General features: G+C 51.5%; 1 protein-coding gene and 1 pseudogene across 3 annotated transcripts; both read left to right on the forward strand.

The window, feature by feature from the left end:
* Positions 1–10,014: 10,014 nt before the first annotated feature.
* Positions 10,015–34,280, forward strand: L1CAM (L1 cell adhesion molecule). Of its 3 annotated transcripts, none has more exons than XM_036108884.2 (30): positions 10,015–10,106; positions 10,736–10,864; positions 19,886–20,076; positions 22,857–22,871; positions 23,426–23,531; positions 23,768–23,970; positions 24,946–25,068; positions 25,183–25,353; positions 25,547–25,658; positions 25,773–25,957; positions 26,100–26,231; positions 26,372–26,515; positions 27,131–27,242; positions 27,355–27,521; positions 27,636–27,792; positions 27,977–28,101; positions 28,223–28,333; positions 28,594–28,791; positions 28,996–29,066; positions 29,246–29,468; positions 29,983–30,098; positions 30,282–30,483; positions 30,572–30,694; positions 30,814–30,987; positions 31,087–31,206; positions 31,302–31,454; positions 31,814–31,948; positions 32,267–32,339; positions 32,445–32,456; positions 32,978–34,280. In XM_036108884.2, exons 3-30 carry the CDS (start codon positions 20,001–20,003, stop codon positions 33,207–33,209), a joined length of 3,771 nt encoding a protein of 1,256 aa, XP_035964777.1. In that variant the 5' UTR covers positions 10,015–10,106; positions 10,736–10,864; positions 19,886–20,000; the 3' UTR covers positions 33,210–34,280. The 3 variants fall into 3 exon arrangements, with proteins under 3 accessions (XP_035964777.1, XP_077921235.1, XP_035964778.1); XM_078065109.1 differs by lacking the exon at positions 32,978–34,280 and adding an exon at positions 32,711–32,837; XM_036108885.2 differs by lacking the exon at positions 32,445–32,456.
* Positions 34,281–61,859: 27,579 nt separating this feature from the next.
* LOC118553454 (U4 spliceosomal RNA) lies at positions 61,860–61,985 on the forward strand (annotated as a pseudogene).
* Positions 61,986–64,400: the final 2,415 nt, after the last annotated feature.

The following is a 64,400-nucleotide window of genomic DNA, read 5'->3' on the forward strand; positions in this document are numbered from 1 at the left end:
GTGCAGAGTCTGCTCAAGATTCTCTCCTTCCCCCTCCCCCTCTGACCCTCCCTTGCACTCCAGCTCTCTCTCTCTCCCTCTCTAAAATAAATAAATAAAATCTTTAAAATCCTGGCAGGATTTTTTTCCTTTGGTAGAAACTGACAAGCTGATTTTAAGCTTTATGTGAAAATGCAAATTACCTAGACTAACCAAAATGATTTTGAGAAAGAACAAAGTTGAAGAAGTTATACTGTCTCATTTCAGACTTACTATAAATCTACAGTAACTGAGACAGTGTAACACTGGTGTAAGGATAGGTATACAGATCAATGGAACTGAAGTGAGAGTCCAGAAACAGACCCACACATGTGACCCATTTGTGGCAAAGTTGCCAAAGTAATTCAGTGAGGAAAGGACAGTCTTTTGAATACATGGTGTGGGAACAATTGGATACCCACATGCAAAAGAATGAACCTAAACCTTTAACCCGTAACAGAGAAATATAAACCTTCTAGAATAAATCGTAGGAGCATATCTTTGCGACAGTGGATTAGGCAAAGACTTTTTAGATAGGACACACAAAATACAAACTATAAAAGAAAAAAAATGGCTAAAATTAGACTTCTTCAAAATTTCTCAAGTTTGCTTTTTATTTTTTCATTTTTTTAAGTAGGCTCCATGCCCAACGTGGGGCTTGAACTCAAAGCCCTGAGATAAAGAGTCATATGCTCTACCCACTGAGCCAGCCGGGTGCCCCTAAAGTTTGCTTTCTAAAGATTTTATTTTTTATTATTTTTTATTTTTATTTTTTAATTTTTTAAAAGATTTTATTTATTTATTTGACAGAGAGAGAGAGCACAAGCAGGGGGAGCGGCGGGCAGAGGGAGAAGCAGGTTCCTCGCTGAGCAGGGATTTCGACATGGAACTCGATCCCAGGACCCTGGGAATCATGACCTGAGCCGAAGGCAGATGCTTAACTGGCTGAGCCACCCAGGCGCCCCTCTCTTTCATTTTTGATATTGGTAATTTGTATCTTCTCTCCATTTTTTTCTGATCAGACTGGCTAGAGGTTTATCAATTTCATTAATCTTTTCAAAGACAGCTTTTGGTTTCATATACTTACTATATTGTTTTTCTGTTTTCTATTTCATTGACTTCTGCTTATCTTTATTGTTTTCTTCCATCTACTTATTTTGAATTTAAAATTTGAAAAAAAAATTAATTTGCTCTTCCTTTTCTAGTTTCTTTTTTTTTTTTTTTTTTAAGATTTTATGTATTTGCAAGAGAGAGAATGAGAGACAGAGAGCATGAGAGGGAAGAGGGTCAGAGGGAGAAGCAGACTCCCTGCTGAGCAGGGAGCCCGATGTGGGACTCGATCCCGGGACTCCAGGATCATGACCTGAGCCGAAGGCAGTCGCTTAACCAACTGAGCCACCCAGGCGCCCTTCCTTTTCTAGTTTCTTAAAGTGGAAGCTCAAATAATTGATTTGGGACATTTTTCCTTTTCTAATATAAGCAGTTAATGTTAAACAACTTCCTTTAATCACTTGTTTAATTTTGAATTCCCAAATTTTGATATTTTATGTTTTTTGTTTTATTCAATTAAATAAGATTTTTTTCTAATAGATGAGATATAACTTGTGATTTCTTCTTTGATTCATAGCTTACTTAAAAACATATTTTTTCATTTCCAAATATTTGAGAATTTCCTAGATACTGTTTTGTTATTGATTTCTGATTCAACATCAATGTGGTCAGAAATCCTACTTCATAAGATTTTTATCCTTTGTAATTTATTGAACCTTGTTCTACTGCCCAGAATGTAGTCTGTGTTGGTGAAAGTTACATCTACACTTGAGAAGAATGTGTATTTTCTTGTTATTTTCTTTTTTTTTTTTAAGATTTTATTTATTTATTTGAGAGAGAGAATGAGACAGAGAGAGCATGAGAGGGTCAGAGGGAGAAGCAGACTCCCTGCCGAGCAGGGAGCCCGATGTGGGACTCGATCCTGGGACTCCAGGATCATGACCTGAGCCGAAGGCAGTCGCTTAACCAACTGAGCCACCCAGGCGCCCATCTTGTTATTTTCTTGATGTATAAATATCAATTAAGTCACTTTGGTTGATAGTGTTGTTCAAATCTATATTCTTACTAATTTTTTTCCCTCTGTTTTATCAATTATAGAGAATGGGATGTTATAGTCTCCAACTATGTTTGGAGATTTGTCTATTTCTAGAACCCTTGGGTGCTGTAAATTTTTGTTTCATATATTTGGGAGCTTTGTTCTTATTAGGTGCTTACATATTTAAAATGATTATGTCTTTTTGATTGTCTTTTTTCCATTATGAAATGTCCCTCTTTATCTCTGGTAATATTCTTTGTCTTGAATTCTGTTCTTTTTTTTTTTTTTTTTTTTTTTTAAGATTTTTTTTATTTATTTATTTGACAGAGAGAGAATGAGAGAGAAAGCACATGAGAGGGGGGAGGGTCAGAGGGAGAAGCAGACTCCCCGCCGAGCAGGGAGCCCGATGCGGGACTCGATCCAGGGACTCCAGGATCATGACCTGAGCCGAAGGCAGTCGCTCAACCAACTGAGCCACCCAGGCGCCCTTGAATTCTGTTCTGATAGTAATATGTCATAGCAGCTTTCTTATGCGGAGTTTGTGTGATATATCTTTTTCCATCCTTTTACTTTCAACTTGTGTCTTTATGCTAAAAGTATGCTTCTTGTAAATAACATATAGCTATTTTATCTAGCCTGACAGTCTCTGCCTTTTAACTGGTGTGTGGGCAGACTATGTTTTTCAAAGGTAGCCCCAACAGCATCTCCCATTCTGCTGTTCTGGAACCTTGCCATTTTGCCATCAAAAGGTGGAACTTGGGGCACCTGGCTGGCTCAGTCAGTGGAACATGTGACTCTTGATCTCGGGGTTGTGGGTTCGAGCTCCACATTGGGTGTAGGGATTACTTAAAATCTTAAAAAAAAAAAAAAAACCCAGGTAGAAGTTAACCCTCTCTCCTATAATTGGCAGGCTTGTGACTTCTTTGTAATCAACATATTAGGGTATGAGTGATGTTGCTTGATTTCGGAGGCTAGGTCAGAAAATGCAACGCAGCTTCTGCTTTGTTAGCAGGGTAGCTTCCAGGCTCTAACCACCACCTAACCAGTCCAACTTCCCCGAGGCTGCCACGCTATGAAGAAGCCCAAACTAGCCCTCACGGAGAGACCACATGGAAGAGCTCTGAGACACGAAGAGAGAGAGATGCCCAGGCAGCTCTAAGTTGCTCCAGCTCCACACGGTTCCAGCTTCAGCTTCTGTTTGACAGCAACCACATGAAAGACCCTCCGGCTGGACGGCCCAGTTGAGCCCTTCCCAAAATCTTCTTTTAAAGCGTTGTGGACTTGGGGTGCCTGGGTGGTTCTTAACGGTCGGTTAAGTGTCTGATTCTTCGTTTCGGCTCCGATCATGATCTCAGGATCATGAGATCGAGCCTCGCGTCGGGCTCCCTGCTCAGTACAGTCTGCTTAAGTTTCTCTCCCTCTCCCTCTGCTCCTCCCCCACCATGTGCTTTCTCTCTCTCTAAATTAAATGAATCAATCTTTTTAAAAAATTGTGGACTTGTGATCTATTGTGTCTGGGGATTTTTTTCAGTTCTACCTCACCCTTAGACTTTAGTGGATCCATGAAAATGTGCCTCAGGAGCATGTCTTTCAGGTCCTCAGTGTAGGACTCAGGGAGCCTGGAAGGTTTCTGTCAGTCCTCCTACCCTGCCTTAAGACTTCAGCAGACCCAGTATTTCTCTCAGCTCTTCTGCCCTTCCCCCGCCACCAACTGCCACTGGAAGGTCTGGAGTGGGGTTTCTCTCGGTTCTCCTGTCCTGCATTCAGACTTTGGCACCCCTAGCATGTCAATACCTCAGCCCACCTACGCTGCCTCCAGACTTTCTTGGTGAAGTCCGTGGAGAAGAGTTGGTGGGTGAATGCAAACTCTTTGTGTCTGAGGCCCCTAGGGATTCAAAATGTCATGCCATCCCATATGTGACCTTTAAAAATGTGTTAATAGTTCCTGTTTTCTTACACGAGTCTATGGCAGCCTCCTCTTGTTGTTGCTGCTGCCGCCAAGGATAGAAGAGCCAAGGTCTTTTTCCTAGGAAGGGCCTGCAGTTTTAGATTTTGGCCCACTTTTTGCGACAACTTCAGCTCCCTGACAGGCTCAAAAGAAAAAAAAAATCTGTGCTTTTGTAGGTTATCCTCCTTCTAATAGCTAAGAATGGAAGTGATGTTGTCTTGCAACTTTCTGTATCCTAGGCAGCAGCAAAAGATCCATCTTACTGACTTTCAAATTTATCCTACCACAGAAAGTTCTTGTTTATTCTTTGAATCTTCCTTTTTAGAGCACCCTGTTCTTCTTTCGTGAATATTCACACTCTATTATCTCCCTGAGGAAATGAAGGAGTTTTTAAGAAAACTCCTAAAGGAATTTTAAGAAAATACTTCCCTCATGGTCCTGTTTCCCGCAAATTGTTTTCCTCTTCATTTTGATCTCCGTCTTTTATGCTTTCACGCTAAAGGCTTTCTCGGATGTCTAGTGATCCTTGCTTGTCGTCTCATATTTAAGAATGTGTGTTGGAAGCGGTGGCCTTCATTGTAGGGTGATGTACCTGAGCCGTTTTAGTGGAGAATCCCAATGTTACTCTCTTTATTGTGTTTTTCTGAAGATGTGAAGTAGGGGAATGCTTATTGGGGGGCGGGAGTGGGGGGCAGGAAACATCACTGTCACCCGCACACCTCCCTCAGGATCTTCGTGCTTCCTCAGTACGGAAGCTGGTCCCCATGAGACGCCGCCTTCCACCTGCGGGGGGCGCGTACGCAGCGCTGCACGTTGCAGTAGATGAGTGGGCATGGTGAGGGCTCAGGCTCGGGGGGGGGGGGGGGGGGGGCTCTGCCGGAGGATGAGGAGAGTTTAGAGGTCACCAACAGCGAGAGTCCTAAGTGTACAAGCTGCCCCACCCACAGCCCCCAGACCACCTGCCGAGGCTAAGACCCAGGGTACCCCCAGTGATGGCTCGGCTCAGCGAGAACAGACCACAGTGCCCAATCTGCCAGGCCCGGATGCCCAGCAGCCCCTCAGTGCAAGAGCCTGACTGAGCCAGACAGAGCAATCCAGGAAAGAGAACAAGGAGGAAGCAGCAGGGCCTTTCATGACTCCCCACAGTTCCCCTCCACCACTTTTGTTTCTTTCTATTCATTAGAAATGAGTCCTCAAGGGGCGCCTGAGGGGCGCAGTCGGTCAAGCATCCGATTCTTGATTTCAGCTCAGGTCAAGATCTCAGGGTCAGGAGATGGAGCCCTGCATAGGGCTCTGCGCTCAGTGGGGAGTCTGCTTGAGATCTTCTCTCTCCCTCTGCCCCTCCCCCCACTCTCTCTGTCTCTCAAATAAATAAATAAATCTTAAAAAAAAAAAAAGAAATGAGTCATCAAGTCCAGCCCACACTCAAGAGGAGGAAAGGAGGCACCACCTCTGGAAGCAAGGAACATCAAAGAATTTGTGGCCATAGGTTAAAACCACCAGAGCAGAGATATTGATTAACTTTAGGCTTTATTAAAAATGCACATTAAAGGGCGCCTGGGTGGCTCAGTCTTTAAGTGTCTGCCTTCGGCTCAGGTCATGGTTCCAGGGTCCTGGGATCGAGCCCCGCGTCGGGCTCCCTGCTCGGCGGGAAGCCTGCTTCTCCCTCTGCCACTCCCCCTGCTTGTGTTCCCTCTCTCGCTGTGTCTCTCTCTGTCAAATAAATAAATACAAATCTTTAAAAAAAAAAAGAATGCACACTAAAATAGCTAGAGTAACTACTAAAAAAACTCATACAGCGCTTCTAGGGGCACCTGGGTGGCTTAGTCGTTGGGCGTCTGCCTTCGGCTCAGGTCATGGTCCCAGGGTCCTGGGTTCGAGCCCCGCATCGGGTTCCCTGCTCAGTGGGGAGTCTGCTTCTCCCTCTCCCACTCCCCCCACTTGTGTTCCTGCTCTCGCTGTGTCTCTCTCTGTCAAATAGATAAATAAAATCTTTAAAAAAAAAATTCATACAGCGCTTCTAAACAGAAAGGAAAATGAAACAAGAACACAAATTCAATCTATCTAAATGATGACCAAGAGCAGAGGGAATGGCTGGGACCTCCCTTTTTTTCTTAAGATTTTATTTATCCATTTGTCAGACAGCGGGCACAAGCAGGGGGAAGGGGCAGGCAGAGAGAAAGGGAGAAGCAGGCTCCCCACGGAGCAAGGAGCCCGATGCGGAACTTGATCCCAGGACCCCGGGATCATGACCTGAGCCCAAGGCAGACGCTCAACCCACTGAGGCACCCAGGCGTCCCTGGGACCTCCTTTCAATGTGCCTTTGAACTTCCTGCCCAAGGGTGGCATTTCCCAGACTGCGCATGGCCAACCAGGCTCTGGGAGGCAAGTTGGATTTTGGCAGTTAGGTGCACTCACCTGAAATTTGGAAGGCTGCAGGAAGAGGAGAGCACCTTTCTGTTACGCAGAGCTGTTCTTCTGCTCGGTGTCAAGGCCGAGGAAGCATGGGGCTTCGGCATCAGCGTTCCACTTGGCAGCAGTGATTTCCTGGTCCTAGCTGGCTGATCCCTGACTCAGGGCTGAGGGTTATCTTCTTGAACCCAACATTTGCCCTGGTGGCCGCCTATTTGCCCACCTTGCTGATGGTGGCAGAGGCAGCAGCTCCTTAGGGGAACTGGTTTTGAGCTGCGGACCCCGCCCAGAACACAGCCTTCGGGGCCCCTCCAGGGGCTGTGTTTGTGACTCCCTTTCTTATGCTTACAAAATCCCTTTCTGCGACCTGCCCTGAACTTTTGCTGATAGAAGGTGGGGGCGGAGAAAGAGAAATTTGGAAAGCAAGGCAGATAGAAAGCACTTAATAAGCCGGCAAGAACAAATTCAAACACGTAGCAAACACCACCAACATAATCAACTCAACCCTACAGGTAAAAAACAACGGTAGAAAAAGGCACCCTATAACCCAGCAATCTCACTCCTTGGTCGGTACAGAAATGAGAGCACGCTGACACGAAACCTGTATGTTAATGCTTAGAGCACTCTATTCATCATGGCCCAAAGCTGGAAAGGACCCAACGGGTGTGTGGCTAAACAAACCGGGATCTCAGCAAACACTGGCGTTCTACTCAGAAATAAAAAGGAACGAACTTCGGACATGCACAGCAATATGGATGAATCTCAAAAACTATCCTGAGCAACAGAAGCCGGAAGAAAGACTATACACTGCCCCATTCTGTTTGTAGTAAATCCTAGCAAAGACTGCAGACCAGTGGGGGCCAGGGACCAGGGCTTGAGGGAGTGCTTGACTTCAAAAGGGTATGAGGGAATTGGGGGAGGTGATGGAAATGTTCTATATCTTGCTTTTGGTGATGGTTACAAGACATTTTTCAAAAATCATTGAGCTGTACACCTCAAAAGGGCAAATTTAACTGTATGTAAATTATACTTCAATAAAGCTGATTTGAAAAAAGGCAAGGATTGTTAGGCTGGATGAAACCAAACCAAAACCCAGCTCTGTGCTGTTTTAAGAGATACACCTGAGACAGGAAGACACAGAAAACCTGAAAGAGAAAGCTATGTCAGACTCATCAGTCCACCCTGTTAACCGGCTGCTTCCACCACCTTCAGTGACCCCATTCCCTCATCACATGGCCTTTGTCCTGTGTGGGGGTGGGGGGCGGGTCCGGCCAGACTCTGGGTGGCTATCCAGGGCCAGTTTACTGCACCCAAGATGGCTGTGAGGAGCTCTGGTCTGTCCTCTCTTATTCCTGCTCTCCCTGACGTTGGCCCCTCCATCTTGGCACACCGAAGTGGGAGAATGGGCTTTTTAGTCAAATAGAAGCCAACGCAAATCCCAGCTCTGCCATTTGACCTTGGGTAAGTCACTTGACCTGCCTGAACCTCAGTTTCCTCATCTGTGAAATGGAGGCAACAATGGCGCCCATTTCATAGTGATGGGCTGAGGAGTAGGTGAGCAGCTGCATGTGGGGTACCCAGCACGGCCCCTCCTGGCTGCAGGACGGCCTCCCTGGACCTCATGCTCCTCACTTGGAGAGTGAGGATAACAGAACCTTCATCATAGGGTCATGTGTGGATGCAATGATCTAGCAAAGAAAAAGAGACCCTTTCTAGTTATGCTCCCTGGGCACATTCCTTGAGCTCTTGGGACTTTAGTCTCCTCACCTCTAATACGGCCTAACAATGATTGACCTCCCCGGATTGCTGTGCTCAGTAAATGTGCTTATACATGAACGGCGCTCCAGAACAATGGCAGGCCCATGGGAGGGCTCAGTAAACGTGATTTAGCGTCATAACAGGAATGAATCCTAGTGTAATCAAGGAGGCTGAACCCATCACTATGCACTCAGGGGCAGCATACTGACTGGGCTCTGTCCTCTTCACTCCTGTTATTGCTATCACAGTGATCAGCATCAAACCCTATATTCCCGAAAGGAGTAAAGGATCTGTGGAGTTGGGGCTGGAGGAAGAGGCTGGGAACTTCATCGGGGTGAGTGGGGAGGCAGAGGTGGCTGGAGAGAGAGCAGGCAGGAAGCAGATAGCAGCCCAGGGCCCCCTGGAAACCCCCCCTCTTGGGCGCCCAGGACCGCCCTCCATTCCAAGCTCTGGGCCCACTCTGGGTCTGCTAGAACCAAACGGGGGCGGGGGGGGGGGGTCGCACTGGCAACCCTGGGGAGCAGGGCGGAGCTCCCTTGGCTCTTCCGCTTCTCCAGCCCTCCACCTTCACTCAGGAGCCTATCCTCCTCAGCGAGTCTCCTTCCTAAAGACCCCTACAAACATCGCATCCAGACCCTCACTGGGGGCAGGACTCCGAGCCTCGCCTTGCAGGGCAACTGGAAGCCGGCACTTTGGTCAGTGGGGTGGGAACTCCAGGCCAGGATGCCCGGGCCCCTCCCACGTGGGCCTCCTGCATGGCTTGGAGGGTCTCGAGAGGCTGAGTCGAAGGCCCCGGAATGCTTCATTGGGCAACAGGCATGCTCATAAAAATACCATGGCCACCAGGGCTGCAATCTGCCATCTGGGCCCTAGGCCTTCCTTGCCCTGCGGCCGGCTCGGCCGGCTCGGCTCACTCCGGAATTGCTGCGCCCTCCGCCTCCCATCGGAGGTCACGGCCGGGGGCCTAGGGGGGGCGCTGGGGAGGAGCTCCCTCCCAGGCTTCCAGTGCTAGACTGCCGGAGAGAGTGGGGCCTCTGGGAAAGGTCGAGATGGGGCCAATCCTCACGACAAAGAAATAAAACGCTGGCCTGAGAAAGCTGGCAGGGAGTTGGAGGAAGATCTAGGAATTGAGAGTGGCAGCTCCAGGGGCTCCCTCTCCGTGACCTCCTCGCCCCTGGGCTCTGGGCCGCCCGCATCCCTGGAGCGTCTTTGGCGGGCTGAAGTCGAGGCCCGCGCCCTACCGGACCCGATGCCTAGGATGGGAGGGATTCGGGGGAGACCCCGGGGACTTGGGAGTCTTGTCCCTGGGTGGGGGAGCGTCCAAACACCCCCACGACCAGGGCGCGGCCGGGACCGCGTTGCGTGTGGGTGCTCTTCGCTCGCCAGCGCCCTGGTCGCCCTGGATGTTGCCCCACCCGACTCCTCTCTCCACCGCCCAGCCCCGCGCCCCGGGGGCACCCTAGCCCCGCCATTCCTGCACCCCGAGCCGACACTGCGCGGGGGCGCTCAGAGGCCAGGGACTTCGGGGCTGCCGGCGCAGGTCTGGCGAGATCTGGCGGCGGGGGTCGCACTGAGCTCCCGCAGGGGGCCACAGGCGACTCCCGGCCGGCGCGGGGCTTCCGCAGCCGGGCTCAGCCGCCGGGGTCCGCGGAGAAGAGGGGCGAGGGCGCGGCGGGGCGGGGCGGGCGGCGGGGGAGGTGATCTCACTCCCTCCTCCCCCGCCTCCCCTGCGCTCCCCTCCCCCTCCCCTGCGCGCACGCCCGCCCCGCCCCGCCCCGCCGCTGCCGCCGCAGCATCGGCATCGCAGACGCGCTCGGGCAGCGGGTCCGAGGCCGGCGTGCGCGGAGGCTTGGGCGGGCAGCCCGAGCGGCAGCCGCAGCTCAGGTAAGCCGGGCAGGCCTGCCCTCGCGCCCCGGCTGCGGCTGCGACGCCCCCGGCCCCCCGGCTCAGCCCTGCCCGGGGTCGCGGGGACGAGAGCCAGGAGCGCCGCACAGCCCTGCCCGCAGTTGCGGGGGGGGGCCTCGCTGGAGCCCCACCCAGGCCAGGCACCGGGCTCCGGGCCCCACGGACAGGAGCCGGGCGGGGGGGAAGGAGACCGGGGGCCGGAGCCCGACAGGTGAGGGGTACCTGGGCGACGCCCAACCTGCCGATCGGGAGAGGGACGCTAGGCCGGGAGTCAGGCAGGGCCTGTGCGGGCAGGTGGGGGCTGAAGTTGGCACATCCCTACGGGCGTGCGCGTGTGTGAGAAAGGGAGCGCGGTGGGGGGGCCGAGTGACCCCCCATCGGCCGCCTTGGGGTGTGGCCCTGGGCGTGGCTGCCCCTCTTCCCCAGCCGAGGGCTCCCTTCGGCTGCAAATCCCGCCGCCTGCGTTGTAGGGGTTGGCCTACGCTGCCCCTGCCATGGGGGGAGGGGTGGGGACAGGGCTGGGCGCTGCCTGGCCCTCCGCCCCAAGGCCGCGTTGGGGGGGGGCGAAGGGGGGCTTTGTTCTCCTCCCTCTTCTTTCCAAACCCCAGCCTGGACTTCCCGGGGCTCCCCTGCAAGCCTGCACCAGGACGGGGGTCTCCTCCTGCGGAGGCGCAGGGTGTGTCTGGAGCCTCAGTTTCTGCAGCCTGGCGTGGCCAAGAAAGGGTGCACTGTGTGAGGTCAGCCTGGGCGCCTTCCGATGTGCGGCAGTGCACAGGGGTGTAGAATGTGGGTCTGTCGGGTAGAGGTGAGGGAGGGAGGGTCTCAGTGGCTCAGGGCCAGGGATTCTGGAAAGCGAGATGCTCAGGGCGCTGTCACTACCCACCTCACGTCTTTTGCCCGTTGCCGGTCTCTGTCTCTGTTCAGCTAAGGGAGGGGCCTGCAATTCCTCTTTCCCCCTCCCTAGGGCAGACTTTTGGGATCTCTTGGTTGGCAGGGGTTGCAAAGGAGCACCTAATACACCCCGGTGCCCCCTACAGGGATCTGGAGCCCCGCTCATCACTGCCTGTCTTAAGGAGGCAAGCCCGGGGGCCATCTGCCAGCCCCAAGGAGTTGGAGGCCTGACACCCCCCCCCCCAGGAGGTGTCCTGCTTCCAGTTAACTCCACCCAAAGGGTAGGGGCTTCTGGGCAGCCCAGTGTCATCTCTGCTGACTCACGTGGCCCTGACAGTGAATAAGCCAGTCAGCCTTTCTTCCCATGAACTGCTGCCGAGCCTCATCTTTCTTGTCCCTTGTTGGGGGGGCTGGGGCAGGATCCTGTCTGGGGCCTCTTACTCCTGACCAGCTCCTTGCCACAGGTGGTGGGACTCCGTCTGGCCCAGCTTCTCGCACCCAGGCAGCACCCACACGTGCACCCACGGGCTCCCCAGCCTTCAGGGGCTCTTGGCCATCTGTGGCCACAAGGCAAGTTGGTGTCAGGGCTGAGACCGGGAATGTCCTGTCGCTCCTAGTCTGCATTCTGGTCTCTCTCTTTCCCTTCATACTTATTTGTGTCGGCGCGTATGCGATCCTAGAGGTAATGCAGCTTTATCGTGGTACCCTTGAAATATCCAGAAAAGAACAAAAGAAATTAAGGATTGCCAGTGATCCGATCACCGCTCAGCACACCTCAGCCTCAGTCTCCCTGGTTTGCTACCACCCGCTCCCCAGAGGCTCCTCCCCCAGTGCCCAGCCCTCAGCCCCCCTGCAGAGCACCGAGTGGGTGCACAGCGCCCCGAGGCGGCAGGGGCCCCTTTCTGCACAGTGATGAGCTCCTCCCTGCCCCGGAGCCCGGCGGCCCATGGTGTGGGCAGTCATTTGCTGGGCAGCTGCTCACTGCCAAGTGCCCACCTGGGCCAGGCTCCGTGCTACGGATGGAAAAGCCAGTAACAAACCTGACCGACACCGCCTTTGTCCTCCAAGGGAATGAATTGGTTTTCTTTTTTCCTTTGTGACTCTCTGAAGGGAAAAGGGAAGCAAGGAATGATGAAGGGCCTCGTCTGAGGTCTACTCCAGCGGCTGTTCGATTAGCCTCTTTCGGCTGCCGGGCGGGTGCCTTCCATGGCACGCACTTGGGCAAACTGGCTGGGGAGGATGGAGGAGGCGGCCCCACGTGCCATACCTGCCATGTCCCAGCCCAGTGACTTGGGCCCCCCAGTCCCTTCCCTGCTTTGAGTCTCAGCCCTCTTGGCTAGCACATGAGGGCACAGACTCGTTCATCTCCAAGGTCCCTCTCGAGACGGTCTCTGGTGCCACTCTAAATGGCTGCAGCCGGAAAGAACGTCTCAGGGTCCCCCTGCGGGCAGTGGGGGCTGCGTGGCCTTGCAGAGCAGCCCGGCCAGGCCCTGCCAGTCATGACCCGCAGTGCCAGGCCAGCCCCCAGGAAAGCCAGGGCAAAAGTGGTGGGAGCTTTTCCAGGACCCCCTTCTTGGGCAAAAGATCAAACAGTTCTGGGGTGAAGGGGGTGGGTTTCTAGGGTTGTCCTGGGCTTGGGGAGGGCATGCCCTAGGGGAGAATGGAGTAGAGATGGAGGTCCTGTGCAGAGGTTGACCAAGAGGCTCCCCTCTGCAGGTGTGAGGTGGGGAGATAACACGCAGAGTGCAGTCCCAGGGGCCCCGCCCCAGCCTGTGATTCAGACAATGGGGGACGCAGGGGGTCTGATCCTTCCCTTTGGGGTCCCAAGCAGGCGCTGTTTTGGCTCTGCCTGCTCCTCGAACAAGATCGATCTGGACGGCTGTGTTTGGGTCCCTGGGTGGGGCCCCGCTGGGATGGGCCCTCAGCAGGTCCTGCCCTCCAGTCTTTCACCCTCCTGCTTGCTCTGACCTGGCCCATCCTGACCGCCTCCCTTCTTCTGCTTCCCCTGCCCCCCCCCTTGCTCTCTCCTTGCCAGCCGCCCAGCTCTCCATGCCCCCCCCCCAAAGGCATCGCCTTTCTCCTCCCCACTCAGCTGAGTTTTGCTGTGGGGAGTGCACTGCTTCCCTCCTCCCTTCCCCTGCCTCTGCCTGCCCCACCCTTCCCCCTTGGTGCCCTGGGCTTAGTCTCTTTGCTTCCCCCTTTTGTCTACTGTCCCCGCTCCTCCCCTGCCCCATTCCCAATTGCCCTGAGCTTGGCTCCAGCTCTGAGCCTCAGCCCCGGGGTGACTGTTCTGCTGCCCCCAGCACTCTTCCAGTGGGCTCCACGCCTTGGGGTTGGGCCCAGACTGCCTGTAGGGGCCTCATCTGACCTGGACGGTGGACAGGAGGCGTCTGCTGGCCACCAGCCAGAGGACTGGGGGACAGGCCGTTAGCAAGGCCAGTCTGCCTTCTCCCTAGATATCAACAGGATCTTTGTGGCTTCCTAAAGGCAATGGTCAGAGAGGGGGCCGGGGTCCCTCTGCAGGGGAAGGGTCTGGACTGCTGGCCTTTTTGGAGGCTTTTCTTTGTCCAGTGCCCCCCACCCAGGGCCTCAGGAGCTTGCCTGGGCCCTCCGTGTTCTCCTTAGGTCATGAAGCCGCAGGGGGAGCATCCAGCCACTGTCCTGCTCGTGCCAGCCTCTGGCCCTAAACCCATCAGGGATGGCTTTGTCAGCCTTGGATTGGGTGGGGCAGGAGGTGACAGAGTCCTGGGCTTTGTGCATTCAGCCAAGGGGGCCTTCTGAGCCTGTCCATCGTGATGTCAGGCTGATTGAGGAGCTTGAAGGCAGGAGATGAGTCTCCAGGAGCCCCTCCCTCAGCTCTCCGGTCTAGAGCATTGAGCATTCGGAGAGGGCAGCCAGGCTGGACATTTGCCTGGGGGCGGTGTTGGAAGTTGGTGTGTGTGCAGCTTCCAGGATTCCTCTTTGCATGTGTGGGGATCCTGTATCTGGTTGCATGTGTGCGTCTGTCTGTTCGGGAGAGAGCGTGGGCACACAGATCCCTCTGTGCCCGGATGGGTCCCCTCAGATGCCGGGAAGGGGCGGGGCTGATGGCGGTGGCAGCATGACACGCATGATATGGGGCTTCCCGTTGTGTGTGTGGGGGGGTGCCCTCTGACCCCTCCCCTGGCCTCCTGCGTTCATGCCTTAGGAATGCTGAGGCCCTGGGGACAACAGAGACTCCATTGTCCACCCCAGGCTTCCTGTGCCCCCGCTGCTCTTTAGCCCTTTGGGAGTGGGGAGCCCTGAGGGGGCTGGAGGGGCCTGGCAGGCTCTGAGCCATTTTTAGGCACCTCCTGCCCGTCCCCCACCCCGTTCCGTGGGCCAGGTGTCCCAGGACTGGCAGATCTGAGCAGACAGCTGGGGCTTCTTGCCTCTCCTCTTTGCCTGGCACCTTCCCTGGACTGCCTGCCGGCTCTTCCCTCGGGTTCTAGACGCAGGCCCTGCCAGCCCATAGCAATGCGATGTACGTTGTGCCCTCTAGCCTGGCCCCCAAAGCCCCTTCTAGTGCCAGGTTCATTTCTTAGGTGTGTGTATGGGAGTGTATTCTGGTCTTGTTCTTAGCCCATTTTCCAGAGCTGAAGGGAGGGCTTAGAGGGGGTAAAGAGGGGCAGCTTTTAGGCCGTGGGCATCAGTTTCCCCAACTGTGCATGGGAAACTTGGCTACAGCACTGGCATTCTAGGGGTCTGGGAGGCTGGAGTCTTGGCCCCTGCTCCACTGGGCCTCAGTTTCCCCTTCTGCACGGCTGTCCCCAAGCCTAATAGGGAAAGGAATTTGCCTTCTCTTGGATGGCGTCCTTGGATGGGGCATCATGTAAAGCCCAAGGCCTAGGGATGGGATGGTTTCTGCTGTGTGCTGAGGAGTGATATGGGTCACATCCTACTTCCACGTGGCCTGCTCCCAAGATTTCCCTCCCTGCCCCCCACATTTGCCTGCCATCTGCCTAGCAAATAAGCCCTTCCCTAGGGGGCAGGACGGCTTGGAGGCCATCCTTGTCCAGGGCCCTGGCCCCCTGGGAAAGCAAGCAGGTACACATGTTGGGATGCTGGGTGCCTGAAAGGTGAGCTGACTCCCCCTCCCCCCGCCCCGCCGTAGTGTTTGGTGGCTTTGGGAACCTCCGCCCTATCTAGAAGCTCACCCCCCAGTGAGTGTCCGTCCATGCTGGCTCTGTGACCTTGGATACTGCTCTGGCTCTCTGAGCCTCGGTTTCCTCATCTGTAAAATTGGGATCATGATAGCACCTCCTTCCCCGGGGCGATTTTAAGGATTAATTGAGTGACGTAAGTAAAAGTGCTTAGAGGAGTCCCTGGCGTGTGGTAAGTGGTATCCATGAATTTATTTAATAAAATGGGGCACCTGGCTGAGACACACACGTGAGGGGGTGGAGAAAAACTGTCCTGGCCGCAGATGGTGAGCTCTTCCCCTCCGCTCCCCAGTGGAGACTGTCTCTCCTCCCTGCTCTCCCACGAAGGGTTAACCTCTGTCCCACCCTTTCCTCATCCTTTAAGGAGAATGGTCCATTACAGGTGAGCTGTTGCCTTGGAGACTGCAGCCTTGAGGGGGCTGAGGGCTCACTCTGGGGAGCGCCTTAGGGAGGGGCGAGGTGGGGGGGACCACAGAGGACAAGGTGGCAATCCTTTAAGGCTTTCAGGCCCCCAGGTACCTGTGGGGCTCCCACCCAGCAGCCTCCTTTATGTATTATCTAAATAACCCATTAGGCTGCGGCAGGCTTTCCTCCCGGCTGCCAGTGGAGGGAGTTGGGCTCCATCTCCATGGAAACCCGCCAGCCACAGCCTGGGCGGGGAGGGTGAGGAAGAGCCTTAAAGGAACACAGTGCGTGGGGTGCAGGTGACACCCACGGCCTCCTGTACACGCTGACAGGCTCAAAGACCCCCACAAGCCCTGCTGGAGAGACAGCCCAGGCATGGGTGCCCGCACGTAGCCATTCCCCAGGTCTATGAGTACGCGGACCCAGCACCCACACTCGGACCATCTCACACACCTGGGGCGCTGATCCCCCAGCCCTGCCCCTGCTCGGGCCTGTGAGGCCCTGGGATACTGCCATTCTCAACAGACCTTGAGCTGGAGGGCCCTCTCGCTACTTGTCCCTTGAGCAAGTGCATTTTTATCAGATGGGAGAGGCAGAGAGGACTCTACACAGGACCTGGGAATTCACGCTGGGCACCCCTGAAGGTTCATGATGTGTGTGTGTGTGTGTGTGTGTGTGTGTGTGTGTGTGTTCAGGGAGGAAAGCAGCGACCCCAGGTCTCAACCTCGTTCCATGACCTTCCAAGTCCTCTTCCCCTCAGTCAGAGGACAGGAGGCCAGAGGAGAGGACTCCCCAGGGGACCCAGGGACTAAGAGGCACAATCTAGCTAGGGTGCGGCAAAGGGCGGAGCCCCTCTGGAGTCCTGAGCCTCTCTCTGCAGGCTCCAGTGGACCAGTCTACCTCCATGCTTGCCACACCCTTTCTTCCTGTCTGTGCAGTGGGGGGGGGGGGGGGGGGATGGGTTCCCAGCTGGACCCACTCAGGAGCAGCCTGCCTTTGTTGTGCATTCCCCAGCGCAAAGTGCAGGCGTGCACACGGACACCCACTAGTGTGCCTGTGCACGTGTGGGCACCTTCCCCTAGCCAGGCGGCCGCTCACTCTGCACTAGCAGAAATCTTGGAAGGACTCCACTGGGATCCTCTGAGTGCTTCTCCCTCCCGGCTGTGGGGGTCCCCACCTCCTCTGGGAGGGCCAGCCAGCAGTGGCTCATTCATCATGTCTTACAACTGTCTCCTAGCCCCATTGCCACAAGTGGCCGGGGACCTGCGGGACCTGCTGCTTGGTCTATTATCGTGGGCTTTGTCTCTGTGGTCCTGGCTCAACAGCTTCTCAGCCGTTTGTCTCTCTGCCCTGCCTATCAGTCTAGCCTGACCTCCAAGCCCAGGAAGCCCCCCTCCTCAGGCCCATCTCCCTCCTTCCCAGTCCCTTGCCTGGCACACCCCCCCAAGGGACAGGAATGCCCAAGAAGGCACAACTAGGCCTGTGCCCATGTGCACACACACACCACTCACTCTTCTTGCTCTCTGGACCATTTCCCATCAGGGCTTTCTGCAGCCATCTCTCACTCCTTGTACTCCTTTTCTCCCTCCCTTTCCCCAGTGCCAGTCTCTGTTGCTGGATTTCTCTCTTGGTTACTGTAGTGGTGGCCCAGCATCCTTTGTCTCCCATTCCCTGTCCTCCCTCCCCCAGCCCCATTTCTCAGCCTCTCCTGCTCCCTCCTGCCTCTTTCTCACCCTGTCTGTCACCCTTCAGTCTGCCCCAGCCCATCCCCACCCCTCGCAGACATGGCCTTGGCTCCATCTGCACACCAGCTTGTGGAACACTCTCTTTGCCTCCCTGCCCCTGGAGGTGCTGATGGGGGCTGGGGGGCCCTGCTGAGCTGACAACCTGAGCTGCTTGCTCCGTAATTGCCTGAGGAATGAGGAGAGATCAGAGACCCAGCAGCAGTGGGAGTGGAGGAGGCAGAGCCCCCTCCCAGCTGTCAGGGGGCCTCAACCTTCTGGCTCCTGCCTGTCTGAGTGCCCGGGAAAGTGGCAGGCTGGGTGGCAAATACCAGGAGACTGTGGGGCATTGGGATGGGGCAGAGAATGGGGACCAGGGGCTTGGAAGTATTGTATTGACCCTGCATATACACCTGGGGTATATGTGCTGAGCCCCATTCTGGGAGCCTAGATTCTGAGGACAAAGAGGAGCTGCCATGACAGTGATCATCATTCCAGCAAAGGGAGCACTCAGGCCTCCTCCATGCAGGAAGGCCCTTCTTTGAGCTTGCCCTCACTGGTTTCTCTCCCCTCCCCCTCTGAAGTCTAGAGTGTTCAGAGCTCCCAAGGTTGTTGTTTGATCGCCTGCCCTCTGATCTGAGTCTCCTACTGTTTCCTACAGGCCTTGAAGTGGAGGCCAAGCATGCCTGGGGGCCACCCTGCTTGTACTGGCTTGGTGAGGGAAGGTGGGGGCAGAGCTGTTGCTCTTCCCCTCTGGGCCCCAGCTTAGTTCTTACAAGTTGGGAATTGGCCATGTGTTCACCACTTTCAGCCCTCCAAGTCATTCTCTTGACCTTCAGCCCATCCATGTTGACCTATCCTGGTGCTTCTCCACCTCCCCCGTCCAGCTCTGGATGTGGGAGTCTGAGACCTCCGAGCTGACTGCTCTTCACCACCATCCATTTGCCCTACCTAGTCCCCAGGCAGTCTGTTGCATTCACCACTCTTCTCGGGTCACCTTACCCAAAACCAATTTATGGCTCCTGGTTGCTTCCTGACAGAGTCTAGATGCCTTAACATGGCATCCTAGGCCTCCCTACCCACCCCTTCAGCGTTCTGGATGAAGCTTGGTCCCCCTTCATTGAAGTGTTGGTTGGGCACAATGAAGATGTCCAGTATGGTCTTGGGGAGGGCATCCAGACCCCAGCACCCAGCCTGCTCCAGCCTCAAGCTCTCTGTCAACCAGCAACCTATTTTTACCCCTCCTGCACTTTCTCCACTTGCCTCTTTCTCACACCCGTTCCTGTTTGGAGTCAAAGTCAGCTGTCTTCTTGGGAGTGTGTTTCCTCTTCTGTCATTGGCAGAGAAACTCCCCTTGCTTGGAGTCTCCCCTTGCCTCCAGTCTTCAGGGCTTCTTGCATGCAAGTGGAACATGGGTATGGCTGCTCTCACTTGGGCTTGGGTGGACACATTTAGCAATTGAGCCTGGAAGACTCAGAAAAAGACCTGGGCCTGCCAGACATTTGAGAGGTGACTGTCCCAGAGCTCCCGCTGCTCTCACTTGGGCTTGGGTGGACACATCTAGCAATTGAGCCTGGAAGACTCAGAAAAAGACCTGGGCCTGCCAGACATTTGAGAGGTGACTGTCCCAGAGCTCCCGCTCATCCCTGCCCTGACCCTGGCTTGCAGCATCTGGAAGGGGAGAGGCCACAGTGACTTCTATTGCCCCCCCCCAGGGGCCTGAGGGACAGAGGAGAGGTGCTTTCCTACTTCCTTTTCTCCTGCCACTTCTTGAGGTTAGGCTTCCTTCGCCCTTCTTCCATTTCCTCAAACTGTTCTATGAAATACCACTTTCCTGGGCCCCTTTCTTCCCTCCCCTGTCCCCACTTCCCAAAATCCCACTGCCCCCCACCAGCTTTTTAGACCTGAACAGCACCCAGAGATTAGTTGGCTCTGAAACCCACAACAGTGAGACTGACAAGAGTTCTCTTTCTACATACATGCGTGCCCCTGCTTGTGTGCACACACAGAGATAGCAGATGTGAGGATTGATCCCCCACAGATACACACGAGAAGACACACCTTCTCCTGTGTGCACACACAGCTATCTAGACCCATGCATTGATTCTCCCAGACACATACCCACTCGTGAGCGCACTCCTCTCCCAGAGGAGACATATACAGATGTGTTCCTGCAGGCCCACACACAGCCACAGAAATACTACTGTGCATATTTGGCTCCGTGCCCACCCACATCCACACTCACGCACAGGGTGGCCTGTGGCATGCCCAGGGGAGCTGATTGGGGCAACAAGTTGATGCTAGAGAGGCAGCTGGTGCAGAAGGCACAGACAGAGGAGAAAGGGAATGAAAGGCAACCTGGAGGCCTAGCCGGTGCTAAGACTCTTCTAGGTTTCTCCCTCTAAGGTGCGGGGGAGGGAGGGATGGGGGAGCCGGCCAGCTGGGGGCGGGGCGGGGGGCGGGGCCAGGAGCCCGGGCTCGCCCAGATGTTAGTCACTAAAGTCGTCCGTTCTCTCCTCTCTCCTCCCCCACCTTTCCTTTCCCTCCTTCCCTCTCCCAGTGCCCCCACCCCCGGCTCCCGCCCCAAGCCGCCCACCAGCCCCCTTCCCTCCGGCCGGAGCCTGAGCCGAGCTCGGCCGGCTGTGCCGTGCCGAGCTGCCGGCGCCGCCGGGAAGATGGCCGTGTCGCTGCGGTACTTGTGGCCTCTCCTTCTGTGCAGCCCCTGCCTGCTCATCCAGATCCCCGACGAATGTGAGTAGCTGGAGGGAGCCTTGACGCCTCCCTTCGCCGCCGCGCTGGGCTCCTCTTTATCTTCTGCCTCCTCACCTTCTGCCGGCTCTGGACCCTCACTCCTACTTTCCTGGGCACAGAGTGGGCGGGAGGTACCCAGGACCTCTGGAGAGGACAGGGTGGAAGACGCGGGGTGTGTCAGCACCATGGATAGGGAACAGGCGCGGGCGGGGCGGGCGGTTTCAGGACCACGGACAGCGGGCTTGGCTCTGGCCGGCCCCCCTCTGCGCGCTCTCCCTTGGCCCGCACACCCCTCCCCCCCGCCCCCGCCGCCAGGATTGTGGCGGGCAGGAGAAGTGGACCGGCCCCAGTTATGGGCTAGCTTGTGCACTGGATTCAAGTTTTGCCTTCCTTCTGACGAGTAATTCCATCTCGGGCTTTTGGTAGCCCTGTCTGTGAAGTGAGACAGGACAAGACACCTTACAAAGGCCCAGCAGCTTTCTGGATCCTTATGATTGCGTGGGGCTGAGGGGTGGGACTGCTGGAACCTTTCGTTTGTGGAGGGTCATGGGTAGGTGTGTGGGTGTTGGGGAGTATGGCTGGAGGTTTGAGACAAAACATGAGAATTTGCACATGCTTGTGAGTTGCACAGACTGTATATTTTGTGTGTATGGAAGTATGTGGTTGTGATTGACAAAGTGTGGATATTCTTGAGTGTGATTTTGATTTCCTATATGTGTAAGTTTGTGAGTCACTATAACTGTTACTTATTGGTCAGGTTTGGAAGGTCTGCAGGTATTTGACTGTTAGCATTTGAGTATAGTGGGTCGTGTATGCATGTGAGTTGGGGCCACATGTGAGTACCCATTTGCGTGTGGGGTGTGTGTTACCATGATGATGTTTATCTTGAGCCTGCTCCTTCCTTGGTAGTTCCAATCCTTTCTCCTTTCACCTTGCCACCTTTGTCTCTGAGCCTGGACCTGGAGGAGGCCAGTGTCACTGAAAGATGAGCTGGGGGCTGGCAGTGGGGAAGGCTGTCTATGCCAGGAATGGGACAGGGGTGGAGGGAGGTGCGCTTGGAAGGTACCTGGCATTGGGGGAAGGCAGCTGAGGGTCTGGAGAAGGTGGAGAGGGACCGACAGGACAAAGGGTGGGGATGACCCCTTAGATATGCACATGGAGGCCCATGCAGTCACACCTGTGCAGACCCCGGTTACAGATGCACATAGATGCACACAGACAAGCCACCTGTATCCAATCAGGCCCAGACATACAGAAGGGCAGAGACCCCAAGAGGACACGTAAGAGGCGCACGCGCGCACGTGCACGCACACACACACCACACACAAGCAAGGGGTTTAGACACAAAGGAGCAGTCATCCACACAGATGGAGGCAGGTGTACAATACTGAACGCAAGCACGCACACCCATAGCCTTCAGATGTTCTCTGGCAAGACACACCCATATACAAACACATTGCCGGGCAAACATGTTTCAGGCAGTTCACCCAGGAGCATTCACATGTCTGCCTGGATTCACACTTTTGCACACTGACATACACGTACTTGTCCTCCTTCCCCTCCGTCTCCTCTTGGTTGCTTTTCAGGCCTTACCTTGGGCACCAGCCTGGCCTGCCCTGCTACCACACCATCTGGCCGGGTGTGTCCGTGTGTGGAGGGGCAGGGAGAATTTGGAGAAAGGGAGGAGTGAGGAGAGAGAAGTGGGCTGCCCTGGGCACCGGCCAGCACTTGTTATTGACCCCAATACAATATGCTGGGTGGCCTGGTGCTTCCCCGTTGGAACGTATCCTACAGCTAGAACCGGCTCCCTCCCTGCCGCTCCAGGCCCCTTTGTCTCTATTCCCGCTTCCTCCACCCAGTCGATTTTCCCCATCCTGTTCCCCATCCCAGTCACCGTCTCTTGCTCTTGGGCTGCCTGCACTGGCCCCTCCCCAGCTCAGGGCTCCCTCTGCAGTGTCCCCAGGAAGCCTCATCCTCTCTCTTGTGGGCCCTTAACGGAGGTCTAATGCAGAGACAAAGCTTTCAGAGCGCACTACTGCCCTCCCTGTCCTGCCTCCCTGCCTCCTCTCCCCGCCTCACAGCCACCCAGGCTGAGTCTTGCGCGGGGAGGCAGTAGCTCTGGCCTCCGCCCCAGGGAACTTGGTGGCAGGCGGGGAGGAAGGAAGGGGAGAAAGAGAGGGTTGGCGTTAGCCCTGCAGGCGATGGAAACTCGGATGCAGCCAGGCCTTTGGGAGGGTTTCACGGGGGGAGGGGCGGCTGGGCTCTGAAGGCTGGGCCTGGTAATTGAAAACACTGAGCTGTGCTAATTGGATTAGGAGGGAAGTGGGCTGGAGCAGGGGAGGGTGCCCTGGATGCTGAGCTGCCTGCCTCCCCACCTTCGGAGGCACCCTGGGTGGAACGGCGGTCAGTTATGCAGACCCTGCGGGGGGTGGGGGGGTGGGGGGTTGCAAGGGTCTGTCCAAAGGGCACTCCTTGTAAAAGGCACAGATTTCTCCCTTTTTCCCTGTCTGCCGAGAGCCCCACAGCCTGGCCCCCTGTGGGCGTGACCCCACTCCTGAGACCAGTGATCGGGGCACTGTCCTGTCCTCTGGGTCTTGACCTGCCACAACTCCAGCCTGTCATGTAACCCCCGTGTCCCACACCACCCGTGGCCCGGTTCCCTCCCTCCCCTTCCCCAGGGGGTCTGCTGGGGCTTATTCGGCCCCTGCCATTGGGCTCCCTGCTGGGGCTTAGTGTCAGCATTTCTCTCCGCTCTCTCCCTTGCTGCCTGGATTTCTTAGATGAAGGATACCGTGGTAAGTTGGGGGAGGGTGTTTCCCAGAAGGCCAGGGAGAGAGGGAAAGAGGGGTGCCAGCAAGTCCCCCTCCAGCATATGCTCCACCTACTCAGCTCTCCCCGGGAGCCCGGTGCCCTATGTGCGCTGCCCGCTTCTCTGGCTCTCTCACCTGTGGGCCGTCTTTGTTCCATCTCTGCCCTCGCCTCTGTCCTGGCCTGTGTTTCCTCGCTCACTCTCCTGCTTCCTGCCGCTGCTCTGTCCTCTCTGCTCCCCTCTCTCCCCGGGACTTCCTGGTTACTGTCTCTGGCTTCATCTCTCTCTTAGATGTCTGTCTTTGTACTTTTTGTTGCTGTTCTCTCTGTTCTCTCTACCTTTGTACCGTGTTCCCTTCTCTCCCTCTTTTCATGACCCACAAGCCTATGGCTCTCTAGCTCCTTCTTCCTTCCCCCCACCCCCGTAGCCTTGGGGCTCTAAGGGTTTCAAACCCTGCTTCCCTCACAATGGAACAGGAGTGGAAGCTCCGAAGCCAGCCAGACACCATCCTTACCACGTCTCTGTCTATCCTGTCCCCAGTGATGGAACCACCTGTCATCACGGAACAGTCTCCGCGGCGCCTGGTCGTCTTCCCCACAGATGACGTCAGCCTCAAGTGTGAGGCCAGCGGCAAACCTGAAGTGCAGTGAGTGACCTTCACCTTCTAAGCCCTCCTGCTGGCTGCTGACCTCGGCTTCTAGTCCTCGTGCCTCCCAGGGCCACCCGACTTCTGTGCCCAGATGCCCCACATCTCTCTCATCACCCTTGGTCCTTGCCCTGCCCAGTCCATCCCCGGCGCCCTCACAGCCTGGCCTCTGGCCTGTTCCAGCCCCTGTCCTGGGTTCCAGGGCCTCAGGCCTCTGAGCCCTTTTCTGCCCACAGGTTCCGCTGGACTCGGGATGGCGTCCACTTCAAACCCAAGGAGGAACTGGGTGTGACCGTGCACCAGGCACCGCATTCGGGCTCCTTCACCATCACGGGCAACAACAGCAACTTTGCCCAGAGGTTCCAGGGCACCTACCGCTGCTTTGCCAGCAATAAGCTGGGCACGGCCATGTCCCATGAGATCCAGCTCATGGCTGAGGGTGCGAGGCGCCGCAGGGGCCTGGGAGGGCCTGGGGCACATGAGAGGGTCCCCGAACAGGTCTCAGGGAGCTGGTGTGGGAGTCCGGTCTGGAAGCCGTGCACCCTCAGCTGGCGGCTTAGTGTGTGGAAGAGACTGGGGGCCCTGCCAGCCACAGCCACCTTCCTCCTTCCGTGCTTTGTCTCTTTCTCCGCTTTCTGGTCACCCCTGACTCCCCTTCCCTTGCTTCTTCCCCTGGGCTTTGTCTCGTCTTGTCCTCCGGGGCCCGCCGCATGGCTCCTGCGCGCGGGCTCAGGCTTGTTGAGCTGCCCTGCTCCTCCCTCTGGTCTGCTCTGTCTCTGTCTGAGTCACTGCTTGGGCTTGGCCTTCTGTCCCCTCTTCTCCTCTGCATCTCTGCAGTCCCATCTTGTTCTCCATGGCTCTCGGGTCATCTCATGCCACCTCCCCCATCACTCTGTGGCCTCTTTCCTCCGCTTTCCCTCCTCCCTGCTGCGTCCGTGTCCACCTCCCCCCTGGCCCTCCATCTCCCTCCTCGACGCCGCCACTCTCCAGCTCTGTCTTTATCTGTGCTGTCCTCTCCCTGGGGTTTTCCTTCTGCATCCCATCCTCCCTGAGCTTTCTGCCTCCGGAGCATGCTCCTCTCTCCTCTCCACCCCTCTGGTTACCTTGGGAACTGTTGCCATGGTTTCTGTGTCAGGATGATGGAAGGGTCTGTGACTCCCACATCCTTCCACAGCTCCCCTCCCCCATCCCTACACCACAGCCTCCCCCACCACCCCCGCCCAGGTTAACCCTTCACAGCCATCGGGTCTCCTGCCCAGCCTCTCCTCAGCCTTGAGCCCAGAAAGGCCCCGGAGTCCCTGCCTCCTGATAACATCAACTCCCTCTCCACGTGGCCCTCCCATGCCCTTGGCTGTCCCTCCTCCATTCCCTGGAGAGGTGGGACCCCTAGAGCCAGCCTCTCTGTCCCTTCTAGGTGCCCCCAAGTGGCCGAAAGAGACAGTGAGACCTGTAGAGGCAGAGGAAGGGGAGTCAGTGGTCCTGCCTTGCCACCCCCCGCCCAGTGCCGAGCCACTCCGGATCTACTGGATGAATAGCAGTGGGTGCCCGCGAGGGGGGGGGGGGCTGCCGACTGGGTAGAAGGTGGCACTGGGTACATCTTCCCGGATGGGGGCCTGACCTTTGCCTCCGTGCCCCCCACCCACCCCCGCAGAGATCTTGCACATCAAGCAGGATGAGCGGGTGACAATGGGCCAGAACGGCAATCTCTACTTTGCCAACGTCCTCACCTCCGACAACCACTCCGACTACATCTGCCACGCCCACTTCCCTGGCACGCGGACCATCATCCAAAAGGAGCCCATTGACCTCCGGGTCAAGGCCAGTGAGTCCCAAAGACCCGGATACCCGCCCCACCCCCTCACCCTCAGGCACGGCCCATCCCAGAGATCGGATGACTTCAGTCTTCCTCCGGCACAGCTCGGCTCCCACTTCCACCCGGCCCAGACCCCTTCCCTGGTAACTTCGTGGGTGGAGCGAGGAGCGGGCCATGCCACCCACTTCCTTTCTCCTCCCAGCCAACAGCATGATTGACAGGAAGCCACGCCTACTCTTCCCCAGCAACTCCAGCAGCCATGTGGTGGCCTTGCAGGGGCAGCCATTGGTCCTGGAGTGCATCGCTGAGGGCTTGTGAGTCTGGGCGCCTGGGTGACAGTGGGCGGATCAGTGGGGCCTCTGTTGTGGGACCGTGCTGAGCAGCCTTGTGCTCTCTCCCATGTGCTCTCCCTTCCTCCCCCCGGGCAGCCCCACACCCACCATCAAGTGGCTGCGCCCAAGTGGGCCCATGCCAGCTGACCGAGTCACCTACCAGAACCACAACAAGACCCTGCAGCTGCTGGACGTGGTGGAGGAGGACGACGGCGAGTACCGCTGCCTGGCCGAGAACGCACTGGGCAGCGACCGGCACACCTACTACGTCACTGTGGAGGGTAGGACGCCTCCAGTGGGCGGCCTAGGCTCCCAGGAATCGCCTCCGGGGACCGCAGTCTGCAATGCCCGTGGTGGTGGCAGGGGGCGGGGTGTGGGGCTGGCGCCGGCCCTGGGCTCAGGGCTCTCTCCTCCCCCTCGCAGCTGCCCCCTACTGGCTACACAAGCCCCAGAGCCATTTGTATGGGCCAGGGGAGACTGCCCGCCTGGACTGCCAAGTGCAGGGGAGGCCCCAACCAGAGGTCACCTGGAGAATCAACGGCATTCCTGTGGACGGTGAGTGGGGCCTCAGGCAGGGACAGGGAGCATGGGGGAACCCTGGGGAGGGAGGGCAGGGTGAGTGGGGCCTCAGCGTGCCTCACTGCTCTGCCCTGGGCACCCCCCCACCGCCCGGGGCCCACCTGCTGCTCATGCAGAACTGGCCACGGACCAGAAATACCGGATCCAGCGTGGGGCCCTGATCCTGAGCAACGTGCAGCCCAGCGACACGATGGTGACGCAGTGTGAGGCCCGCAACCGGCATGGGCTCCTGCTGGCCAATGCCTACATCTATGTCGTTCGTGAGTAACCCATCTGTCTGTCCCCGAAACCCACCAGGCGAGGCCCCCGGACTGACTCAGCCAACAGCTGCTTCGCCTACCATGGCTGCCTCTCTCCTCCCCGGGGTCCTTCACCCCATCTCTCACCCACCTTCATCAACAGCGTGCGGTGAGGGTGGGGGGTGGTGGTGTGGAGGAAGGGCGGGGGCTTGCCACCATTTATAGGTCACAGAGGGGTTTCAGAGAGTGCTCTGGCCCACCATGTGTCACTGAGCGAAGCCTCACCCTGGCCAGGATGTGCCTGAGGCCAGCCTGGTGGCTCCTCTCCCGGAGCCTCGGGGAAGACAGGGACCGGCCAGGAAGGCTTTCAGGAAGAGGTGGGCTGTCAGTGGAGCCTCAAGTGATTGGTCAAATTTAGGTGCTTGGAATGGGAGGGATATCTGAGGCATGTTGGAAGGCGGAGGCTCAGCCTGGGTGCAGGGAAGCAAGATGGGCAGGGCTCTTGGGGACCTGAGAATGCCCCTGAGCCCTCCTGGGAGAGGCCGTCCTGCTGAGCCCCGCACCTGCCCTGACGGCTCCTGGACCCTCGCCCTGCCCTGAGCCCTGCCCTGTCCTCTGTAACTACTTCTCCCCCAGAGCTTCCGGCCAAGATCCTGACCTCAGACAACGAGACCTACATGGCGGTCGAGGGCAGCACTGCCTATCTTCTGTGCAAGGCCTTTGGAGCCCCCGTGCCCAGCGTCCAGTGGTGAGTGACCCCTCCCCAAAGGGGGCACCTCTAAGCCATCTTCTGGGCCAGGGAGCCGGGGAGGGCAGGGCGCCGGGTGGGGTCTGAGCCGGGCCTGCCCTGCTCACTCTAGGCTAGACAAGGAAGGGAAGACCGTGCTGCAAGATGAGCGCTTCTTCCCCTACACCAACGGGACCCTGGGCATCCGGGACCTCCAGGCCAATGACACTGGCCACTACTTCTGCCAGGCTGCCAATGACCAGAACAATGTGACCATTGTGGCTAACCTGCAAGTCAAAGGTCAGGTGATAGCCCCCCCAGCTTCACTGATGTGATCAGCAACACCTCCGGGAGGGAGGGTTACGGTCTCTGGAGGACACCGGAGTGACCCTCCCTTTCCTTCATTGTCCTCAGATGCCACTCGGATCACACAGGGGCCGCAGAGTGCAATCGAGAAGAAAGGCTCAAAAGTGACTTTCACGTGCCAGGCCTCCTTTGACCCGTCCTTGCAGCACAGCATCACCTGGCGAGGGGAGGGTCGACACCTCCAGGAGTTTGGAGACAGTGACAAGTGCGGGCCCGGCCCCAACCTGGGCCTGGTGGGAGGGGGCAGACTGGGGAACGGAGGATGTCCGGACCTCCTGGCCTCATCCATGGGGGAGCACTCCTGCTTTCAGCAGGGAGGTTCTGGAAGAAAGGGAGGGAGGGGAGCGGAACAAAAGGACAAGCTTGCCCCCCCCCCCCCCCCCCGCCAGGTACTTCATAGAGGACGGGCGCCTGGTCATCCACGGTCTGGACTACAGTGACCAGGGCAACTACAGCTGCGTGGCTGGCACCGAGCTGGACATGGTGGAGAGCAGGGCAGAGCTCCTGGTGGTGGGTGAGTCCTGGGATGGTACCGGGCTCATGGCCTAGAGGCGGGGGGGTGCACAGAAGCCCGCGGTCACACTGCAGGGCTCTGCCGAGCTGCGGAGTGCGAATCCACCCTCCGTGACCCTCAGGGAGCCCCGGGCCGGTGCCTCAGCTGGAGCTGTCTGATCGTCACCTGCTGAAGCAGAGCCACGTGCGCCTGTCTTGGAGACCCGCCGAGGACCATAACGCCCCCATCGAGAGTAAGAGGCCCGAGCGCGGTGCCTCCCCACCTCCCTCCTGCCACCCCGGTAGCCTTCCCTCCTCCCGGGACTGTGGCGCCATGGCTGCCCCCCTCCCGGGGGCTTGCACCTGCGTTTGGGGCTCACAGTTCCTCATGGGACTCTGAAGTTGCCTGTTGCCTTGGGCACTGCCTCTCCCCCTCAGGGAGAGCCGGACTTGTACCCCCATTTACCCCTCCCCCATATACCACACGCTTAATTGCCCGTTCACCTCTTGGCAGAGTATGACATCGAATTTGAGGACAAGGAGATGGCGCCTCAGGAATGGTATAGTCTGGGCAAGGTGCCCGGGAACCAGACCTCCACCACCCTCAAGCTGTCACCCTATGTGCACTACACCTTTAGAGTTACTGCCATCAACAAGTACGGCCCTGGAGAGCCCAGCCCAGCCTCCGAGACTGTGGTCACACCTGAGGCAGGTGAGCCACCTGGGGTCAAGGGGAAGAATGACCTGCCCGAGCCCCTCTGCTTCTAGGTTTCCAGTGGGAGTTGGGAGGCAGGGTTCCCTCAGAGCTGCTGGCTCCTGGCCTCCAGGGCCAAAAAGGGCCCTTCCTTCCTTGGGCCTTGACCTTCACAGCCTCGGCAGGAGCCCACAGCTTTGATGTGTTAACATTACTTTCCAGCCCCAGAGAAGAACCCTGTGGATGTGAAGGGGGAAGGGAACGAGACCAGCAACATGGTCATCACTTGGAAGGTGAGGGGCCCCGGGCTGAGCATGCCCCAGGACATCAGGCCAGGATCCAAGTGTTGGCTGCTCCCCCTGGCTGTGCGAAGGACCAGAGGATGATAGGACATGAGGCTGAGCTCGGGAGTGGGTCAAAGGAGGGGGGTGCTCTTGGCCGACCAGCTCCTCTTCTCCTCACCCCCCTCTAGCCCCTTAGGTGGATGGACTGGAATGCCCCCCAGGTTCAGTACCGTGTCCAGTGGCGCCCTCAGGGGACGCGGGGTGCCTGGCAGGAACAGATCGTGAGCGACCCGTTCCTGGTTGTGTCCAACACCTCCACCTTTGTGCCTTATGAGATCAAAGTCCAGGCCGTCAACAGCCAGGGCAAGGGCCCTGAGCCCCAGATTACCATTGGATACTCGGGGGAAGACTGTGAGTATCCGGCTGGCCCCGCCCACAGGGGGTGGAGTCCGCATGCCCGTGCGAGGCCCCCACCCCTCCCTCCATGCTGGGGCTCTCAGTAGAACATTTCCTAGGAGTAAGGACATTTTCTTCCATAACCAAAGTGCCCTCATGAAAGTACAGAAGTTTATCATTGATACACTATATTTTTCTAGTTGGCAGCTGATATTCCAATTCTATCAGTCTTTTCCCCCAGTCCAGGATCCAGTCCAGGATCCCCCATGAAGTCTAGTTGTCCTGCACCTTTCCTTTCCTTGCATCTGAAACATTACCAGATATTAATTTTGATCACCTGGTCCAGATCCTTTGTCCCTTGCAAATAATAAACGGTCTGCAAGGAGAGACCCTGACACAATGCACACGCCTTGTTCACCAAACTGCCTGCCCCCCATAGAGCATTCAAATCCATCTTCTTTCTGCGGGTGGGTTCTGGCCTGGCCTCCAGGCGCCACAGGCCCTCATCCCTGTCACTGGCTGTTTCCAGACCCCCAGGCAAGCCCTGAGTTGGAAGGCATCAAGATCCTTAACTCGAGTGCTGTGCTGGTCAGGTGGTGGCCTGTGGACCCAGCCCAGGTCAAGGGCCACCTCCGAGGATACAATGTAAGGAAGGGTTCAAGGCATGGGGGTGGGGGGATCCCCAGGGTGAGGTGTGAGGCCACCAGGAGTAGCAGCATCTGGGGTGGGCCTCGGCCACCTGCGAACTGCTCTCCCAGGAGTCCCTGGGGTGGGAGGAAAGGGTCCCCACTGAGGGCAGTTGGGTCTCCTGCCCCCGCCCCCCTGCAGGTGACATACTGGTGGGAGGGCAGTCAGAGGAAGCACAGCAAAAGGCATGTCCACAAAGGCCACGTGGTGGTGCCCGCCAATACCACCAGTGCCGTCCTGGGAGGCCTGCGGCCCTACAGCTCCTACCACCTGGAGGTGCAGGCCTTTAACGGCCGAGGACTGGGGCCCGCCAGCGAGATGACCTTCAGGACCCCGGAGGGAGGTGAGCCTCGTACCGCCGCGCCCCCGCCGCCCCGCTCCCGCCCGGGCGGGCCCGGCCCGGGACCTGCCGCTCTCTCTGTGCCCCACAGTGCCCGGCCACCCGGAGGCATTGCACCTGGAGTGCCAGTCGGACACCAGCCTGCTGTTGCACTGGCAGCCCCCGCTCAGCCACAACGGCGTGCTCACTGGCTACGTGCTCTCCTACCAGCCTCGTGCGTGTGTCGTGCGCCCCGCGTCCCAGCCCGGCTGGGCCGACGAGTAGAGGGGAGCTGGGGGTGGGGGGCGGAGGCAGAGCCCGAAGCCACAGCCGACTCCCTGCGTCTCCTCGCAGTGGATGACGGGGACAAAGAGCAGCTGTCCTTTGACCTTCCGGACCCTGAGCTGCGGACGCACAACCTGACCAACCTCAGCCCTCATCTGCGGTACCGCTTCCAGCTGCAGGCCACCACGAAGGAGGGCCCCGGAGAGGCCATTGTGCGGGAGGGAGGCACCATGGCCTTATCCGGTGAGCTGGAGGGGCTGAGGAGGCCCCGGCGCACAGCCAGGCCCACGAGGGCCAGCCTTGGGCCGCCTCGAGGACCCACAACCTCCTCTTGCTCCCCAGGGACCCCGGAGTTCGGCAACATCTCGGCCATGGCCGGCGAGAATTACAGCGTGGTCTCCTGGGTCCCCAAGGAGGGCCAGTGCAACTTTGGGTTCCAGATCTGGTTCAAAGCCCTGGGGGGTGAGCACAAAAGGGCCCCCCCCCCCGGGGCGGTGGCATGGGACCGGGCCGCTGCATGGCACTCCCGCTGAGCCCTGCCGCCCTCGCCCCTGCAGACGAGAGGATGAGCCCTCATCTGCCACCGCAGTACGTCAGCTACAACCAGAGCTCGTACACGCAGTGGGACCTGCAGCCCGACACCGACTATGAGATCCACCTGCTCAAGGAGAGGGTGCTCCTCAAGATGGCCGTGAAGACCAACGGCACGGGTGAGGCTTCCGTCTGTCCCAGCTCCAGGCCCCATGTCATGGCTCCAGTGTCCTCCTCCTGGAATCTGAGTGCTGCTTGGCCCGTGATGCAGAAGCTCAGGCCCCTGAAATGGCCCCTTTCAGTATCTTTCTGTTTTAACTGTTTCCGGGGCAGTCATCTTTGCAGGAGGTCCTCCTCCTCCCCACCCCCTGCCCCCCAGAGGGTTCCCCCGCCAAGTGTCAGTTTCAAGTATGCTTCAGCCCCAGGTCATCACCACCACCCGCCCCCAGCCCCTGTGGTGTCTGTCCCCAGGGGCAGAGGGCTGGGAGTAGGTGTCTCGCTGGGGCCCAGGCTCAGTGTCTTCCTGACCTCCCCGCAGGCCGTGTGAGGCTCCCTCCCGCCGGCTTTGCCACTGAGGGCTGGTTCATCGGCTTCATCAGCGCCATCATTCTCTTGCTCCTCATCTTGCTCATCCTCTGCTTTATCAAGCGCAGCAAAGGCGGCAAATACTCAGGTAACCCCTGGCCTGGGGCTCAGGCGCGGGTGGTAGAGCTTCTACAAGTCGTCCTCGGTCCCCGAGCCTCTGGCAGGATGGCATGGGCATGTGGGGGCAGGCAGGGGGCCCACAGGGAGCTTCTGTGCAGACCAGCAGCAAATGGCCCTCAGGCCCACGCGGGGTGAGTGGTATACCTCGAAGGCTTCTTGGCTTCTGAGTGCTGTCGAGAGAGCACAGAGGGGAGGCCTCCCCCGTGTCTCCAACCTGGGGATGGGACCCAGCGTCCAGAGTCAGGCAGGGGTGGGAGAGAAAGCCGGGCCTTCTCTGTGTCTCCAGTGAAGGATAAGGAGGACACCCAGGTGGACTCCGAGGCCCGGCCGATGAAGGACGAGACCTTCGGCGAGTACAGGTGAGCCGGGGGTAAGAGCAGGTGTCGGCCGGCCGCCCAGCACCACCCTCGCTTTCATATCTGACCCTGTCTCTCTCTCTTCTCTGTGCTGCTGGGTGATGTCAGGTCCCTGGAGAGGTAAGATGGGGGTGGTGGGAAGATACTGTCAGAGCCTGATGGCGGGGGCCCTCCTGCGGACGGTGTGCCTGGGAGTGCCATCGGCCCCCGCTTGCCAGGGCTCTGCACTCCCCCAGCCTTCTGGCCCGGCAGACCCCTGTTTCAGGGAGAAGCCAACGTGCCCCAACTGGTCCCCGCACTGACACCCAGTTTCCGGGCTTACCTGTCACCTTCCCAGCTCCCCACCCCCACCCCCATGCCTGGCTCACCTACAGGCTGAGCGCCCACTTCCTTCCTCACGGCCCCCCGGGATCCTGGGCGTGCCCAAGCCTTGCCCCGCTGGCGGTGTGCGCACCACCTGCCATCCCGGGCACGCGTCAAGGATGAGAACTTCTTCCCCGGTGCGTTCAGAGCAAATGCGAGGCAGGTGGAACCTGGGCCCCGCCCTCCCGCCAGGCGTCCTCCCTCAGGCCAGCACCCACCTGCTCCCGCTGGGCTCCGCCGGGCAGCCTCCCACTCCCTCCTGCCCTCTGCCCCTACAGTGACAATGAGGAGAAGGCCTTTGGCAGTAGCCAGCCTTCCCTCAACGGAGACATCAAGCCCCTGGGCAGCGACGACAGCCTGGCTGACTATGGGGGCAGCGTGGACGTCCAGTTCAATGAGGACGGCTCCTTCATTGGCCAGTACAGCGGCAAGAAGGAGAAGGAGGCGGCAGGAGGCAATGACAGCTCAGGGGCCGCCTCCCCCATCAACCCTGCCGGGGCCCTAGAGTAGCGCGTTCCAGCCAGGCAAGGCCAGGCAGGGCCAAGTCCAGGGCCGGGCCACAGGGGAGTCAGAGGCCGAGACCCCCACGCCCAGCACCTGTGCTGCCCTTGGGACCGAGGCTCCGTCCACCCCCTACCAGGCCTCGGCCCCAGCCTCTGGCCCTGGGCCTGTGGGAGGCTTGAAGTTGGGGGCAGAGGAGAGGAACTCACTGCTAATCCCCTTCTGACTACCCGGTCCCCACTTTTTTGCCAAAACCCAGCTGCACCCCTTCTTGGGCACGCACTGCTCTGTTCCAGCTCGGGGGCCAATCCCCCGCACATCAGGAGCCTTCAGATGCTGCCTCGTCAGCCTTTGGGCCGTGCTTGGGCAGAGAGGAAGTAGGGGTGGCCGCTCTTCGGACAGCCGGGCTGGGACTGGGGACAGAACTCGGTGTCCCCACCACCTGCTCCAAGCAGGATGGGAGGTGGGCAAGAGTCCCCACCTGCCACTATCACACTCGTGGGCACCTGGCGCCCGCTGCGCGCCCGACCCCGCGGCCGGCTTCCAGGAGCTCTGTACACACGCTGCCTTCGCTGCCCACCAGACAACATCCAGGTGGCCGCTGTCACTGCCAGGGTGTGGGGCGGGCACACTTCCCCGCTGCCCCTGCCACCGCCTGCAGCCCAGGGCCCTCTAGCCACCCCGCCCGGTCCGAGTAGTGCCCCTCCTCAGCCTCCCCTGCCCCTCAACCTTGGGAATGTAAATACACCGTGACTTTGAAAGTTTGTGCGCTTGCCTTTCCCCATATGCCACTAGTGTGTAGGCAGATGTCTGAGTCTCTAGGTGGTTTCTAGGTTTTATAGCAATTAGCTTTGATGATCCCATCCTAGGAAAAATAAAAACAGACACACACACAAAAAAAAAAAGGAAAAAGGAAAGATTGGTTCTCCCAGCTCTGCTGTGCTCCTGCCTGGCAGCCAAGGTCTCCCTGTATGCCTTTGCTTGGTCTGTTGATGAGCCCTTTACAAAAAACAAAAGAAATATATATATATGTACATAAATATCAGAATTATGACAGGCAAATAAAAACCTGCGAATGAAGAGGAACTGTCATCATTTTACCGAGCACGACTTCCCCTGGCCGCGTCCCACACTGGAAGGTTCCAGAGCCTTGCCCTCCACTCCCGTGGGCCTTGCTGGCCTCCGAGACACCTGTGTGCTCCCACCAGAGGGGCAGGTGCGGGAGCCCCTCTTCCCTGTGTAATAGGACATAACTGACTTGGGAGCACCTGCCTGGCTGCCTGCTGCCCTGGGGTGGCCACCCTCTCAACCACTAAAACACACTTTAAAGGAATGACCACCTTAAGTGGACCCACAGGGCTGACCAGCCGGCCTTGGGGATTTCTGAGTCCGTCCGACCCCTGGCTCTCCAAGGTGAGGTCCCGTGCCTTCCCCACAGCTCACTTGTAGCCTGTGTTTCGTCTGTAACTGAGCACAAAAAGCATCAGAAGAGAATTTCTTTCCCCAAGTTCCCACCTTCCCACTGCCAGATCGGTCCCCCAGCCCTGGACCCGAACCCTTTGCCCTCCCGGCCCCTGTGGCTGAGCCACAGGCCGTTGAGGTCAGCCCCTCTGCCCAGGGAATGGCTCCCACTCCGTGACCCGCTCAGGGATTGCTCTCTTCTCTGCGTCTCTAATTTTCCTGTCGCTGTTGATCAGTCCTGTGGGCAAACTTGCTATCACAGCTTACATCACTAAGAACACCCGCCCCTCTGGCACTTGTCCCGTTTCTGTGCTCCGGTTGACAGCAAATCCCCTCAAGACTTGTCTCCGCTCATCATCCCTGCTTAATCTCCAGCTGTAGCGGTCAGCGTCTGCTTCTCAGCCCAGGATCTGCGCTTATTTTGACATAACAATAGGATTTTGCTCAGCTGAAGGTCCATTTCCCGACCTCTTTTGCACCTAGGTGGGGCCAGTGGAATGTGAGTGGATGCGTAACCTCCAGGCTGAGCCGTTCTTTCCTCCCTGGAACACAAATGCTGGGTGGCCTGGGAGGAGCCATCCTAGACCACTGAACCGAAGCTGACTATTGGGGATGGCTGAGCAGCAACACCAAAGGAGCCCGGGGTCCTGGGGCATCAGCGGCGTCAGCCCTGGGCTGCCTTCCTAGATGTTGTTCTTGTTGTTTAAGTAGGCTCCATGCCCGGCAGGGAGCCCAACTCGGGGCTTTAACTCACGACCCTGAGATCGAGACCTGAGCTGAGATCAAGAGTTGGACCCTTAACCGACGAGTCACCCAGGTGCCCCAGACTTTGGTTTTTAAGGCAGGTTTAAGGGGGCGCCTGGCTGGCTCAGTCGGTAGAGGGTGTGACTCTTGATCTTCGGGTCGTGAGTTCAAGCCCCACATTGTGTGTGGAGCCTACTTAAAACATTAAAAAAAAACTATAAAGCAAGTTTCGGTTTACCGAAAAATTGAACAGAGAGTGGAGTTCCTACATAGAGTCCGTCACTCCCCAACCTCAGTTTTCACTCCTATTAACATCTCGCATTGGTGTGGGCCACCTGTGAGCACCGACGAACCAATAACAACCTGTTATTAACCGAACTCCACACCTTACACTAGGGTTCACTCTCCGTGTTGTGTGTTCTATGGATTGGGACAAACGTATAATGACATTGATTCACCTTTACAGTATCATACAGAATTATTTTGCTGCCCTGAAATCCCCGAAAAATGTCCTCACTGAGACTCAGCATGCATGAAATAAAGTGCACACCTGCATTTTTTACCCACAAACCCGCCACTCAGATCAAGCTGTAGAACATTTGCATCGCTGTGGAAAAGCCCCTTCGTGCCTCCACTCGGCTGAGAAGCTGCTCCAGAGAGCACCTCTCCGGTGACATCATCCGTGTGGCTCTCGGTGTCAGTTCCCTCCTCTTCATCGCTGAGCAGCATCCATTGTATGGATACACCACAATTTACGTATCCATTTTCTTGTTGGTAGACATTTGGGCGGTTTCCGGTCCGCCTATTATGGATAAAGTGGGTACACGCAGTCCCTCCTCAGAGGTCAACCTACTTTGCTGTCACCCGCTTTGTGATGCCAGAATGGGGACTGTGCAAACCACATGCTTGGCTGGCTGGCTGCATCTTAGGCTCTGCTGCCGAGGCTGTTAGAGGGGGGCTGGGGGAGGAGGAAGGGACGTGCCCCTTCCGTGTGTCCCCCTGGCAGTCTTCTTCTCCCATGAGAACCAAATGTTCAAATTTCCCAGCACTTACGAAAACAGCTTTGGTGCATCCCACCTCTGAGACGCCATCACCAGGCAAGGAATGCCGCTCGTCCTCAGAGGTCTGAGTCCCAGCCCCCCGGGGCCCTCTTCTGACCTTAGGAGCCCTAGCACTAGCTAGGCCCTGCCCCTGTCTCTAAGTTGCTCAGTTTGAGGAATTGCAGCCCCTACCCATTTTTCCATGAGTCTGCAGGGGCTGCTGTAACAAAGGACCACAAACCAGGGGCTTAAACAACAGAAAGGTAGCGTCTCCTAGTTCTGGAGGCCAGAAGTCCAGGATCAAGGTCTCCGCAGAGTTGTGCTCCCTCCCCAGGCACTAGGGAAGGACCTGTCCTTGTTTTGGCTTCCTTGTAAGATCCAGACTGATGGAGAAACCGGTAACAGGGGTGGTGTCAGGAATCCTATCCCAAAAGAGGGGCCATATGGATTGGTTTGTTTGCATCTCCAGGCTTGAAAGCACCACTGAGTTTGAGAAGCATGGAGAGGCTGGGAATCAACTGAACCTGCACAATGCAACTTTGTGCTTGATCCCCAGCACTAGCAGCCCTATGGCTACAAAAAGGAAGAGAATTTTTTTATTTATCTTATTTGTTTTTTAAAGATTTTTTAAGGGGCGCCTGGGTGGCTCAGTCGTTAACCGTCTGCCTCCGGCTCAGGTCATGGTCCCAAGGTCCTGGGATCGAGCCCCGCATCGGGCTCCCTGCTCCGCAGGAAGCCTGCTTCTCCCTCTCCCACTCCCCCTGTTTGTGTTCCCTCTCTCACTGTGTCTCTCTATGTCAAATTAATAAGTAAAATCTTACTTTTCAGAGAGACAGACAGAAGGAGAGCAAAAGCAGGGGGAGCAACAGAGGGAGGGGGGGGAGAAGGGAGCCCGATGCGGGGCTTGATCCCAGGACCCTGGGATCATGAACCGAGCCGAAGGCAGACGCTTAACGGACTGAGCCACCCAGACACCCCTAAAGATTTTATTTTTAAGTAATCGCTACACCCGGGCGCCTGGGCGGCTCAGTTGGTTAAGCGACTGCCTTCGGCTCAGGTCATGATCCCAGGGTCCTGGGATCGAGTCCCACATCGGGCTCCCTGCTCTGCGGGGAGCCTGCTTCTCCCTCTCCCACTCCCCCTGCTTGTGTTCCCTCTCTCACTATGTCTCTCTCTGTCAAATAAATAAAATCTTAAAAAAAAAAAAAAATCTGTTAAAAAAAAAAAAGTAATCGCTACACCCAACGTGGGGCTCGAACTTACAACGCAGATATCAAGAGTTGCTCGCTCTACCGACTGAGCTAGCCAGATGCCCCTTGAAAAGTAAGAGAATGTTTAGGGCTTTCATGAAAGTTCTCTGGTGCCTTGCAAGGGGGTATCCATTCTCCTCAAGACCCACCACAACCATCCCCTGTTGCCATTAAACCCATAGTTAGGGTCTACTCTCAGCAAGCTCCAGGGGAACAGGCACACACTAAGACCCAAGAGGAAATAGCTTATACACCAAAAGAATAGCAAGATTTTTGTTAGTAAGTACTGTTAGAAAGCTGGGAGAATATGTGTGGGAATGAATTCTAGAGATGTTACACCAAGGAGGATAGAATATAACACTGAGTAAGACACAGTCTATTGAGCTGGGTGTGTTCACCAGAGATTCTGTATTTAATGTTAGCCCATGCAGCTTACTTGCTTGGTTGACTTAAACTTGAACTCAATCCTGACCTAAATTCAGTGATATCAAGATGTCAGAACAATAGAAAATTTGAACAGACCAGTTACCAGCAAGGAGACTTAATCAGTAATAAAACAAACGAACAAACAAAAAACAACAAACAAATCCCAACAAACAAAAGTTCAGGATCAGACAGATGGCTTCACAAGAAAATTCTACCAAACATTTAAAGAAGAGTTAGTGGGACACCCGGGTGGCTCAGTCGGTTAAGCGTCTGCCTTCGGCTCAGGTCATGATCCCAGGGTCCTGGGATCGAGCCCCACATCGGGCTCCCTGCTCGGCGGGAAGCCTGCCTCTCCCTCTCCCACTTCCCCTGCTTGTGTTCTCTCTCTCACTGTGTCTCTCTCTGTCAAATAAATAAATAAAATCTTTAAAAATAATAATAATAATAAAGGATAAAAACTATATGCTCATTTCAAGAGTTGCAAAAAAAGCATTTGACAAAGTACAACATCCATTCATGATAAAAAAAAAAAAACTCAACAAAGTAGGTTTAGAGGGCACATACCTCAACATAATAAAGGTCGGGGCGCCTGGGTGGCTCAGTCGTTAAGCGTCTGCCTTCGGCTCAGGTCATGTCCCAGGGTCCTGGGATCGAGCCCCGCATAGGGCTCCCTGCTCAGCGGGAAGCCTGCTTCTCCCTCTCCCACTCCCCCTGCTTGTGTTCCCTCTCTTGCTGTGTCTCTCTCTGGCAAATAAATAAATAAAATCTTAAAAAAAAAAAAAAACCATAATAAAGGTCATCTATGAAAAACCCACAGCAATCATCATCCTCAATGAGGAAACCTGAGAGCTTTCCCCTGAAGGTCAGGAACAAGACAAGGATGTCCACTCTCACCACTGTTATTCAATCTCACCACTGTTATTCAACATAGTACTGGAAGTCCGAGCCACAGCAATCAGACAATAAAAAGAAATAAAAGGCATCCTAACTGGTAAGGAAGAAGGAAAACGTTCACTATTTGCAGATGGCATGATACTACATACAGAAAACCCAAAAGATTCCACTGAAAAACTACTAGGACAGATAAAGGAAGTCAGTAAAGTCCCGGGATACAAAATTAACATGCAGAAATCTGTTGTACATCTATACACCAATTAGGAAACAGCAGAAAGAGAAATTAAGAAAACAATCCCATTTACAATTGCACCCAAAATAATAAGATACCTAGGAATAAACTTAACCATAGAGGTGAAAGACCTGTGCCCTGAAAACTATAAAACATTGATGAAATTGAAGATGACACAAAGAAATGGAGAGACATTCCATGCTCACGGATTGGAAGAACAAATATTGTTACAATGTCTATATTACCCAAAGCAATCTACACATTTAATGCAATCCCTATCAAAATACCAATAGAATTTTTCACAGAACTAGAACAAATGATCCTAAGATATGGGACCACAAAAGACCCTGAATAGCCAAAGTAATTTTGAAAAAGAAAAGCAAAGCTGGAGATATCACAAGTTATATCACAAAGCTGTAGTAATCAAAACAGTATGGTACTGGCACAAAAATAGACACATAGATCAAGAGAACAGAATAGAGAACCCAGAAATGGACCCTCAACTCTATGGTCAACTAATCTTCGACAAATCAGGAAAGAATGTCCAATGGAAAAAAGACAGTCTCTTCAACAAATGGTGTTGGAAAAACTGATCAGCTACATGCAAAAGAGTGAAATTAGACAACTTTCTTACACCATAAAAAAAAATAAACTCAAAATGGATTAAAGACCTAAATGTGAAACCTGAAACCATAAAAATCCTAGAAGAGAGCACAGGCAGTTATTTCTCTAACACCAGCCATAGCAACATTTTTCTAGATGTCTCCTGAGGCAAGGGAAATAAAAGCAAAATTATAGGGACTACATCAAAATTAAAAGCTTCTGCACAGTGAAGGAAACAACCAACAAAACTAAAAGACAACCTACTGGACGGGAGAAGATATTTGCAAATGACATATCTAATAAAGGATTGGTATCCAAAATATATAAAGAACTTAAAAAACTCAACACCCAAAACATAAATAATCCAATTAAAAAATGGACAGAAGACATGAACAGACATTTCTCCAAAGAAGACATCCAGATGGCCAATAGACACATGAAAAGATGCTCAACTTCACTCATCATCAGGGAGATGCAAATCAAAACTACAATGAGGTATCACTTCACACATGTGGCTAAAATCAAAAACATAAGAAACAACAAGTGTTGGCAAGGATGTGGAGAAAAAGGAACCCTCTTGCATTGTTGGTGGGAATGCAAACTGGTGCAGCCACTGTGGAAAACAGTATGAAGTTTCCTCAAAACATTAAAAATAAAACTACTGGGCGCCTGGGTGGCTCAGTTGGTTAAGCGACTGCCTTCGGCTCAGGTCATGATCCTGGAGTCCCTGGATCGAGTCCCACATCGGGCTCCCTGCTCGGCAGGGAGCCTGCTTTTCCCTCTGACCCTCCCCCATCTCATGTGCTCTCTCTCTCTCTCTCATTCTCTCTGTCTCAAATAAATAAATAAAATCTTTAAAAAAAAATAAATAAATAAAAAATAAAACTACTGGGGCACCTGGGTGGCTCAGTGGTTAATAGTCTGCCTTCGGCTCAGGTCATGATCCCAGGGTCCTGGGATCGAGCCCCGCATCGGGCTCCCTGCTCGGCGGGAAGCCTGCTTCTCCCTCTCTCACTCCCCCTGCTTGTGTTCCCTCTCACGCAGTGTCTCTCTCTCTGTCAAATAAATAAATAAAATCTTTTAAAAAATTAAAAATAAATAAATAAATAAATAAAACTACCCTATGGTCCAGTAATTGCACCACTGGATATTTACCCCAAAAATACAAAAACACTAATTCAAAAGGATACATGCACCCCTATGTTTATAGTAGTAGTATTTACAATAGCCAAATTATAGAAGCAACCCAGTGTCCATCAATGGATAAATGGATAAAGAAGATGTGGTATATATACACAATAGAATATTATTCAGCCATAAAAAAGAATGAAATCTTGCTATTTGCAATGACATGGATGGAGCTAGAGAGTATTATGCTAAGTGAAATAAGTCAGAGAAAGACAAATACCATATGATTTCACTCATATGTGGAATTTAAGAAACAAAACAAATGAGCAAAGGAAAAGAGAGAGAGACAAACCAAGAAACAGACTCTTAACTATAGAGGACAAAGTGATGGTTACCAGAGTGGAGGGGAATGCGGGGATGGGTGAAATAGAAGATCAGATAGTTTACTCCATACCATCTTTTTTAAAGATTTTATTTATTTATTAGAGGGAGAGAGAGATAGAGAGATAGAGAGCATGAGCAAGGGGGAGGGGCAGAGGGAGAGTGAGACTCCCTGCTGAGCAGGGAGCCTGACATGGACATGGGGTTCGATCCCAGGACCCTGAGATCATCACCTGAGCTGAAGTTGGATGCTTAACTGACTGAGCCACCCAGGCGCCCCTTTATTCTTTTTTTTTTAAAGTTTATTTTTTTCAATAATCTCTACACCCAACGTGGCACTCGAAATCATAACCCTGAGATCAAGAGTCACATGCTCTTCTGACTGAGCCAGCCAGGTGCCCCCTGATGATACCTATTCTACCGTGTGTGAAGTGATATCTCATGGTGATTTTGATTTACATTTCCCTGATGATGAATGATGTTGAGCATCTTTTCATGTGTCTGTTGGCCAGCTGTACGTCTTCTTTAGGAAAATGTATTTTCAGGGGACACCTGGGTGGCTCAGTCAGTTAATAGTCTGCCTTGGGCTCAGGTCATGATCCCGGGATCCTAGGATCGAGCCCTGCATGGGGCTCCTTGCTCGGCGGGAAGCCTGCTTCTCCCTCTCCCACTCCCCCTGCTTGTGTTCCTGCTCTCGCTGTGTCTCTCTCTCTCTGTCAAACAAAATAAATAAAATCTTAAAAAAAAGAATAGGGTTGGAAGTTTGGTGACAGAGGTTTGGGGAAGAGGAATGTGAATGGACCAACCCAGTATATGTATATGACTTCAACAATACAGACATATACTGGGGTGGCTGGGAAATTGGTGGCTGGCATTCACAAAGCATGTCATTTTATCCATCTGGGTATTGAGAGTAAGTTTGAGAAACTCCCCAACGTATTGAACCCCAACCAGCCAAAGTGCAGAAGAAGGAAGTTATGAAAATCAATTTCGGACTGACCATTGATAGAAATGAGTATTACGCTGTGTACAATTTCTCCCTTTATTATATTATATTGTATTATATTATATTATAATTTATTTTCTGCTTCCTCTCCTTTCCCTTTAGTACTTTATATAGCAATTGTTTTGATGAGTAATTTTACAATTTAGTCTCTGGGTCACAGAATATTCAAGTGGGACTATGACTTACTTAGAGGAGAAATTAACATCATCAATACTGTGGCTGTGTTTTGGGGATGATTACAAAGGCTGTTGGGACTTTGTGTCTCTCCACCTTGGGGAGAGGGTGTGAGCATATTTTTTGTCAATAATGCTGGCATTTTGTCAGGCAGAAACAAAAAGTTGGCACCATTGCTGATTGAAGGTCAAATACATGTAGAAGGTTTGTACTGATGACGAGAAGCCATCAAAGGGGGCGGGGTGGTGGTGGTGGTGGTAAATACAACACATTTGCCTTTGTGATGCTCGCACTAGGATTCTGCAACCACATTTTTTCCTCCTCGTCTGGCTCTCTGTTAGTTTCCACCAGCAGGGACACTAGAGGAAGACTGGGGAAAGGGGACAAGGATCTTACTCCTTCCTGTTTGCTTCCTGTTCCTATTGCTGTCACCCAGGCTTGGTCCTCAGCCTGGGAGCATCAGTTGATTTCTAGCTAATTTCAGCATTCTCAGAACTAGGCATGGGTCACCACTCCGCAGGGGTTCAAGTCCCCGAACCACGCACCCTTCCCCTAAGCCTTGGCAGTGTAGGCAGCACGCATTCTCTCTGCAGAACCCCTCCTCCTCCCCTGAACTTCAAGGTTCATAACGCAGCACCTTCCTTTCGTTCTCCCAGTTATTGCCTCTGTGCTCAGGTCCTCCAGTCTGCTGCTGCTTGGATAATCAATCCTCTACATTCAATCCACTCCATTGAAATACTTTGTGTAGCTTTTGTTTTTCTGACTGGATACTGACTTACGGTGTACTTTAATTTTTTTTAAAGATTATTTATTTATTTATTTGACAGAGAGAGACACAGTGAGAGAGGGAACAGAAGCAGGGGGAGAGGGAGAGGGAGAAGCAGGCTTCCCGCCGAGCAGGGAGCCCGATGCGGGGCTTGATCCTAGGACCCTGGGATCATGACCTGAGCTGAAGGCAGACGCTTAACTGACTGAGCCACCCAGGCGCCCCTTACAGTGTACTCTAATGGTTATATGCCAATTATATCTCAATAAAGCTAGAAAAAATAATAAAAATAAGAAAAATGGGCAAAGCATAGGAATAAGGGGTTTGCAGAAGAAAAACCCAACATGCTAAGAGGCATATAAAGAAGATGATCAAAAAAAAAAAAAAAAGATGCTCAAACCCATTGATTATCACAGAAATGCAAATTAGAGCAACAACAAGATACCACTTTATACTCCTTAGTTGGCAAATACACATGCACACCTAGAAACACATGTGATACCAAATGCTGGCAGAGACATAGGGGGATACTGCTGCTGGGAATAGACAGGCACGGCCACTCTGGAGAACAACATATGAGTATTTAGTTAAGCATATACCTAGCCTATACATCCAGTAATTCTGCTTTTAGGTATACATCACAAAGTAATTCTTTTTTTTTTTTTTAAGATTTTATTATTTATTTATTTGAGAGAGAGAGTGAGAGAGAGAGAGCACAAGAGGGGGGAGCGGGAGAGGGAGAAGCAGACTCCCTGCTGAGCAGGGAGCCCGATGCGGGACTCGATCCCGGGACTCCACGATCATGACCTGAGCCGAAGGCAGTCGCTTAACCAACTGAGCCACCCAGGCGCCCCACAAAGTAATTCTTACACAAGGTGTAAGGTGGCGTGTGTAAGAAAGCTCATTGCAGCTTTATTTGTGGTGACTGGGAAGTGCAAGCAATCTGGGCATCCATCATTGAAGAAGCAAATAGGACATTAGGGAGCACTGTGCAGTATTTGTAAGCAAGATTATATGTAGATCCAGCAATATAAAGAAAGCCTAAGAGCATGGTGCTGAATAGCTTCTGTGGCCAGTAAGGACAGAGTAAGTAATTTGAATTATAGTTCTCACTGAGAACAACCAAACAAGCTCAACAAAATATAAAAAAAATTTGCTTGAAAATATCCAAGTGGTGCCTGGGTGGCTCAGTAGTTAAGCCTCTGCCTTCGGCTCAGGTCTTGATCCCAGGGTCCTGGGATCGAGCCCCGCATCAGACTCCCTGCTCCGTGGGAGGCCTGCTTCTCCCTCTCCCACTCCCCCTGCTTGTGTTCCCTCTCTCGCTGTGTCTCTCTCTGTCAAATAAATAAATAAAATCTTAAAAAAAAAAAAAGAAAATATCCAAGTGATAGGGGTACCCGACTGACTCAGTTGGTAGAGCATGTGACTCTTGATCTTGGGGTTGTGAGTTCGAGCCCCACATTGGGTGTAGAGATTACTTAAAAACAAAAAGAAGGGGCCCTGGGTGGCTCGGTTGCTGAAGCGTCTGCCTTCAGCTCAGGTTATGATCTCAGGGTCCTGGGTTCTAGTCCTGCATCGGGCTCCCTGCAGGAAGCCTGCTTCTCCCTCTGTCCTTCACCCTGTTTGTGCTCTCTCTCTCACTCTCTCGCTCTCTCAAATAAATAAATAAAATCTTTCTTTTAAAAAAAGAAAATATCCAAGTGATAACAGTCAGTGAAGCATTATGGGGCCAAGATATGGGAGAAAGGGGAAACAGAGAAAGGTGAGCTCAGTCGCTGATTCCAGAAGAGGCAGCTGAGAGTACGAGAAGCTGAGCACAGCTGTTGACAGACTTATGTGCCAAGGGATTAAGACTTGGAGTTCAGGGTCCATCAAAAAGGTGACATCTCAGGCTTTGGGTTGAAAACCCAAAGGTCTAGGAGTAAACACAAAGTATAAATAGAATAGCCCTCTAAAGGGACTGTAGCTTTACCTCTGAGACAAATAACATATTATATGTTAACTAAAAAAAATTAATTAATTTTAAAAAATGAAAATAAAAGGACTGTAGCCCTATCCCTTAAGGGACTGTGGTCAAGATCTGAGCCATTTTAATACCTGGAAACTGGATTAAAGAAATCCAAGATTTCTATTGTCCTAGCTGCCTGCCAGAAGCAAATATAAATCTTTTCTGGAGGAAGATAGCATCATCCTTGGCCTCAATTTATTTATGCAGTTTTCCATATATAATGTCCTACACTCACTTAAAAACAACCAGGCTATAGGGAGGGAAGAAAATATAATAAAAATAAAGTTACAAAAAGCAGCAGAATACAGTAACAGAGGGGCACCTGGCTGGCTCATCAGTAGAGCATGCAACTCTTTTTTTTTTTTTTAAAGATTTTATTTATTTATTTATTTGAGAGAGAGAATGAGAGACAGCGAGCACGAGAGGGAAGAGGGTCAGAGGGAGAAGCAGACCCCCCGCTGAGCAGGGAGCCCGATGTGGGACTCGATCCCGGGACTCCAGGATCATGACCTGAGCCGAAGGCAGTCACTTAACCAACTGAGCCACCCAGGCGCCCTAGAGCATGCAACTCTTGATCTTGGGGTTGTGAGTTCAAGCCCCACATTGGGTGTAGAGTGCATTAAAACAAACAGAAAAACAAAACCACAGTAACAGAGCTACATGGACTCCAGTAATGGAATTATCAAATGCAGACTTTAAAATAATCATATTTGGGGCACCTGGGTGCCTCAGTCATTAAGCGTCTGCCTTCAGCTCAGGTCCTGATCCCAGGGTCCTGGGATCGAGCCCTGCATCGGGCTCCCTGCTCAGCGGGAGGCCTGCTTCTCCCTCTCCCACTCCCCCTGCTTGTGTTCCTGCTCTCACTATCTCTCTCTCTCTGTCAAATAAATAAATAAAATCTTAAAAAAATAAAATAAAATAATCATATTTAATACATTTAAGGAAATAGAGAAAATTGAGAAATCAGCAATTTGAAACTACAAAAAAGAATAAAATAAAAACTCTAGAAATGTAGAGTACAACAACCAAAATTAAGAGTTCAATGGGTGGGTTAAACAGGGGCTGAAGAGAAAATCAGTGAACTAGAAGTTAGGTCAGAAGAAAATAGCCAGAATAAAGCCTGGAGAGGTAACAGGATAGTAAAAGACAAGGTAAAAGGAGGTAAGAGACATAGGGCATACAGAAAGAAAGTCTACTGTGTGTTTAATTGGAGTGCTAAAATGAAAGGAGAGAAAAAAACAGGGCATAAATAACATTTTCCAAAATTGATGACAGACATCCACTCACAGTTTCTAGAAGTCATAGGAACCCAAAGCAAGATAAAACAAAAGAAAACCACACCCAGGTACATCAGAGTAAAGTTTAGGAAAAGCAAAGTCAAAGAGAAAATATTCATAGCAACAGGAAGGGTGGGGGAGATAGATTACTTTTTTTTTTCTTAAAGATTTTGTTTATTTGACAGAGAGAGTGAGAGAGCACAAGCAGGGGGAACGTTAGAGGGAGAGGGAGAAGCAGGCTTCCCGCCAAGCCGGGAGCCTGATGTGGGGCTCAATCCCAGGACGCTGGGATTGTGACCTGGGCTGAAGGCAGACACTTAACCATCCGAGCCACCCAGGTGACCCGGAGATAGATTACTTTTACAGTTATGCAATTAGACTGACAGCCAGCCAACTTCTCAGTACAAACTACAGAAACCAGAAAGCAATGTAATGGTATATTTGATTTGCTGGCAAAGATAACTACCAGTGTCGAATTTTATATCCAATGTAAATATCTATGATAGATCATAAAAATGGCCATAAATTCTTCCTATCCTATATTCACATCCTTTTGCAACATGACTTCGCAGCTCCCCGCTTCAAGAGATGGAGTCCATTTCTGCAAGGTCAAATATGGCTTTGGCCATGTGATTTGCTTTGGTCAATGGGACATTAACAAGTGTGAAGCTTAAAAAGTGTTTGTACATCAGGACTTTCTCCCTTGCTGCTCTCTGGAATACTAACTATGACCACTACCATGTGAATATACCTGGGCTTGTCCACTGGAGACACAAGCCCCGGTCACCGCATCACTCCAACCAACCTGTCAACTGACATGAGTGAGCCTAGGAGAGACCAAAAGAAGAACCACACAGCTGAGCCTGGCCTAAATTGCTGACACACATAATTGTGAGTGAATAAATTATTGTTTGGGGGTGGTTCACTATGTAGCAAAGCTAACTGATAAACTTTGAGGGGCACCTGGGTGGCTTAGTCGGTTGAGCATCCTACTTTTGGTTTCAGCTCAGGTCATGATGTCATGGGCCGTGAAATAGAGCCCGGAGTTGGGCTCTGTGCTCAGTGGGGAGTCTGCCTAAAGAGTCTCTCCCTCTGCCCCTCCCCCCTCAAATAAATAAATAAATCTTTAAAAAAATAAAATAAACTTTGAGGAGGAAGTGAAATAGACATTTTCAGGAAGAAAAAACCTAAGTGAATTCCTTATTAGTAGAACTTCACCAGAGAAAAGTCCTAAGCTTTTGAAACATTAACAGCGATTGAACAATGCTGAGACATCTAAATAGTGTAATCAATGGCCTTGCCTTGTGGAATAGGATATAGGTCAGTTGTGATGTTGTCCAAATTGGTGGTGAATCACATGTGGAACAAAGTGTATGTTAGGTACAGCAAGACCAAGTTATAAGGTATGTCTTAACACACTTTGTCAACTGTAAACCTTAAAGTGTATAAAATCTGAAATCTATTTCTCTAATTAAAAGACTATTTAAATTTGACTATAACTTACCGGATAATTTGTTGGAATTGGCTATTGGTGAAGGGTTGAAGATGAATGTTGAAAATATACCATCACTTGTTTCATTTTAGGTAAAAGTTGAAAATGAATATCTTGAGTTTATGAAAATTACTTTAAAAACTCCTTTTCCGGGCACCTGGGTGGCTCAGTCGTTAAGCGTCTGCCTTTGGCTTAGGTCATGATCCCAGGGTCCTGGGATCGAGCCCCGCATCGGGCTCCCCGCTCAGCGGGAAGCCTGCTTCTCCCTCTCCCACTCCCCCTGCTTGTGTTCCTGCTCTCGCTGTCTCTCTCTCTGTCAAATAAATAAAGTCTTTAAAAATAAATAAATAAATAAATAAATAAAATAAAAACTCCTTTTCCATTCCTGACAATGTATCATTGTTCCTCTACCATGACATTTTGTTTTGTTTTGTTTTCATTTTTTTATAAGTTTCAGAGGTAGAATTTAGTGATTCATCAGTTGCATATAACACCCAGTGCTCATTCCATCACGTGCCCTCAATGCCCATCACCCAGTTACCCCATCCCCCCACCCACCTCCCCTCCAGCAACCCTCAGTTTGTTTCCTAGAGTTCAGTGTCTCTTAAACCATGACATTTTAAAAAATAAAACATAAGGGGCGCCTGGGTGGCTCAGTCGGTCAAGCATCTGCCTTCGGCTCAGGTCATGATCCCAGAGTCCTGGGATCGAGCCCCACCTCAGGCTCCCTGCTCAATAGGGGGGTCTGCTTCTCCCTCTGCCCCTCTTCCTGTTCATGCTCTCTCTCTCAAATAAATAAACAAAAATCTTTGAAAAAAATAAAACATTAAAACAGTTGAGATATATGTTATCCTTTGCAAGTAAATCCTCATCAATCTGACCTAGATTCAATAATACAACAAGCAAGAAGCAAGATAATATCCCAAATTTTAAAACTTAAAATACCAGTATATATGGTATTCATTCCATCATGGAAGGGGCAGCGTTTTGTCCTTACTGGGATACACACTTACTCAGGATATGGGTTTGCCTTCCCTGCACACAATGCTTCCTTCCAAACCACCATCTGTGGACTTACAGAGTGCCTTATCCACCCTCAGGGTGTTCCACACAGCATTGCTTCTGATCGAGGAACTCACTTCACAGCAAAAGAAGTGTGTCAGTGGGCCCACGCTCATAGAATTCACTGGTCTCACCATGTTTGTTCCCCACCATCCTGAAGAAGCTGCCTTGATAGAACCATGGAATGGTGTGGAATGAGTTCTGAAGACTCAGTTACAGCGCTGGCTAGGTGGTGATACCTTGCAGGGCTGGAGCAAGGTTCTCCAGAAAGCTGTATATGCTCTGAATCAACATCCAGTAAATGGTGCTCTTTCCCCATAGCCGGGATTCATGGGTTCAGGAATCAAGGGGTGGAAATGGCACCGACTCCCTGTGACCCCTAGTGACCCACCAGCAACATTTGTGCTGCTTGTTCCTGTGACCTTATGCTCTGCTGTCCTAGAGGCCTTCGTTCCAGAGGGAGGAAAGTCTTCTTTCCAACAGGAAGCACACTACTGATTCCATTGAACTGAAAGTGAAGACTGCCACCTGGCCACGTTGGACTCCTCATGCCTGTGAATCAACAGGCGAACAAGGAGGTTGTTGGCCTTTATTTTGGCCATATTCCAGTGGGTGTGAAGTGACATCTCACTGTGGTTTTAAATTGTGTTTCCCTAAAGATAAATAAGATGAACATTTTTTCATGTGCTTATTTTTCATTCCTATATTTTCTTTAGTGAAATGTCTATTTAAATCTTTTGTTCATTTTTTATTATTTTTTAATTTTTAAAATTTCTTTAAAGGTTTTATTTGTTTATTTTTAAGTAATCTCTACACCCAGTGTAGGGTTCAAACCTATAACCCCGAGATCAAGAGGTGAATGCTCTTCTGACTGAGCGAGCCAGGCGCCCCTTTTGTTCACTTTTTCAATTGAACTTTTTTAGTGTGAGATAATTGCAGATTCATATGTAGTACTAAGAAGCAATACCAAGAGATCTCCTGTCTCCTTTACCTAGCTCCTCAGTGGTGACATCTTACAAAACCAGAGTATGATATTACACCCAGATACTGACATTGATCCAGCCAAGATATATTTCGCTCACCACCAGGCTTACTTCTATTGCCCTTTTATAGTCACACCCACTTTCCTCAGCCCCCAGCCCTTCCTTATTACCTGGTAACCATGATCTGTTCTCCATTTCTATAATTTTGTCATTTCAATAATGTTGTAGAAATGGGATCTCAGAGACCATATAATGTATAATTTCTTGAAAATAGCTTTTCACTCGGCACAATTCTCTGGAGCCTTATCCAGATTATTGAGTGTATGAGTAGTTCCTTCTTTTTTATTGCTGAAGAGTATTCCATGGTGTGGATGGACCATCGTTTGTTTAACTATTCACCCACTGAAGGACATCTGGGTTGTTTGCAGTTTTGGGCTATTATGAGTAAAACTGTTATAAACATTCCTGTACAGATTTTTGTGTGAACATAACTCTTCATTCTCTAGGGTAAATGTCCCAGATTACAATTGCTGGGTCATGTGATAGATGCATGGTTTTATAAGAAACTGTCAAACTCAGGGCGCCTAGGTGGCTTAGTCGTTAAGCGTCTGCCTTCGGCTCAGGTCATGATCCCAGGGTCCTGGGATCGAGCCCCACGTTGGGCTCCCTGCTCAGCGGGAAGCCTGCTTCTCCCTCTCCCACTCCCCCTGCTTGTGTTCCCTCTCTCACTGTGTCTCTCTCTGTCAAATTAATAAATAAAATACTAAAAAAAAAAAAAGAAACTGTCAAACTTTTTCAGAGTGGCAGCTCCATTTTATATTCCCACCAGCAATGTAAGAGTGATCCAGTTCTCTGCATCCTCACCAACATTTGGTGTTATCATTATTTTTTATTTTAGCCATTCTGATGCCTCATTATGGTTGTAGTTTGCATTTCCCTGGTGGATAATGATGTTGAACATCTTTTCATGTACCACGTATATCTTCTTGGATGAAATGTCTTTTCATCTGTTTTGCCCATTTTCTTTTTTTAATTATTTTTTTATTTTTTAAAAAGATTTAATTAATTAATTTATTTGACGGAGAGAGTAGGAGAGCACAGGCAGGGGGAACAGCAGAGGGAGGGGGAGAAGCAGGCTCCCCACTGAGCAGGAAGCCCCACGTGGGGCTCGATCCCAGGACTCTGGGATCAAGACCTGAGCTGAAGGCAGACGCTTAACCGACTGAGCCATCCAGGCGCCCCTCTCTTTTTTTTCTAGTTCCTTGAGGTGGGAGCTCAGTTTATTGATTTGAGACTTATCCTTTTTACTAATGTATGAATTTAGTGTATAAATTTCCCTCTCAGCACTGTTTTAGCTGTCTCCCACACATCTTGCTATGCTATATTTTCATTTTCATTCAGCTCAGTGTATTTTAAAAAATTTCCTTTGACATTTCTTCTTTGACCCATGGATTGTTTCTAAGTGTTTGGAGATTTTCCTGTTGTCTTTCCGTTATTAATAAGGTGTTAAGCTGATGGGTGTCAATTCTGGAAAGGAAAGCAAAATGCCATATAATCCTACATTTTTCTTGCCTCAATTCAAGGATAACCAGCCTTTCCTATTTGGATGGCCAGAAAGCTGATGCCATTGAGAAGCTACTTGGGACTCTGAGGTCATCCACTTGCCTTTTTTTGTCATCTGATGTTACCCATTTAAAGCCTTTTTCTAGGGGCGCCTGGGGGGGGTTCAGTCGGTTAAGCATCTGACTCTTGTTTTCAGCTCAGATCATGATCTCAGGGTTGTGAGATTGAGCCCTGCATTGGGATCCATGCTGCACATGAAGCCTGCTTAAGATTCTCTCTCTCCCTTTCTCTCTGCCTCTTCCCTATCTCTCTCTCTCTCTCTCAAAAAAAAAAAAAAAAGAAAGAAAGAAAAAAGAAAAAAAGAAAAAAAGAAACAGGTGAAAAAAAATAAAGCCCTCTTTTCCCTATGCCCAGAAGTTTGCAGAAACACCTGACACTGTTTTAAATTTACAACCCCACACATGGAATTTTGCAACCAGAAGATCTTGCTCATTTGATGGAGCAAGCATGTTGGCATCTGGGCACCACATCAAGAGGTACAGTGACCAGGGGAAGCCAATTAGCAACCACCCCCTATAACTCTGGAAGAACTAAAAGCATTCAGAGACCCATTAAGAGGGGTTACTGACAGTCATACACAAAATCTTTCTGTAAAGGTGAGCTGAGAGAAGCGGCAGCAGCATGCTCAGAAGATAGTGAGTCCCTCATTTATTTCATCTGTGGTTTGGTGAGGATTTTTGTCTCTCAAAATTGATATTTATTTATTTATTTTATTATTATTAAAGAAGATTTTATTTATTTATTTGAGAGAGAGAGAGACACAGCGAGAGAGGGAACACAAGCAGGGAGGAGTGGGAGAGGGAGAAGCAGGCTTCCAGCCGAGCAGGGAGCCCGACGCGGGGCTCGATCCCAGGACCCTGGGATCATGACCTGAGCCGAAGGCAGACGCTTAACGACTGAGCCACCCAGGCGCCCCCGAAAGGGTTTCATGTTTAAAATATGAAGTCTTGTTCTGTCACATTGGATAGAAACAGGCTACCCCCATGTCAGCTACTTCTCTTCCTTTGCATTTGATTCTTCCTTTTAACCACAGAGGAACACGTGTCAGGTAGAGCTTTCTTTAGCTGAGACGAGCACCCACGGCTTTGATACTTTTCTAGTTTTGCAGCAGTGTCAGGAGCACTTGGCAAGGTCCCTTTCAAGTGGGCTGGAAGGCTGTCTTCCTTTTTTTCCAGGGGGGGGTGCTGTCTTCCTTTGATGACATTTCTGAAACACCCAGTCACCATACTGTGAACTGGCGGGATCCTTTGCATTGGGACCTGGGAAGGCTTCTGTAACCCGTCGATGATAGGCTTGAGCATAAGACATTAGAGATGGCCAGTAGCTGGGCACACCAACATGAGACAAGGGATCAGCAGAAAGTTGTATGTGAATACACTTCAGTTTGCAGTCAGCAACCCTAAAAGCAATACCTGAGGCCAGGGAAGTGCAGTAGTTCTGGCAAGTTTAGAAGTTTTATTTATTTGTTTATTTATTTATTTAATTTAGTTATTTTAATTTTTTTTTTTAAGAGGGAGACAGAGAGAGAATCTCAAGCAGGCCCCATGTCCAGCTCGGAGCCCAACGTGAGGCTCGATCTCACAACCCTGAGACCATGACGTGAGCTGAATTCAAGAGTCGGACACTTCACCGACTGAGCCCCCCCAGGCGCCCCTGGCCATCATAATTTCTGATCTAGGAGCAGACCACTGCCATGTTACAAGGATGGCAAAACTCTGGCAATGAAGAGGCATTTTCTTTTTAAAACAAGTATCTCTTTATGTAACCAAACCACTGTTGAGTTCACTCCTTGGGGAGTCACAGTTACACCAGGTGGGGTTGTCGCACAAAGTAAACTTTATTGGCAGGAAATAAGGAGAGCTCGGAGAATAACTTCCAAAGCCGTGACTTTTTGATCAAGGGGAATAAGCTCCTTTTGTTTAGGGGTAGGATGCATGTTTAGGTAGGGAAGCCTGGCCATCCTATGCAGAGGCAGGCAGAAAGGCTGCTTGTGGGGCGCTTGGAAGCTTCCGTTGGTTGTGTCTGGCTCTTGACTTGGGCTCAGTTCACGATCTCAGGGTTGTGAGATCCAGCCTGGTGTGGGGCTCTGCACTGGGCGTGGAGCTTGCTTGAGATTCTCTCTCTCCCTCGCCCTCTGCCCCTCCCCTTCCCTCTAAAAAAAAGCTTCTCGTGGGCCTTAAGGAAACATGCCTATACATACATTGTATGTCATATAAATGAGGCTTGTGCTCCTCCTTGGGCGGAGATTTTAGTATTATTAATGAGGTAAAGGTGGTTATTGGTCATTCCATGGGTCACTCCATGGTCTGTCTGCACAGGTGTGAGTCAGGGTTGAGCTCAAACTGGTCTGGGTGGTCAGGCCTGCTGGAGCTCTTCCTCAAGGCAATTTATCTACTCTTGGCTTTTTATAACAGAGAAACTAAACAAGATTTGGATGTGCTAGTACATCGACTGCTCTTTAATTTATAGCTATTCAAAAAAGCATCTGTTTCAGGGACCCTGGGTGTCTCAGTTGGTTAAGTGACTCTTTTTTTTTTAATAAAGATTTTATTTATTTATGAGAGGAGGAGAGCATGAGTGGTGTGGGGAGAAGCAGAGGGAGAGGGAGAAGCAGGCTCCTGGCTGAGCAGGGAGCCGGATGTGGGACTCGATCCCAGGACTCCGGGATCATGACCTGGGTCAAAGCCAGACACTAAACTGACCCAGGCGCCCCCCCGACTCTTTTCTTTTTTAAAGATTTATTTATCTTTTTTAGAGAGAGAGCGCGCACTCGAGTGGGGAGGGGAGGGACAAAGGGAGAGAGAAAAGAATCCTCAAGCCGACTCCCCGCTGGGCGCAGAGCCTATGGTAGGGCTGATCCCAGGATCCCGAGACCACAACCCAAGCCGAAACCAAGAGCTGGCACTTAACCGACTGAGCCACCCAGACACCCCTAAGCATCTGACTCTTGATTTCAGCTCAGGTCACGATCTCAGGGTTGTGAGATTGAGCCCCATGTCAGGCTCCATGCTAAACAAAGAGTCTGCTTGAGATTCTCTCCATTTCCCTCTGCCCCTCCCCGCCACTTGTGCTCTCTCTCTCTCTCAAATAAGTAAATAAACCTTAAAAAATATATGCTTCTTGGGGCGCCTCGGTGGCGCAGATGGTTAAGCATCTGCCTTTGGCTCAGGTCATGATCTCAGGATCCTGGGATCGAGTCCCACATCGGGCTCCTTGCTTAGCCAGGAGCCTGCTTCTCCCTCTGCCTGCCACTCCCCCTGCTTGTACTCTCCCTCTCTCTCTGGCAAATAAATAAATAAAATCTTTTAAAAATATATATATATATGCTTCTAGAAATTATAAAATGTACTCAAATTTGCAAATCAAAAGAATCCTCGTATATTTCACAATACTTCCTAGTTTTCACTAGAAATTAAGGTTTCTAAGGGTTAAGAATTCTAAGTAATATATGTAATTAATGCTAGTAGAAGTAATAAGAGAGGGGCGCCTTGGTGGCTCAGTCAGTTAAGTGTCTGCCTTTGGCTCAGGTCATGATCCCGGGATCCTGAGATCGAGTCCCGCCTCGGGCTCCTTGCGCAGCGGGGAGTCTGCTTTTCCCTCTGCCTGCCACACCCCCTGCTTCTGCTTTCTTTCTGTCAAATAAATAAATAAAATCTTAAAAAAAAAAAAGGAATAATAAGGGAAACAGCTTTGAATGCCAGGAGGGTAAGATTTGTTTTTGGTAAGAGAAGGTATGAGGAATGGAGATGCATTTTTTTATTGAGGGAAAAGAAAGTAATTTTGTCTTAAAGTGAGGTTGATTGTTTAAAGAAGAAAAGCAGGGATGCCCAACTAGCTCAGGTGGTAGAGCATGTGACTCTTGATCTTGAGACTGTAAAAAAAAAAAAGAAAATAGTGTAAAATCAGAATGTGGAATGGAATCTTTGAAAGGGAATTTTAATGTGTGATCAAGCTGACTAAGAGTAAAATGAATTTATTTTAAAAATGAGTATTGGCGGATGCCTGAGTGGCTGAGTCGCTTACGCGTCTGCCTTCGGCTCAGGTCATGATCCTGGAGTCCTGGGATCAAGTCTGCATCGGGCTCCTTGCTCGGTGGGGAGCCTGTTTCTCCCTCTGCCTGCCGCTCCCCCTGCTTGCGCGCTCTCTCTCTGATAAATAAGTAAAATCTTTAAAAAAAAATGAGTGTTAATATCAAAAGTATGTGGGTAATTAGGGGCCCAGAAATCTGTACAAACAAACCTTGTTAAACTCACCTTTACCCCCTGTCTTGTCAAGTTTTCAGATTCATTGTTTCTTTGTATAAAAGGTAGAAAAGCTGCCCGCTCTGGTCACTCACTTTCTCAGGTCTTCATGCTTCCCCGTGTACCTGCAGAAATTCAACAAAATCTGTGCTTTTCTCCTGTTCATCTGTCTTACGTCAGTTTCATTCTTAGACCCAGCTCGAGACCCAAAGAGAGTAGAAGAGAATTCCGGACACACACCCCAGTTGCGGGCACCACCCCTTCCTAAGGCCACAGCTGCATTTGCAAAGGGTCTCTCAGGGAGCCTCAGGAAAGACGGGTGAGCGGGGTGGAAACTAAATTCAGAAAGCTGTTCGGAGGCCACAGTCGGTGCGGAGATGGTGGGACCCGAGGCAGAAAGGAGAGGATGGGCCCATCTGAGAATTGTCAGTGTGATCGATTCACAATATCCACTCCACAGGAACTCAAAAGATGCCTGTGTTTCAGGAAGCAACTGTGATCTGGCGCTGAGAATTTCCAGTGGCCCCCTTACAATTTAAAAAGTAGCCCAGACCTGGTATGGATAAGCAAATGCCTCTGCCCTCAAAGGGACTTGCATTTCAATGAACTTTAGCGTTTAGAGGAGTGGAGGGAGAGAATGGACAATATCCCCTCCCCAGGAACCCCTAGTTTGCATTTACTCCTGGAGGCAATTGTGATCTGACCCTAAGAATTTCCAAGGGCTTCCCTTCAAATTTAAAAGTAACCAAGACCCATCTGTATACGCAAATGCCCCCAGGTCCCCAAAGGGACTTGCATCTCATTGCAATGTCCTTTTAAAGAGAGGGAGTACTTTGGTTGGCTTCCTGGCATTGTTAAAGCAACAATCAAAACAACCACCTTGGGCCTGCTGACAAGAATCTATAGAGCCCTCCTCTTCAGCCTGGAAAAGTCTTTTTCTCTCCTTTCCTTTCTTTCTTAGAAAAAAAATCTTGACTACTGCCTGACACTATGCACAAAATCAATTCCAATTGCATTGAAAATATAAAAATAAAAGACAAAACAACAAAGCTTGTAGAAGACAAGGAGAGAACATCTTCATGATCTTGGGGTTGGGAAAGATTTAATACACAGAAAGCACTAACCATAGGGAAAATGTTGATAAGTTAGCATTTTCAAGTTTTTTTTTTAAAGATTTTATTTATTTATTTGACAGAGAGAGACACAGCGAGAGGGGGAACACAAGCAGGGGGAGTGGGAGAGGGAAAAGCAGGCTTCCCACCGAGCAGGGAGCCCGATGCGGGGCTCGATCCCAGGACCCTGGGATCATGACCTGAGCCGAAGGCAGATGCTCAACGACTGAGCCACCCAGGCGCCCCAGTAAGTTAGCATTTTCTGAGCTCTGCCAACCCTAGGCCAATTTGGTGAAGATGTTCCCTCGTTGTCTTCTACAAGCTTTGTTGTTTTGTCTTTTATTTTTATATTTTCAATACAATTGGGATTGATTTTGTGCATAGTCTCAGGCAGTAGTCAAGATTGAAGTGTACTTTGTTTCAGGTGTTTTCTGAAACGTGTTGCCCCTTGGCGGCTTTGCTATGGTCTTTTTTTTTTAGGCGGGGGGCAGAGGGAGAGAGAGAATCCAAAAAAGTTCCACGCCCCACATGGAACCTGACTCAGGGCTTGATCTCATGACGGTGAGATCATGACCTGAGCCAAAATCAAGAGTTAGATGCTTAGCCGACAGAGCCACCCAGGCTCCCCTTCTTTGCTATGTTCTTTGCCTTTTAACTGCATGTATCCCCTAAGTGGCTTCTGTTCTATGTCCTCCCGATGTTCCCGAAGTCCTGTAGTTCTTGCTGTATGCAGGGGATATAGGTTTCCCACTTCTCAGTAAACCCTGTACTTAGACAAAGTGCACTGGTCTTATCTGGGATATGCTATTATGAGGCAGCTCACTCTTTATTCTGCATACCTGTCCCGTGTGGCTTCCATTTAAATTCTAACTGCTTTGGGAGGCCCTTACACTTTGCGTGGGGCCATTTTGCTGAAAATGGAGTTGGTAGAGGGTTTCCATGCACCTCACTGGTTTTGGAAGATCTCCAGAAGGGTCAAAGCACTGTCTCTCACCCCCATATTCATACATTTGTACTCAGTTTTAACAGAGTGAATGTTGAGTTTTATCAAATCCTTATCAGCACCTACTGATGTGATGAAGCAGTTTCCTCTGATTTCCTGTGTAATGACTTCTATGAAAGAATTTCCTGATGTTGAACTAGCCTTGTAGTTATGGACTAGGCCCTACTCGGTCATACATCATATCTTATTCTTTTGCTGTATCGTTGGAGTCTTGCCTATCTTTACTTTAGAATGTTTGCACTTGTATTCAAAAGTGAGAGTTGTCCATAGGTTTTCTTCTGTACTCTCTCTTTTTAAAAATTTATTTATTTTTATTTGGGGGATGGGGCAGAGGAAGAGGGAGAGAGGGAGAATCCTCAACCCGACTCCATGGGGAAGGCAGAGCCCAACTCAGGGTTCTATCCCAAGATCCTGAGATCATGACCTGAGCCGAAATCAAGACTCAGACCCTCAACCAACTGAGCCACCCAGGCGCCCCTGTTCTGTACTCTCTCAAGTAGGTTTAGGTATTATGTTTATTGTTGGTTTTATGGAAGAGGAAAAGTCAAGACTAGGTAATACATGGGACACCTGGCTGGCTCAGTACAAAGAGCATGCTAGTCTTGATCTTGGGCTTGTGGGTTCAAGCCCTACGTTGGGTGTAGAGATTACTTAAAAATACATAAACTTTAGGGGCGCCTGGATGGCTCAGTCATTAAGCATCTGCCTTCAGCTCAGGTCATGATCCCAGGGTCCTAGGATCCAGCCCCGCATTGAGCCCCACATCGGGCTCCCTGCTCGGCGGGAAGCCTGCTTCTCCCTCTCCCACTCCCCCTGCTTGTGTTCCTGCTCTCGCTATCTCTCTCTCTCTGTCAAATAAATAAATAAAATCTTTTAAAAAAATACATAAAGTTTAAAAAAAGACTAGGTAATACACCCCTGAAGAAGATGAATGAACAGACGCTTGCCCAGGAAATAACGTGACTTATCAAAAAATTGTAAAATTCGTATAAGTGAATGTAGGTGAGTATCTTTCTGCCCTTGGGGTAAGGAAGATCTCTGAAACCAGACATAAAAAGTAGTAATCCCCTGAAAAAGATATTGGTCGATTTAACTATATTGGATTTGGGAACTTCCGCTGACCAAAGATTTTCTTAAAGAAAGTGAAAAGGCAAGCCACAGATTGAGAGAAAATTGCAATACATGTAATTGGCAAGGGGTTAGTATTCAGAATATGTAAACAACTCCTACAAATCAATAAACAGAAGGGAAAGAATACAAAAACTGGCAGAAGACAAAGCCAGGTATAACACAGAACAGAAAACGCATATGGCCAAGAAACCACTGAAGAAAAGATCCACCTGACTAGTAATCAGGGAAATGCAAGACTGTAGTGGGAGACCATTTCTACCCACCGACCTGGCAGAAACAGTCTGAAAGTAGCAAAAGTTGAAGAAGACATAGATTCCAAAGCTCTTTTGTATCTTGCTAGGAGTACAAATTGGTAGGGCCACTTTGGGAAACAATTAGGCCCCACCTATGAAATTGAACACATGCAGATTTTCCTCTCCTGGGCATATATGGGAGAAAAACATCCATATGTTGCACTACGAGATGTGCACACAAACAAAAATCTTAATTATATAATGTTGAGGAGAAAAAGTAAGTCCCAGAAGTCTACAGACAGGATTCTTTTTGTATAAAGTTCAAAAATAAGGTGATGTAGGGGTGCCTGGGGGACTCAGCCTGTGAAGCATCTGACTTGGTTTCAGCTCAGGTCATGATCTCAGGGTCATGAGATCGCACTCAGCAGGGAGTCTGCTGGAGATTCTCTTTCTCCATCTCCCTCTCCCTGTCCCCTGCCCCCAGCTCACTCACTCACTCTCTCTCTCTAAAGAAAGAAATATATGATAAAGCTTTATTGAAGAAAACAAAGCAGAGAAAGATAAATGCCATATAGTTTCACTTATGCGTGGAATCTAAAAAACAAAAGAGACAAACAGAAACAGAATCATAAATACAAAGAACAAACTGGTGGTTGTCAGAGGGGAGGAGGTGGGGTGATGGGCAAAATAGGTGAAGGGGATCAAGAGGTACAAACTTCCAGTCATAAAATAAATAAGTCACAGGGATGAAAAGTACAACATAGGGAATACAGTCAATAATATTGTAATAATGTAGATGGTAACTACACTTAGTGAGCATAGCATAATGTATAGAATTGTCAAATAGCCATGTTGTATACCTGAAAGTAATATAACATTGTGTGTCACTACGATTTAAAAATTTCTTTAGGGGCGCCTGGGTGGCTCAGTCAGTTAAGCGTCTGCCTTAGGCTCAGGTCATGATCTCCAGGTTCTGGGATCGAGCCCCACATTGGGCTCTCTGCTCAGCGGAGAGTCTGCTTCTCCCTCTCCCTCTGCTTCTCCCCCTGCTTGTGTGCTCTCTCTCTCTCTCTCTCTCTCTAATGAATAAATAAAATCTTTAAAAAAAATAAAAAATAAAATAAAAATTTCTTTAAATGGGAGGCCTGGGTGGCTCAGTCGGTTAAGTGTCTGCCTCCAGCTCAGATCATGATCCCAGGGTCCTGGGATCAAGTCCTGCATTGGGCTTCCAGATCAGCGGGGAGTCTGCTTCTCCTTCTCCCTCTGCCTCTCCCCACTGCTCATGCTCTCTCTCTTTCTTTCTCTCTCATAAATAAAAATCTTTTTTTTCTTTTTTCTTTTTTCTTTATTTATTTGACAGGGAGAGACACAGCAAGAGAGGGAACACAAGGGGGTGGGTGGGAGAGGGAGAAGCAGGCTTCCCGCGGAGCAGGGAGCCTGATGTGGGGCTCGATCCCAGGACTCTGGGATCATGACCTGAGCCGAAGGCAGACGCTTAACGACTGAGCCACCCAGGTGCCCCTCATAAATAAAAATCTTATAAAAAATAAAATAAAATAGGGGCAGCCTGCTTCTCCTTCTGCCTTCTGCTCTCTTTGCTCCTGCGCTCTCTCTCTCTCTCTCTTTAATAAATAAATAAAATCTTTAAAAAAGATAAAAATAAAGGATGGGCAAAATGGGTGAAAAGGAGTAGGAGATACAGGCTTCCAGTTATGAAATAAATAAGGTCACAGGAGAGGCACCTGAGTGGCTCAGTTGCATAAGCATCCAAGTCTAGATTTCAGCTCAGGTCATGATCTCAGGGTCGTGAGATCAAGCCCCGTGTTGGGCTCCGCACTCAGCGGGCAGACTGCTTGGGATTCTCTTTCTCCTTCTCCCTCTGCCCCTCCCCTGCACACTCTCTTTCTCTCAAAAATAAAATAAAATAAAATGCCACAGGAATGAAAGGCACAGCATAGGGTAGATAGTCAATGGTATTGTAATAGCATTGTGTGGTGACAGAAGGTAGCTACACTTGTGAGCACAGCATAACACAGACTTAATTGTACACCTGAATCTAATGTAACATTGTGTGTCAACTATACTCGAAAATATTTTAGGGGTGCCTGGGTGGCTCAGTCAGTTAAGCGTCTGCCTTCAGCTCAGGTCATGGTCCCAGGGTCCTGGGATCGAGCCCCGCATCGGAGAGTCTGCTTCTCCTTCTCCCTCTGCCGCTCCCCCCAGCTCGTGCGTGCTCTGTGTCAAATAAATAAATAAAAATCTTTTTAAAAAATCTTTTAAAAATATAAAAACAAAGGGAAGCCACTCAAATGCCGACTGACAGATAAATGGAGAAACAAATGAGGTCCATCATACGTTGAAATACCATGTGGCCTTAAAAGGATATGAAGTTCTAGTTTGTGCGGCAGCAGCGTAGCCAATGAGGTTTATCTGGGGCACGATTATTGCTAATTTTCCCTCCATGACGACTTGAAATATAGTTGGCATTGGCACTTTTTGGCAGTCTCTATGGAGATTGAATCTTTCAGGTTAAAGTGATTGATGGGACATTTGCTTCTTGAGGAATAGTCATTCTTACTTACCTGGGAGAGCAGCCTGGAGACCTCCCACGGCAGAGAAGTGAAAGTTGTCCACCTCCTTCCCCAGCGGAGTGGACTCCCTATCCTGAGGGTCACAGATTCACAGAAATGGGAGGGAATATTTTTTTTTTAATTGGAGGGAACTTAAAAAAAAAAGATATGTAAAAAAATTAAAATTAATAAAAATAAAAAAATACAGGGGTGTCTGGGTGGCTCAGTGGGTTGAGCATCTGCCTTTGGCTCAGGTCATGATCCTGGGGTCCTGGGATCAATCCCCGCATCGGCCTCCCTGCTCCGAGGGGAGTCTGCTTCTCCCTCTGCCTGCCATTCCCCCTGCTCGTGCTCTTCTTCTCTCTCTCTCTGACAAATTAATAAATAAAATTTAAAAAAATTAAAAAATATATATGTAGTTCTGATCCATGCTACAACATGTTGCAAACATTATTGAGAGAAATCAGGTATAAAATGACAAATATTACATAATTCCACCTAAATGAAACATCCAGAATGGGCAAATTCACACAGACAGAAAGTAGGTAAAGGTTACCAGGGCTGGAGGAGGGGAACGGGGAGCCAGTGCTTAATGGAAACGGACTTAAGGGATGATGAAAAGGTTTTGGAAATAGCGGTGAGTCGAGCATTAGGAATGTACTTAATGCATCTGAATTGTACTTAAAAAGGGTGAAAATGGCAGATTTTGTCTTATACATATTCTATTGCAATTTTATTTATTATTTATTTATTTTTAAAGATTTTATTTAGTCATTTGACAGAGAGAGACACAGCGAGAGAGGGAACACAAGCAGGGGGAGTGGGAGAGGGAGAAGCAGGCTTCCCGCCGAGCAGGGAGCCCGATGCGGGGCTCGATCCCAGGACCCTGGGATCATGACCTGAGCCGAAGGCAGACGCTTAATGACTGAGCCACCGAGGCGCCCCTCTGTTGCAATTTTAAAAAGCAAGAGAATGATAAATCTTAATGCAGGCTATTGGCCACTGCGGGGTCATGATGGTATATGTAAGTTACTGGTAGTGGTTCCATGCCGGGGTCAGGTAGTAGTTTCATGGGTGTTAATCAGCTTATTTTAAAAATAAACAAAATGTAAGTGGGCCTTGAGTGGACAAATTTTATGGATAGTGAGTAATCTGAATCTGCACATCTGTATTAAAAAAAAAAAAACTAGAAAAGGAAATACCCATGTTCCCAAGAGCCAAGATATGTTCTCATACAGAACATGAGAAGCCCCCTGGGCCCCCCATTTGCTTCCTCCATGCCATCAGCAGGGTTTCCAGTTTTGCCAAATGAAATAGCATGAATGGTCCCTTACAAATGCTGTCAACTAATCTTTGACAAAGGAGCAAAGTCAATTCAGTGGAGAAAGGATAATTTGTTCAACAAATGGTGTGGGAATACCTTGGACATCCACATGCAAACAAATGAATCTAGACATGGACCTCACACACTTCACAAAAATTGACTCAAAATAGATCATAGACTGAAACATAGAATGCCAAACTATAAAATTTCAGAAGATGATAACCTAGGGGAAAACCTAGATGACCTTGGGTTTGGCGATGACTTCTCTGGATACAAAGTTTCTGCTGCCTTTGGAGAGAGCAACCTCAACACTTGAAGAGAAGCTGCACAGAGTTTCTGGGCCAGGGTTTGGCCTCAGCTTCCCTGAGAGTTCCCTTCCGGGAAGCCAGTGGGCAATGTCATGAGCGACTACTGGGAAATAGGGCTCCCCAGATGGGCATCTGGCAAGGCTAGGATGGGGACCAGGAACTACATCTAGTGGAAAAATAAAAGTAAGCTCCTGACCTCTTTGTGCAATCAAGGGTGGGTTGAAGTGGAACCCTTCTATAGGGTGATACAGTGTCTTCAGGAGATCCAAGCTTTAGGGCATGGAGGGAAAGCAGTACAGAGTCATGAGAGAACCAGTCCGGATAAGAACCCAGGTAAGGGGGCGCCTGGGTGGCTCAGTTGGTTAAGCATCTGCCTTCGGCTCAAGTCATGATCCTGGGGTCCTGGGATTGAGCCCTGCGTCAGGTTCCCTGCTCCTTGGGGAGCCTGCTTCTCCCTCTGCCTGCTGCTCCCCCCTGCTTGTGCGTGCTCTCTCTCTCTCTCAAATAAATAAATAAAATCTTAAAAAAAAAAAAAGAACCCAGGTAAGGCTCACCTTGGCATTTGTCTTCAGGCTAAAGAATGCTACAATTGCCGTGGCAGTCATGGTAGAGACAGCCGTCCTGCTATGCTGGGGTGTCCCCCCCAGTCTCTTCCTCATTGCTGAGCTCAGTTCAAATAGCTACCCCTGGATCAATTGACTGTCTCTTGATCTCTTCCTCTCTCACAC

Source organism: Halichoerus grypus, chromosome X (assembly GCF_964656455.1).
Source record: "Halichoerus grypus chromosome X, mHalGry1.hap1.1, whole genome shotgun sequence".
Classification (NCBI taxonomy): Eukaryota; Metazoa; Chordata; class Mammalia; order Carnivora; family Phocidae; genus Halichoerus; species Halichoerus grypus.

Bases quoted from the DNA above. Each gene is read 5' to 3' on its own strand.
- L1CAM (XM_036108884.2), top strand. From the start codon at position 20,001: ATGGCCGTGTCGCTGCGGTACTTGTGGCCTCTCCTTCTGTGCAGCCCC. The intron at 27,243-27,354 runs GTGAGTGACCCC...TGCTCACTCTAG, and splicing joins CCCGTGCCCAGCGTCCAGTG to GCTAGACAAGGAAGGGAAGA. The intron at 30,099-30,281 runs GTAAGGAAGGGT...GCCCCCCTGCAG, and splicing joins GCCACCTCCGAGGATACAAT to GTGACATACTGGTGGGAGGG.